Source organism: Empidonax traillii, unplaced genomic scaffold (genome assembly GCF_003031625.1).
Source record: "Empidonax traillii isolate 1590-97213 ecotype Southwest subspecies unplaced genomic scaffold, ASM303162v1 scaffold18:size2335232, whole genome shotgun sequence".
NCBI lineage: Eukaryota > Metazoa > Chordata > Aves > Passeriformes > Tyrannidae > Empidonax > Empidonax traillii.
Genome location: NW_020955211.1, coordinates 244961 through 317049, shown reverse-complemented (window position 1 = coordinate 317049; position 72089 = coordinate 244961). Strand labels below are relative to the sequence as shown.

Below are 72089 nucleotides of genomic sequence, written 5' to 3'. Positions count from 1 at the left end.
AATGCTTCTTGAACTCAGACAGGCTTGGTGCTGTGACAATTTCCCTTGAGAACCCTGTTCCAGTGCTCAACCACCCTCTGGGTGAAGAACTTTTTCCTACTAATCAAGCTTAACCTCCCCTGACAGAGTTTCATGCCATCCCTTCAGGTCCTGTCACTGGTGACCACAGAGAAGAGATCAGTGCCTGCCACTCCACTTCCCCTCTTGAGGAAGCTGCAGACTGGGATGAGGTCTCCCCTCCATCTCTGGGCTGAACAGACCAAGTGACCTCAGCTGTTCCTCAAATGGCTTCCCCTCAAGGCCCTTCAGCATCTTCATATCCCTCCTTTGGATGCTTTGTAATAGCTTTAGATTCTTCTTATCCTGTGGTGCCCAAAATTGCCACAATATAAGTGAGGCCTCCCCAGTGCAGAGCAGAGCAGGACAATCCCCTCCCCCAGCTGCCTGGCAGTGCTGTGCCTGATGCCCCCCAGGACATGGATGACCCCCCTGGCTGCCAGGGCACTGCTGACTCATATTCAACTTGCCATCGACCAGGACCCCTAGGTCCCTTTCCACAGCACTGCTCTCCAGTCGCTCATTCCCAAGTCTCTCTGTACATCTGGGGTTGCCCCATCCCAAGTGCAGAATCTGGCACTTCCCCTTCTTGAACTTCATATGGTTGGTGATTGCCCAGTCCTCCAATCTGTCAAGGTCTCTCTGATGGGCCTCCCTGCCTTTAAGAGAGTCAACAGCTCCTTCAAATTTAGTATTGTTGCAGTGGGTCTGCAATATGTAAGAGAAAATAAAAGTTTTTACTGTTGTTTAAGTGAGCATGCTTTCAAAATGGCTTTTGTAATCTTTTTGCAAACTCACCTTCTTCTTCCCAGGATTCTCAGCCATATCTCTACTTTGGAATGTCTGGGAGATAACTCGAAGTTTTCTCATTGGCCTTGTTAACTCCTTGTCTATTGGTTGTTAACCCTTGCCTGCTATTGGGGGTTTTGTAAGACCTCCTGAACTCCTAATTGGTTATTCTGTAAATCCCCTTAAAACCTATATATCCCTACCAAAACCAATAAACTCCCTCTAGCACTCTCCTCTGCTGGTCTCCTGTGGTCTCTATGGACTCCATAGGGACCTCGTGGTGGGAGAAGGGAGGAAGCATTTTCCCCTCCAGGTGCTGGGCTAAAAATCCAGCTCTTGGTACCTCTCCCTTTCCCAATTCAATGCCGCATAGCATCATCAACAAATTATCTTAGTATCATTTCAGGTCCTGCATGAAGGATGTTGAAGAGCACAGGGCCTAAGATGGAGCCCTGTGGAACCCCACTGGTGACAGGTTGCCAGCCGGACATGACCCCATTCATTATAATCCTTTTTGTCGATCCATTAGCCACTTGGTCACCCATCATATGATGTATTTATCCAGCTGTGTGCTGGACATTTTGTCCATAAGGATACTGTAAGAGATGGTTTCCAAAGCTTTACTGAAACCTAAAACAATTGCATGAACTGGCTTCCCTTGATCAGCTAGGGATAACTATGACTAGTTACCTTGTCATAAAATGAAACCACATTTGACAAGCAGAATTTCCTCTCATGAAGCCATGCTGTCTGTGACCAATGTGGTATGTTGTTGTTGTCCTTCAGGTGTTTTTCAATACCTCCCAGAACAGTCTTCTCCATAATCTAGCAGGCCCTGAAGAGAGATTAACAGGCCTGTAGTTTCCAGGGTCATCCTTCTTGCACTTCTTGAAAACCTGACAATGTTCAACAACTTTCAGTCCACTGGGACTTCTCCAGATTACCAAGACCATTCAAAAATCATCAAGAGGCCTTGCAGTGACATCAATCAGCTCTTTGAGCACTCTCAGATGAAGCCATCAGGCCTTGTGGATTTATAGCGATCCAGATGGAGCAGCAGATCCTTCACAGCCTCAGGGTCAACTGCAAGCTGATAATTTTCAGAGTCATGGTCCTCCAGCCTAGTGAACCCCTAAGGCCATCATCAATTTTGCCTCTTTGCCAAGAGGCAAAGAAAGCACTAAACGTCTCCACCTTGTCTATATACCCTGTTTCTTTAACGAGCAAATGTTATTTCTGCCACTGTCTTGCTTTGTAAAACCCTAAGAAGCCCGACTGAGTCAAAAACTTCTTAAAATGGGCTCATCTGCATGCATAGTGCCATCTTATGAAAAGACAGATGCTTTAAGTTAAGGAGAATGGGCCAATTTTTTAAAAATATTTTACAAAACCGAATCTCCACTTTCCTTTTTCCCGGGTGGTCCCTGGTGGATAACATTTCATCAGATAGTTTATTGCTGTCTTTATGTGAAGCCAATTTCTTGATATTTAGTCTGCTGAGAAAAAGAAGATAATCGCAGGATGTCTCCTTTGTACACCTACAATGAATCCTAACAAAGAAATGCTTCTGCATCACTATCAACCTCAAATTCTTTGCTTTTTTTGTCAGTAGTATTTTTAAAATAGCACATGTTGCTAATTCCTCTGTTACAGATTGTGTGATCTATTCCCTCTTGTCCTGCAGCAGTCGACATTTTGCTTTGAGAACTGGCCATTTATTGCAGAGATGCCTTGTTTCAATCAGTGATTTACCCTTCCATGATTTTGATTACGATATCTATGTTTAATTACACAGAGTATTTTTCTTTCTCTACTTGCATTTGTGAAGCATGGTTTTCACTAGCCTTGGAGATATCTGTCAAAATTTTGCAAAGCAAGCCTCTTTCTTCACACTAACTTTGTATGTGGCCTTTCATGTCATACTACATGTGATCAGTGACTAACTTCTGACTGGGTATTCAAATATGTGTGACTCAGCTATATTGCAGCTTTGTAAAGACAGGTCTGCAGTTTCACAGAGCGTCTTGCATTTCCCTCCAAAATAATATTTGATGCATGGGTTAAAGAATTATTTAAATTTTTAATAACTTGTTCTAGCATTTTTTCCCATTCCTGGCAAACACTTAAGTGGTTCTTGAATCTTTAAATGTGTAGGATTTCACACGTACAATTTCTTTACATTGTGATTTGCTGTAAGAAGAAGAAAAAAAGCTTTACAGAGGCTCAGACGTACAGAGGTGGGAGGGACTGTGGAGGTTTTATTTCACTTTTGCTAAGTGTTGGTTTTGTTTCTCAAGCCATATAATAGAAATGTGGTACAGTGATAGCAAGAGGGAAAATTCTAATTTTCTGGGCTTGGCATAGAGTGTTACCTTTGTTGCTGAAAATTGCTGAATTAAACATCTACTTCTACAGATTTCTTTAGTTACATGGTCCAGAGACTTGGTGAGAAAAGCATTCAAATTGTTGCATTGTTTTAGCACTGAAGGAAATCCCTAGGAATTGAAGAACATTTAAAAGATCAAGAGAGCTGAATTTTCTTTTCCACACAATGGGTAATTGACTAGGTTTAGGGAGTCAGGACAAAGGACAAAAACCATTCTGTATACAAACACCAAGAACTGCTAGCCTGCCAGAAAAGATGTATCTATTGCGGACAAAAAAAAAGGGAGCATTTGTATAGTGTAGGATTGGTCAGTGGAGAAAGAGGTCTGTGAATACACAGCAATGTTTCATCTGGAGAAAGTCCATTTCATCAAATTGCTTTTTGGGTTGCCCTGTAGAAAGAATTTCACTGAGGAAGAGCACAGAATAGCACAGCTGGGATGAAAGTTAACCTGGCAAAGAACAAGATTTTTTTTGCAGCCGGTCTGAGCTCATTCATCACTAACTTGTTTACTTCCCCAGACTGCAAAAATACTAAATTCCCTGCAAATAATCAAGTTTTTCTTGAAAGTCATCAACCTGAATTCTAAAACCATTACCAATGCTGCTTTGCAAGATGCACAGCTCAAATCTTGATAATCTGAGATGCTGACAGAAATGCTAAGAGGACTCTGGTGTGAGACATGTCTAGCTTTAACTTGTCCAGCCAAGATTCAGAGAAAGGTGATGCTAAATTCCATTTGCAATGGTGGGGTTAAAATAGGCTAACCCACCGGTGCTTCTGAAAGTTGAGTGTTAATGCATTTTTACCAAGAGATACTCCCATAATATACTATAAAATCTGAAAACTATTGATTTTTTGGGGGAAAAAATGGAACTCACCATAAACATTATATAAGGCTTCCTAAGTTCTTGCTTATTCTGAGAGCACAGGGCGTTTTTGTGTTCTGTACCAGAGCTTGGGCTGGTCAGACTTACCTCACTACAAAGCAATTTCCAGTCACTGCCAGGGAAGGATTGACATCCCACGCTACATCTCTCTTCTGTCTCCTCTTCCCTCTACTTGGCATTTTTTTTATTTTGAGGCAAGGACATGGACATGAAGTAAAGACCTAGATGTGGCACATCTGTGTTTTGCATTGTGGAAATTCTCCACTGACAGCATACAACCAGACTGCAGCATTTTGCAGCAGCTGAGAATAATAATTTCAACTTATCAGTTTCTGGGCACAAATCTCGTTTAATCATATACCTGACTCTAGTCTAACACCAGCACAAATTTTCACACTCTCTAGTCACACAAAATTGATATGTGAAAATAAGTTCTAAAAATTCTGCCCAAGTAAGTGGCAATTTCCTGTTCAAGCATTTCAGACTCAGATTTGTCTCTTCCTCTGTAATTCTGTAATTAGAGAATATTCACATCTTGTGACTTACAGCACTTCACAAGTGTGTGTCTATACATATACAATTTTTTTTTCCCTTCACACATGGCTTTATTCAGTCAGGGCTGAACCAATGACTTCAAAAACAAATATTCATTTTGCTTTAATATTGAAGTTCACAGTCTGTCATAAGCTTGGTAAATCAAATTTACTATCCATAGCATTTCTCTAACAATAAAAACAGTTATGCTATTTGTTTCTATGAAAAAATAGCTATCCGTGATTTTGTGACATACTTTCCTTTTAAGAGCACTAAAAACCAAAGTTGTCTAAGCAAAAAGTTCTCTGCTTTTCATTTAATACAAATCATATTTTAAACACTCAAAAGAATAAGTCTCTGAAATTGATACAGTGCTTATATTTTGCCAAATGAAAAAGTCCTAACACTGAAAAGTCGCTAAAAGACTTCTATAACTGTGACTGGTTAAAATTTTGTATGCTTTTCCTGAGTCATCAAAGTATGGTAAAAATTATTTCCCTCAATACTGTCTTTGAGAAATCACAAATAATAAGATTATATTTTTACTGCAATTTCTATGGGATACATTTTCACTATTTGTAATTTTTTAAAATTTTCAGTCTAAGAGTTTTAATGAAATATATTAAATAAAATTTAGAAATATCTTTCTTGATATGTCTATTATACTGAGGTCATGCTGCTGAGAACTCAGCTGCGTTGGGCAGGGCACGTCTCCAGGATGCAGGACCATCGCCTCCCTAAGATCGTGCTTTATGGGGAACTTGCCACTGGCTGCTGCAAGAGAGGAGGCCCGAAGAGGAGATACAAGGACTGCCTGAAACAATCCCTCAGCCTTGGCCATATTGATCACCACCACTGGTCTACCCTGGCCTCCAATTGGGAGGCCTGGAGACACACCATCTATAACGCTGCTGCTGCTTTTGAGAACACACACAGGATCACTCTCGAGGAGAAAAGACAACGCAGAAAGAATCGCGTCTTGTCCATATCACCTGGGGAGTCTTTCTGCTGTGCCTTCTGCAACTGGACTTGTCTATCTCACATTGGCCTTTTTAGCCATCAGTGTGCTTGTAGCAAGCGTGGGTAGAGCCCCTCCCAAATCTTCATTCGCAAAGCCTAGCCATGAAAGAAATATTTAATGTCTACCTATCTTGAGTATAGGACTGGACATTAGGTGAGCTAAAGTGATAACCCAACCCTGCTAAGTCAATCAAAATTTAACATCACCTTCAGCAGAATCAGAAACTCAAACTTAGATCTGCTTCACATGTCTACCCACTGATCTGGGAGACATTTGGGAAACGTAATTACCTTGTGGGTTTTTCTTCCCCTGCTTGGTGTCTTCTGTGTGGATTGCAGTTTTTGAGGCAGAGAATTTAAATACCTAGGACCCTGATCCACTGTGACTGGAATACTAAATCATAGTTTTCAGAGAAATAGAAGAAAAAATATATGGACATTATTGCATTTTAGAGATGACTTGTCCTGAAGAGGCTACTACTTATAGTTCTTCTTGGAATGCGGTAGATGGAGAGAGTGTTCTAAGTTCTAGACCATATCAAAAACCATTTTGTCTTACTTATACTGTAAAACTGCCATTGAAAGCAGTCATTAAAAATGAACTTGGTCATACTAATGCAGGCTGAGAATATGGCTTCACAAACAATTTACCACAAAAGAGTGAACTCACAGCATCTGTTAGTTGTCAGGCAGTAACAGTTTGCATGCACGCTGTTGTCTGCAGCAAATATAAGATAACGTTAAGGTATCTTTGCTGTCCACAAACAGGGCTCGCTTGTTCATCTGCCCATACGAGGTCTATATATTGCTATGAAGACAGCCATAAATCCTTTCTTCAACAGGGATTTGAGTCCAAATCCTTTGTATGGCAGGTGAGTGCCGAACAGGCTAAATTACTAGTAGCTCTGACTTTTCCCAATTACTAGAAATTCAGTTTTGGGCATAGAGAAGATTTTTGTCGAAACTTATAAAGATACCATAAAAGTGTTGTTGAATTATACTATTCCATTTAGGGGAGAAAAAAAAAAAAAAAAAAAAAAAAAAAAAAAAAAAAAAAAAAAAAAAAAAAAAAAAAAAAAAAAAAAAAAAAAAAAAAAAAAAAAAAAAAAAAAAAAAAAAAAAAAAAAAAAAAAAAAAAAAAGAGGAAAAAAAATTGTGAACAAAATGTGACTGAACTCAGCAAATGCCTCAAAGTGTAACTGTCAAAAAGATATGCAAGACAATGCAGTTGAAGGCATATGGGAACCCCCTTTTAGGACTTTATCAAAAATGAAGCAATAAATACAGGAAATTTTGTAGTGTCTAACTATACAGTTCAACTACTATTAAATAAAGCAAAATTAAAAACAGCAATAATAAAAATGGGAATTAGTTCCCAAACACTGAGTGGTTCCTGTTGTGGTTTGAATTCAGACAAAAAGCTTCTTTCCCCATCTTCAAATCTATATAGCCTAGGTGGGTATCCTGCTGGAAACTTTTAGTAAAATGATGATTCTCACTGGGAGGCCATTCACTGTTATTAAAATATAATAAAACCTCACAATGCACCATTTAGCTCCTTAGAAAATCTCTTTCCAGTTCTCAGACATGGAAAATTCATGAAGTAATCTCTAATAATTTCACTACAACGTGTTTAGGAAATACATTTTCTCTGCATGCAGTAATGAGTTACGAAGTCTTATAAATAGATGAAACTAAAGCACTGCCACCAAATAAAGAAAATAGTCATTTAATGTTGTACCTCCCTTGTTTTTACAACCACAGTTACTCACTTGGAAAAGAAAACCAACATGCAAGCTCTACATTAATAGATAAAAAGCAAGTATTATAATGACTTCAAGATACTTCCTTAAACTTAATTTCTGCAGTAAAAACTGAAGAGCAGACTGGTAGCAGGTGTGCTGACAACATGTCTTAGGTACAATTAATCACACTGTTTCCTGTTCTGTGTTTGCCTACTGCCTCTTAACAGAAAGCAGCACTTAAAATTTCAGGCAAACCCAACCAACATTGCCTCTGAGTAGGTACTGTAGTGCTGTATTTTGTGCACAGATCTGGGCTGTGTGGAAACCCAAGTCCCAGGCCTTTAAGCTCTAGAAGCTTGCCTAAAGTACAGAAGAAAAAAAATAAACCTGAACTTTTTGTGCTGTTAAATGAGTTTGCAAGAATAGAATCATGTGCTTAAGTCTGGTCTCACTTCCTCGCTCGGGAGGGGTATTGAAAGCACCATGGCACCAACAGAGGGCGTCATGGTTTAAACCCAGGCAACCACCAAGGCCCACACAGCTCCTCGCGCACTTCCCTTTCAGTGGGACAGGGAAGAGAATTGGAAGGGTAAAAGCTGGAAAACTCATGGGTTGAGATAAAGGCAGTTTAACAGGTAAAGGAAAAGCCATGCTTACAAGCAAAGTGAAAGAAGGCATTAATTCACAGCTTCCCACAGGCAGGCAGGTGTTCAGACATCTCAAAGAAAGGAGGGCCTCTTTACATGTAACAATTACTTGGGATGACAAACACAATCACTCCAAACATCCCCCCTCCTCCTCCTTCTTCTCACTTCATATACTTAGCATGATATCATATGGTCTGTAATATTCCTGTGGTCAGTTTGGGTCACCTGTCCTGGTTGTGTCTCCTCACATCTTCTCACACACTTCTAACTTCCTTGTCAGTGTGACAGTATGCAAAGCAGAAAACACCTTCACTCTGTGTAAGCACTGCTCAACAATAACAAAAACATCTCATATTATCATCACTGTGTTCATCACAAATCCTAAATACAGCCCCATACCAGCCACTGTGAAGAAAATTAACTCTACCCCAATCAAAACCATTACCCAGGGCAAACAATTTGGGGTCTTTCTGAAGTCCCATGGAGTAAGGAACTCTACTGGATCACTGATCTGAGGCCACCTGAAAACAGAACAGATTTGATGCAGCTGAGTTAAGCCTCATCTGAAACACAACCCCTAATCCCAACCCTAATTCACAACTCCCAGGCCCCAACACCTAACCCTACCACCATAACTCTAAACTGTAATGGTCATGACCCTAATCCTAACGACTCTAATTTTAACCCTAAACCCAACCCTAATCTCTCACTCCAAGCCTAACCCCCAACTTTAAAACCTAAGAGAAGCCATTTTGGACCAAGATTTCACTGCAGGCATGAGCAAGCACAAAAAAAATCAGAACTAACCCCAGTAGCATGATCTTTCTTCTTTCCTTCTGCAATATAGACTGTTCAAGTAACAGTACAAGAAGGTGTTCACAGTCATTTAAAACTCTCAGTCATACCCTATGACTCAGAAGGAATGCCTTGGTGGGGCTGGACAATAGTGCAGGTTTTCTTTATTCATTTCCCTACAGTGTTACCTGGAAACACTTAAGCCAGGAGAGCTAATTTCAAAGCCTGAACGAAAAAGCACGTTGTTACCTAATGAAGAGAGGAGTTGGAGGTTTGGTGTAACCAGAAAGAGGATTGCTTTTTGGAGTTGCAATAATTTATCCTGGTTTAGATGTGTTTGCAACTTTCAAATCATTAACCTTCCAGGGTGGAAATACAGCAAGAAATTTATTGGACTTTCTTTCATTTGACCTAAAAGAAACATCTAAGTAAAAAGTAGTCTCCCAGCTGAGTCGTGTTTTACGTTCTAGAAAGATAAATTCTTCTTTCAGACTGTAAACCAGAATAATATTTGAACAATGAAGTGAATTTAGGACTTGAACATAGGTTCAGGTACATTTAAGTAAGGGAGATGAGGACTTCACTCTTGTAGGACAGACAAATCAAACCAAAAAGTAGACACAGCTGTATGTATTTCTTACTTCAGCTTGTTCAGGCATGCTTCTCCATTTAAGTAGTTTCTTATACCTTTTCTGGACTCTCAAATTTTTCTCCCTTTTTTTTTTTATTGGACTAGGTATAGTTGTTTCCTTCTCTCCCAGCTGCCAATTCCTTAATCATTTCGCCCTCATCCTTCTTCTATATCTACTTCTTCTTTCTCTCTCTTCTGTTAGTTTTCCAGTGTTCTCTAACCCTTATTTCTGTTCCTTATTTTTTCTGTTCATCCCAATTACAAAATATATAGGTTGACTTTTTTTCCTAAGGGCAGATTGTCTTTGGACTCAATGAAAAGGCTATGGGAACTAGTGCAGCTCATCATTACCAAATGTCACACATATAGTCCCTAGGATGGCAACAGCAATTTTGATTTAAAGTAGTGAGGTTCTAGCCCTCCTGAAAGGCATAGCTGCTGAAAGCCATCCTGAATTAGCATAATATTAGCATTTTTATAACCAGTGTTTGTGGGACTTTTGAAATATCCCATGTCACAAAAGGAATGAAAAGATCATGACAACTGACAATGTCTTCTTTTAGATTGGCCCCTACCTGCATGATTACTCTGCTTGAAATGTAGACATAGTTTATATTTTACTACAACATAAAAGTGAGCATGGATCAGAGAAATCTGCAATGCAGTAAACACAATGGTGTATGCCCCTAAATTAACATCCTTCTTTGCTGCTACATTGCAGCTGTATCGGGGCACCTCTGCACTGGATACATACACTACTGCACAAAAGAATATAAAACAGAGAATTTGGTTTCATTGGGATTTAGCTCTAACACTTTCTAAGGAATTGCCATAGAATTTCTTCTGGAGAAAAATATGCTCTCTTCCTATCACACGCACACAAGACATGGCTGAGAAATTCGGGTAAGCTTATCTTAACTGTCTCCACACTATTGATCCTGTGGTTGTTCTGCCAGGCAATTGCAAACACCAAGTCATCACTGGATGTCAATCACAAAAATGAAAGGGCAGGTGAATCTGAATATGGATTCTGACACGCATTTTGTGTCTCTGAACAGCAACAGAAATTTAATCACCACCAACCCAAACCTTGAAGCCTACACAACACTGCATCTCAGTGCACAATCTTTAATTTTGTTGCCTATAAAGCTGAAGTATTTGAAATATTGCTATTTGGAATGCCAGTATTGCTAAAAATGCAATGTTTGACTTAGGTAATATTTCAAAGAGGAATAAATTTTAATGAAAATATGTATAGATTATGATAAACAGAAGCAGAGAATCTATTCAAATTTGGGCTATAAGAGTGCAAAGTTTTAGTGTTCTGTGCACATTAACACTCAGTAGTAACAATGGGGATGTCCGGTGCCTTTTCTTGAGCTGTCAGTGAAAATACTGGAGGATACTAACCTCTGCATGACAACAGTCTGAGCAGCAGTAGCACTTAAAAATTTGGCAAAGCATTATTAGTTTTAACTAGGGTTTTTTAACAGCAAAATTTGAATAGTAATGCTAATAAATACACTCTGTATGACTGAATCAGAATTAAAATTATTAAGCAAATGCAAGAAGGGGGTATCAACCAAACCTATTCCTGAAACAAAAGCATGTACAAACATATGACCATTCGACTACACTGATTCAACACTTTGTTAAAAGATAGGAATCAGCTATGGTTTGAGCAGATTTGCATTAAAATTACACATTAAAAAATAGTGAGAAGGGAGATGAAAAATTTACTTCATCCATCCTTCCTCTTTGAGATAAAAATCCAGAGATTTGTGCAACTTATTCCTAAAGACTACTAATGATGGAAATGTTACAGCCTCCCCAGCAAATCTCCTCTAGAATTTCTCTATCCTCAGTGATAAAAAAAGAATTATGTAATTCAGAAGATATTTCTGGGCACCCATAAACAACATGATATACTCTTAATGCAAAAAGGACTTTATATAGAAATATGCACTAACAAATGTAAATGCTTCAAGTTCTAGGTACTTTCTTCAGCATGAAATGCAGCATTTGAAGAACTCTTTGCAGTAGGAACTAATTAGCACTCTGAAATCTGAAATGCTTAAATACATGATTATTTGTATTATTCACATTTTTGCTCCTCCAGTAGTCTTCATGAAAGAAATTTTACTGTCATCACCATCTGCCATGAAATAGGATTTCCTAAATATGTTTCTGGGTTCACAGAGCTAAACCATTCCTCCAATTCATGTTAAATAAACCATACTATTTGATATAAATGCTATTCATTATTTAAATATCATTAGACCATATGAGAAAGACAAAATAATTTCAAGGCATAATTTGGATAGCCTGTTAGAGTTATGAAGTGCTGTTGATGATGCATTAAAGAAAGATAATTAAAGGAATTGGTGAAATACCAGATGAATGTTTGAACGAGAATTCAAACAGTAAACTCATTTTGTGTAATAATAAATTTAATCATTACAAATGAAATGTACCAAAGGAAATGTATACACCTGTACACTATATGTGTCTACCTGTTACTTGAGTACATCACAGAGATTATATGTAAGACCATACCAGGAGGAATGCCCTTAGGGAGGGCAGAACAGCTAAGCGAGGGGTCTTCCTCACTGCAGGCACAGCTGTAAGGCTATTCTTGAATTAAAACTTGGGACTGATTTTGAAGAGCAATGAAGAAGTTAGGAACTTGCCCTGCATCCACTTTTAAGCAACTCCTGTGACTCTGGGACCCTGCTATGCAGATAACCTCAGAACTTAGATTAGCATGAACAGAAGGTGAAGACGCTGAATCACTGCAGTGGATGATCTGGGCTACCTCAGGATCCCAATTCTGCTTCTGACACACGTGTGTCCTCATGATAGTAGAACGACAGGCATGGGAACAGCATGAATGTTCCTGAAAATGCCACAGACTACTGAGCACGTTGTGCTTTTGGAATAGTGATTTTCTCCATATTTTAACTGTGTAAACTGATAGTTTTGCTTTCTAGTAACTGAATAAAAGTTTGAGAGTCTTGATGGTTTGGATCTTGAAGTCAACTTTTTTGGCCGCTCTGGGTGATGGAGGTCAGGTTCAGTCAGACTGGTCACAACCAGAGTGAGCACAGAGAGAAAAGTGCACTGCTGGGCAAGGCATCCTCTGTATCCCAAATGATCCTCATTTTCAACACCTGTTGATGATGAGTCCATCTAACTATGAAAATAATCTAATATACAAAAATTATGTAATGTATTAAAAAAGAGTATTGCAGATGCTCAACAGGGTTAACAACACTGATGGAATCTTAACTGTTCAGCTAAACATGTGATTCATTTTTACAATAGTATTAAACACAGCTTTGCATTGATTTTTTTTTCTAGAAAAGAATGTATGTCAGAAATTATAGTATAATTATATTATAATTTGAATTTCACTCTCACAGTTAGAATGTTTTTCTTTTCCTTTTGCTGCTAATGCCTTTTAGATGTCACTTTCTGACACCAGGTTATCAGAGCTATAGCAGAGAAAAGCATAGAAAGAGCAGCTTGATCTGGTTTGTGTGGAAGGAAATTGCAGTTTCCATTCCATTCCTCTGAAGCTGAATTAAACCTTTCCTACTCCACAAAACTGATTTTCAGAACATAACAACTCTTAGCAGCAACTTCTCTAATCTTTCTCCACTTCTAATGCCCATGAGGGAGTACTCTTTTGGGATGGAAAAATCCACACTTATCACCAAATTTGCTTGCATCTTTCTGTGAAATGTCTGTTACTGAACAATTCTGGAGACAAGATATCAGACCGAATAGAACCAGAGAAGGTTCTTTCATCCCATGAGCTCCTGCTCTTAACATAAGCCAAGACAGGGAAGTCACACTAGATTTGTCACAAATTCCTCCTGGATCCCTAAGGGAGAAAAGTGATGTTGGTCTTGCCTTCTACACAAATGCAAACGAGAACTGTGGGCAGCTCCCTGTCACATAGAACAAGCATAGTCCCAGGGCAGCGCAGTCACTTTGAAGAGGGCGAAACAAGACTGAGAAAAACAGATACAGCTGACAATTTATTTTTTCAGGTTGCATTATGCATCTTAAAGATTTGTTTCTTTTTTTTTCCTTTGTGCATTTCAGAGAAACCGTCCCAGCAGAAGATGGGAAAATAACGGACATTTGAGACCGCGTGGGTGAAACAGGATGCCGGGCAACGGGGCGCGGGTGGCGGATTTGGCTCCGAGACTCCCGGCGGGCGTGTGCGGGGGCCACGTCGCTTCCCTCCCGCACCTCCGCCTTCTCCTGTAGTGGCTAGGGCAGATTCCAAGGTGGGGAAAAACCCTCCAGCGCCCTTTTCAATCTCCAACCGTCCATTGGGGCAGAGAGGGGGAAAAAAATTAAATATTAACAACCCCCCTCTTCAAATAAATCGCGTTCCTTTCCGTCGGCACCGCGTTGGCGCTCCTCCCGTCTAACTTTCTGACGCCCGACGGGCCATCAGGGTACTCACGCCATGCGCCAGGCTGGGAGGGCGAGCCCCCCCAAAACACAGCCACACTTGCGCACCCCCCTCACTCCCCGGACCCGCCGGGTGCCGTCTGTGTCCTGCTCTCCAAGAACCGCCCCCGCCGGGCGCGCATTGGTCGCGCTCCGCCCGCCCCGCCCCGCCGAGCCGGGGGCGGCACCGGCCGCGCCCCCGGGCCGAGCGGCACCGCAGCGGAGCCGGACGCGGACCGGAGCGGGGTTTCCTTCTCGGCTCGGCGAGCGGGCGAGCAGGGACGACGGAGCGGGCTCGTCACCCCGGCTCAAGGCGAGCTAGCCGCCGCCTGTACGCCCGACTGCTGGGCAGGGCGAAAGACAGACAGACAGACTAAACGCCGCACAGCCCCTCAGTCTCTGCGCCCACCTGGTTTGATTTAATTTTTTTTTTCTGCCGTAATTATTTCGGGGGGTGGAGAAAAACCCCGAGCATCACCGTGTTTTTGGCAATTCTTACCGCGTGAGGAGTTGTTTCCCCGCACACCCCTGACAAACAAAGGAAAAGGGGGAGGGGGCCCGCGTTTCGCAGAAGACATGCGTTCCGTCAGGAAGAGGTGGACTGTGTGCACCATAAGTCTCCTCCTCATCTTCTATAAGACGAAGGAAATAGCGCGGACCGAGGAGCGCCAGGAGGCACCTCTCGCTGGGTAATTGCGGGGCACCGCGCCGGGAGGGCTTCCCGGGCGGGCAGCGGGGCCGTGTCGCTGCCCGCAGTCCCCTCCGCGTCCCCGCCGGGCTCGGCAGGTGCCCCGGCGCCCCTGCCTCGTTTCCTGCCTTCGTAACCTGTCGGGGAGGTGCGAGCGTGCCGGGGTGCGGGTGACTCCTGCCTCTGTCCTTGAAGTTTCGCCTGGGAGCTCTGCATAACTTCAGTGCTCCTTAGGGATGCTTGCGCTGGGAGGGTGTGGGTCATCCCGCTTGGCTCCGAAGGTTCCTCCGCTGGAAACTCTGGTCCCTTGCTGAAACCGTCTGTTACATGCTTTCCCCCTCCTGCCTGTCTTCGACTGGAAACAAAAGGCGAAGAGTCCCTTGCTATTTTTCTCTTTGCACCTCAGCTTTCTCTTTGTCGGTCGTTGTGTTTGTGTACATGAATACCAGTATTTCTCATTTTTCTCCCAACTTGTAGCTATTCTATGGAGACGTTGGGTTTTCAGCCAAGCTGGTGTCTCCTTGGAGGAGTATAAGATTTTGTTTTCGCTGGAGGGATACATAAAAGCCTTGGTCGCTTAATGAAATCAGCAAAAGCTGAGTAGGGGCTCACTCTTTCTGTTTGCTTTTGAAAGTCGCCTGGGGGGAAGAATGCTGTTCACAGCAGATTTTCGTCTCGTATAAACCCTTGCCTTAATTTGAGGAGGAGGCATAAGGGCGTTGTAAGTACCCGTACAGGCCTGGAGGAAGCTGCAGAAATTACAGCCTATTTAGTCCCCTCTTGGCCCTGGAGTTACAGACAGAAAGTGAATCCCTCCTCCCTGTTCAGGCAGGCTGATGCGACAGCGGAGCACAGGCAGCTGGGCACAGCTGGACAGCAGTGGCCCCGGAATTCCCGGGAGCAGGGGCTTGCCTCACTTGTGTGTCTGCATTGTTTGTTTCCCATGTTATTCAAGATTTTCACAACTTGCTGGTGTCTTTCCCGCTTATCCAGCCTGAGTGTAACCCCGGTTTCTTCCACAAAACTGTCTGTAGACTTAGGAGATGTACAGAAGTTTAAAATTTTGGGGTTATAGGTGTGTGAAAACACACATGAAAATCAGTGTGTGAGGCAGAATTGTCATTAAAGATACCCATGTTTCTTAGTGTGTACTGCTTCCTGTTGGACTAGAGGTAGTTGTTAAAATTATTCAGAAATTACCATATCTAAGTTTGCAAAGAAGAGCCCCCTCCAGCTTACTGCAAGAGATTTGACACAGTTGAAAAGGTACTAAAATGAACTGATGTTTTAATATTAAAGGAAAGAAAATAAGTGTAATTTGTCATGCTGTGTTCTTAACAAACACTTTAAAATATAGTATAATGTACTTCTGCCAGGTGATTTAGTGATATATTTATTTCTTTGTTATCAGTGAGACTTCTTGTTCAGCATGATGCTAGTCACTTTCGCTGTTGAAATATCGTTTCTCTTCACAACCTGTCATCCCATTCATTACTGTATGAAACAGAAAAAAACCGCCTAAGTGTATTACTACTATTTGCTGCCAGTATTGGTGTTACACTTGCCTTTCTCCAGAATTAGGGGTTCATGACATTTGGTTATTTTTGACTGGCCATGTGGGCGACCAAAGTCACTTTTCTGTTTTACTTTCAGAAGTACCAGTAATGCAGAACTATGAATGTGCAGGATGGCACATCTTATGGTTATTATTGACACCCACCTTGGGTAAATTACACATGTTCCAAAATGGACTATATGCAATTCCAAATTATATGATAAACCTTATACCACCTGTATGCTCTCATAGCAAAGTTTGCTAGGACAATAATTGCAAAGCACTCCCTGTTTCAAATAGACAGTAATGTCCCTTTAAAGGTTAAGCAAGTAATGAAACACGGATTTTATGTTCAATGCAGTGTTTCTTAAACAGTGTCATCTTCCACTGATATGGAATATGCTTGAAGGAAGTTACTTTATATAATGAACTATCTTCAGGAGAAGGGATTGTCTCATGATATTGGTCTGAATGGTTGCCAAGGCTAGGTGCTTCAGAGTGAAAGCTGACACTGTCAGCTATAAGTTGCTGTCACATTATGGCAGCTGTTTCATTTACAGCAGAGAGGATTTGCAGTGGTTCTAGAAGATTCAGAGTAACCCAAATTTATTTCAAAGTTATTTACACAATGAAGAGTTACCGGAAGAATTTTTTTTTTATGTGTTAGTTTATTTAATATTACTTTAAGTGAAAATTTAATAGAACAATGCCATTAAAAGGGAGAGGAGGATGTAGGTGAGCACATTTGCGTTCATAGTAGTACTTTAACACAAAGTGCCTGGGACTTTCTTTTAGCTCATAAGAACATACTTTAACACAGTTTTAAAGTACAATCTCTGTAGCTCACTACATATGTAAACTGTAAAGATGGAAGAAAATGACATTTCAACTGCTGTGGTGCTTTAAGTGTTGGCAGTATATTTTGTTGCTAAGTTTTGTCAATTATCTCACGTTCAAACGTCTGCTAAATAATATTTAACCAAGAATGAACTAGAGACATCTCTGAAGTACGTCTAGACTGAGAATGTACTTGGATGTATTTTGGTAATCTTCCTTTAGATGCATGCACTCAGTGCATCTAGAAAATGCATGCAGGAGTATATATGTAGTAAATACTATTACAACCCTTATGGAAAAAGTTTATGGAATTAAAAAAATTAATATAGGAAAAAGTATAAGTTGCATTCTGATTATTGAATTTAGGGCCTTGTGCAGCATCCTCCCATGCCCTCAAGTTAGCGGTATTTGGATAATTTGCCTCAGGTCTTGTACCTAAAGTCGCAGGTTTTCGATAGGTGGCAGCCTTACATCTGCATCGGTGAGATGTCAGTGTTGGCGGAGGGGACGGTGAGGGAGAAAATGCCACGAGTAAAATCAGAGCTGGTTTTGGTGAAGTGTATAACACTGGTTTGTTACTTTTTTTTTTTTGCAAATTTTTTAGAAATTACTACATGATACCAGTTTTCTTAATTTAGTTTGATTAATGTTCCATGGCAGGTTAGCTTGAGTTTAGCCTGCTATATAGTTTACCAATTGTTACTGCTTAATATATCCTGCAGTAATGTTGCTGTAGTTCTTATTAAGGGCTGGGATCCAATTGTTTTAAGAATTTACAGCCACAGGAAAACAAGAGTCAACAATTCCCTGAAAACCTTACAGTCTTGTATCTTTTCCATTTCATTTGTTGAAGGGCTGTGGTCAGAAGTTCTGTTTGCAAGTTATGTTACGGTTATTGGCAGCATTTCAGAGCATGCTTATTTAACAGAGAAGGAGATTTCTGTATTTTATTGTTCTGTGTACTTGTGAGTTACAAGATATTTTACATGGTAGAATGTTATATTCAACAACTTTGATATATTTACAATTAATAGCTGTGTTTGAACACAGCTGAACATTGCTCTGGCACCTAAAAGGGAACGGTATGGAAGATAATGGAAACATATGGAGATAAAAATGGATTTTACTGCTCACACCTTAAGTTATGCTTTCAGTGTTTTGGATTCTCTATCCCATTTATGTGACCCTACTGGCTAATATTGCAACTGATAACGTTATGATAGCTCATCTGATGTTCAGTGGTTCACCCACAACTTACTGTATTTTTTTATTTTTTAAGGTTACCTTGCCAAAAGTTATGAATATTACTGATGGACTGATGGACAGGATAAGACAATTGGGGTGGTTTGGATGTGTGCATTCAAGTTTCAGCAAGTGACAGGGAAATTTTGTGGTTTGTGTGCCATTAATTCTGGAATTTTGTCCATTAAAGTCTTTAAGTATCAATAGGATGCAAAAGAAGTCTGTTAGGCCAGTATTGCAAATTTTGAGCAATTGCTGGGCACAGGCTTGAAAGTTAACACTTAATTGTTAGTTTACTACTAGAAATTTGGAACCTAAAAGTGCAGAATCTACCTCACAGACATAATAACGTTTCATCCAGGTTCACAATTTGTAGCTTATTGTAGTCTTTCTTATGTCTATTTTGTTACAAGTATAAACATATTTAAGCTCTTAAATTGCATATTCAACTATTAGATATATCTGTCTCATAGATTTTTTCACAGTTACAGTTTATTTGCTTTAGAAAGCAGAGAGATAATTACTTATTTTTCTGGTGAATAAAAGGATATATTGCTGGTGCTTGGGATGTAAATTATTTAAAACTGGAGTTAGCCTTGGTGTAATTGTGTCTTTTCTATATTGTATTGCAGAGATGGTGAGCTGAGTTTGAGTAGATCAATGATCAATAGCTCTGATAAGATAATTCGAAAGGGTGGCTCCTCAATCTTCCAGCATGCTGTAGAAGGTTGGAAAATCAATTCTTCTTTGGTAATGGAAATCAGGTGAGTGTCTTAAATGAAAAGCAGTTCATTTCATATTGCCTGTAATTCTTTTCATTCATGTTTCTTATAATTTCTGTGGTCTGGAAACAGTAGTTCAGGTGGATGGTTTGTAACTATATATTTAGGTTTCAGTGTTAAGTGCAAATGCATTGCATTAGACTTCAAAGTGGAGTCATCCTTTGTATGAACTAATAAAATGTTTTCGTCTGGCTGTGGCAGTCAGACCTGTGCAATCAGCGTCTACATTATGCATGTCCACATTTAAGCCGCTTGTTTAGAACTCTTCCACAGTCAGTGGTGAGAATCCGGCACTTTTAGGACATGATTTCCTCTCATCCTAAAGGTTTGAAATAGAACAGCTGAAAGTATTGTGAACAAAGCGGTTTTCTTCCCTTAACTACAGAGGGAGCTTAGACAGACCGCTTAGATGCAGGAGTCAAGAGCCAGGGCATCAAATGCTGTGAATCCAACTCTGGCCATAGTTGGTCCACATGGCAGGTCAGGCACTGACAGTATCCATGTCTTAGGCAGTTTTCTTTCTTTAAGTCAGAGAAACCGAAACGAGCCTTAGGCTGCTGCTGATGGGGCAACTCAGTAGCAGAGTGAGTGGATAGTTCTTATGTGTGTTAGTGTTCACAGAGGGTCTATGCACCTTGAGGGAAGAGTAAGCAGATGCCTCTTAATGTTGTTGTGTCATACCTTCCCCATCTTCGTCAGGAAGGTGGCCAGTGAAAGAAGCATATGGAGCATGACTGCACAGTGTGGAGGAATAGGAATGTCACATTATGTGAAAAATGAGAAAATGTAACTATTTTTGGCAACAATCACGTAGCACACTAGACTTGATTTTCTGAATATTAAAATTTTGAGTAGAAATCTGGTCTAATTAAAATGTGTTTTCCATGTGATTTGTCTTTCTACTTATTTTTAAGTTTTGTAATTTTATTTTTTTGTAAATTAAAGGACTTTTTCCAAACTCCTTAAACAGGCATTGTTTCTCATGTACAAAAGCATGGCTTCTCTGAAGGAGGAACTTATGCTATTTTATGTCCCTAATCCTAAAACATGCAGAAGATAAAGGTAGCTCAGAAATGTATGGAGCTGTAGTAAAGGACTGATGTTCTGGAAGCCTTGTGATATGATGGACCTAGTCCAGCCCCACTGCAAAAAGCCAAGGAGCAGCATAAAGGATGGAAAGCGTAGCAGGATTTGGGTAGGCAGAAAATTAATACTATGGAGGATGTAGCTGTCACTCAGCTACTTGACAAGTTCTCTGTGGAGTCCTCACTTGTTGACTGCCTAGGTTCAAGGACTTCAGTCACTTAGCTGTGTTTCCTACTGATGAAGACTGTGTGGGCACTCTAAAATGCAGCTGAGGTGCGTTTTAGGAATGGGGTTTGTTCCAGAACCATCATTCAGTTTGTTTGACCAGTTTATGGTTGTTACATGAAGGCTGCTCCAGGACAGTCTAGGAAGGATAAGCAGATTGTCAACATCAGTGACGGTATTTAAAATTTCTATGCATATAACTGACAATTTAAGTTGGAGAAATGTTAAGTAACTCTAGAGGAGTACTGTTGAAACTTTGACAATTGGAAGAAAACAGCTGTTTTTTTGTTTGTAAATTAAACTGATTTGGAAGTTGTTGAGTGACTATAAGTAGAGATGGATAACTATTTTCAGTAATTTTGTTGAAAAATTGAGTATCATATTTCAGAACTATGTAAAACCAATATGCAACAAACAAGTAAAAATATTACAATCACTTCTTTGAGGAAAATAAGGGAAAAAAATAGATCTTGGGTTATGCTAACTTTCCACTTGTTTCGAATGCAAAATACATCAAAATACAGAACGGTTTAGATGTTTTTCCCAGCCTGTTAGTACATGTGTATCATCTCAATGTACTAAAATCACAATTTTTGAAATAATTTTTTTCTTTACTGTGGGCTGGAGGGGGAACATTTATTTAATAAATTACTGTTGCACACTTAAGAAGCATCATGATATGATAACATGGTTTTTAAAAAAAGTAGTGCAGGGAAGGATTTAATTTTTTGGAGGGGTCTCATAAATTCAGTGGAGAAAAAAGTATATCTTGTACCTTAATTTAAGCAGTAGAGGTTCTACTGTATTGTAAGGTTTTCTGTATAGTAGAGCGTGTCAAGCTGAGGTTATGTCTACACTGCCAGTCTTGTTTCGAGATGAAATAGCTACTATCGTGAACACTGAGGCAGAGAGCAAGTGTTTTAACTGAACCAGTAAAAGAATTAAAATTATTATGATTTAGGGCCAAAAGCTGACATGAACTATATGAAAGGAATTAGTGCTACTAACCAGTCATAGTCTTTCCAGAAATCGTCTTTGCTGACACAGCATAGCAAATTCAATTATGGTACTCAGCAATGAGGGAGGGACATTTGGTAAGCTTTTCACTGAGGAAACCACATGCAGACCCTTGTGAGATGTGTTTCAATCTGATGCTGACTAAATGATCTGCTTTTTCTCACTTTTACAGGTGGTTTGCTATACACTTTTCTTCCCTGTTACAGCAGTAAGAAGCATTTTGGCTTTATTTTTACACTTACACACCTACCAGGACTAACTTCAAGTGTGTCTAGTGAAGTCCTAGAGTGTTCTTGTGGTTTAACTAACTGTTCAACCCTCCAAAGTACATATAGACCTTGAAGATGATTCATGCTTTATTATTGCAACTATTAACATGAACAGTGTTTGGTGGTCTTATGGTGGGAGGTTGACCGTAGGAAGTAACGGTAAGAGAGAAACAAAAAACAAGCTAGTGCCTGTTGAATTATACATAAAACATTTTCAGTTCTTAGGAGTGGGGAAATAATCTGAAAAACCATTAGTGTACAGCATAAAGATATTTCATAAAACTTAAAATCACCAATAAATGACAGCTACTTTTATGTCTTATATCAGCTTTATACCTGCATAAAAAAATTTAAAATTAAGAAAATATTTGAAAGTGAGCCTTACTTTGTGCAAGGACTCTTGTTCAATAGTATGTTGAACCTAGTTGGCTGGCATCTAGAATATTGTACTTTGCTTTGTTGACTGTGGGCATCATCTCTGGCCACTTATTTTTGCTTAGGATAGTGACCAGTCTATCAGTCTCAAAGGTGAATTTTTGGCAAGGCCAGGATCAGATAGGAGTCAATGAATGAAAAAGCTCCTTTATCAGGACCACATGGAAGGATGGAAAGCTTTCACTTGGTTTCTGGTGGTCTGGGACTTTGCAGCCAGAAAAGGCACTCTGAGGAGTGTAGCAGCTTTCCTGGGAGAGCAGCAGTCCTTTGGAGATGTTAAGCAGACATAAGAAAGAAGAGCTAGACTTTCTGTGATTGAGGAGGAAAATATTGGTATTATTAATTACTTGAGACTGTGGGAAATTTGACACCTTGCCAATCATGATTGGTCTGGTGGGAGAGTGATTTTTCCAACTGATGTTACCTTCTGATTGCTGACAACTTCTTTGAAGAATAATGGGTAATTCTTGTGTCTAGGGAGGGAAGACTGCTTTTTTGGTTCCCTTTCTGTCTGAATGATTTGTCATGAGGAAGAGAATGTGCTACAGTTTTATGCCTTAAGTCCTTTCTATTCTCTGTAGCAATGTGAAGGTTTTCCTTATGGTTATGAAAATAAGGAAACTTGTTGTATTGGAAGCCATAGTTTCAGAAAGGAGGAATGTGTCTGAGATGATGCAAACCTATCTGGGGAAGAATTCTACACAGGGCTGATACCAGCTCATCTGTGAGCTGTATGAAATTAACTACAGTCTGATGTCTCAGTGTGTGATTTTCTTCCACTTATTTTTGATTAAATATGGGCACTTCTGGTGGAAGAAGCAGAAGGTTTTGAATTGCAGGAAGGCAAAATTTAAAAAAAGTACATTGAGGATGTATTTATCTCTGCAATGTAACGGAAAATTTCCTGTCAGAATAGTGTGAGAACTTGTAAGATGTTAACAGCATCTAAAGAAAAAAATAAGGGCAGTTTCCTCCTTAGAAAGGTTCAGATTATTATCGTTGTTTGTCTTTCAAGTTTACATGAAACAGCTATGATAAGTCCCTGAAGTGCAAGCAGTATGTACTGAACTGGCAATGGAGCATTACGACTGGTCTGAAGCTTTTGGAGCAACATTTTGGGGCCATTTACACTGTTTCCTTCAGATCTTCTGTGTGTCAAAGATCCCACGCAAGCTGGGGCTCTCTGGTCTGGTTTAGTCGTAATAAACCTCAGGGGATTTTTGCTTGCCCCTCTACCTTGCTTATCCTCATGAGAAGCTGGCATATGGCCAGGCTTCCTGTGGTAAACCTAAGCTGAGTCACGGTCTGTTCTTTTCCTTTTGCATGCCCACTCTCCTGTTTTATGGCATTCCTGTTTGTGTGGCCTCAGTTGTCTGGGGGTTGCCAGGAATTATCTCAAGGTTATTTGCAGTTAGGCATGTTTTTAACAAATCCAAATTAGTGGTTGGACTAGATAACCTTTAAAGACCTATTCCAACCCAGATTATTCTATGATTCTAAATCTGCTTTCCTTGAAGAGGTTTCTTTAAAATTCCTTTCATTCAAACTGAAGTGAAACTCAAGAGGTGCAAACACCCACAGTCACTGCTGCGTCGTCAGGAAGCCAAAAGGACCTGGTACTGCAGCCATCTACAAGAGCAAGATGTGACCTTTTGTGACCACAGAGCTTGTTCTTTTCTGCTTTTTTAAAAACTAATTTAGCTGAAAAAAAGCATGCTTTATCTAGGCTGTAGTCCTTGGTAATTTCAGATGCTGAGGCCCACCTTCTGCCTTCCAGCTGGCGAGCATGAAGTAGGACTTGCTGGGGTTAGAAAATCGAATTGTTTGTTAGACCTGTGTGAATTAGTCAGAGAAAGTCTGCAGGAAAGCAAGAGGGATCAGAAATCTACATCATGACCTGCAGAACTTAAAAAATTAAAGTTTTAAAAAAAAAGTAAGTTGCTTCTTATCCTCAAGTAAATGAAAGATTTTGCGAAGAGTGTAGTCTGCCATCCCCAGGCAAATTGCTATGGGAAATGTGCTAGCGTGAGGAGTATTGTGCCTCTGGTAAGGCTAAGGAAGCACTGATATAGGCTGCATAGGGAGTTTGCCAAGTCCTCACCACAAGAGGTTATTAGGAACACATTAGATAAACATAGGCTGGAAGGCTTGTAGATCTTCAGTGCATACAGAGAGGATTGGGTGAACTCTTAGTTCCATAATGTGTTTGCTGGTGTTCTAGCCCATCTTCCTGGGCACTGAGGATGCCCTTTAGGGGCTTCCTGTCATGATTACTGTCCAGATGAGCCCAGATGCCCCAGCAGTAAGGGTTTCTGGCACTGCCTTCCTCTAAAGAAATGATTTTCCTAGGAGAAGCATTGGAGGTCATATTTCAGTTTTGTTGAGAATTTCTAAAAATATAGTATTATTTGTAATCTTAAAAGCCAAATGATTTAGTCGTTTAATTTTCTTTCCTTAATCCACACAATTCTGTGACTGATGAAGAATAGTTTGACATTACAACAATTTTGTAGTACAAAGGCTACAGTACCAAATAAAACTAAAAAAAAAAAAAAGGAACAAAAGGAGAAAAATATCACCATATTGCCCCAGAGCAATACATAGTTACAACATTTGGAAAGCTTATTCAGAGACATTACTATCTGTTACATGAACTTTGTCAGATAACTGGGAGTTTAAGTAGATACTTAAGTATTGTGAAAATCTGTTTCTGGTTATCAAAATAAAACCTTAGGTCAACCACAGATTGTGACACTGTATTTCTGTGAGTCAAGTAAACATGATGCAAACAGCTGCTTGGCTTCAAATAAGGGTGAGCCACATCTGTCTCACCTGCCCACAAAAGGGCTCCGGCTACACTCATGATAGACTTTTATTTGTCATAACAAAACTTGGAGACCTCAAATAGAACTGTTTGTGTATACATCTTAGCTTAAAGTTGCAGAACACCTTTGCTTCAAAGTTTGCTAAAAATCATGGTGGTTTTTGCCTTGGTGGAATTGAGCTTACTTTGAATTTTATAAGCAGTTTGAAGTGGATTAGCATTAACTTGACATTATTTTGTCATGTCGGTTTAATAAGAATAACATTGTAGTGCTGTTTTTTATTCTGTGGGACAGAACAGAGATTGAAACAAGTTGTTATTAATCAGCATCTAGACTGACTGAAACACTCATGAATGTATGTTCAGGTTTTGTCACATGCCTTAGACATTTTTTTTCCTCTTAGCGTTTGTGTGAAAATGGGAAGTACTGCTATCCCCATGGAACAGATGAGTCAGCAACACAGAGGAACTTAAAACAATAGCATGAACTCTGCATTCTTTGTCATATTTCTTCCAGCATTAAAAGATATCTGGATAGAGTCAGACAAATCAATAAAAATATATTAATAATAGCAAATCTCTTATAAAATGATTCTATTGTGTACTGTAATACCTGTGTGCACATTTAATTGTATATGCTAATGACAGCTTCAGGTAAGAAAACATTTTTAAAAATATGAGAAGACACTAAGATTCAGTGACTTCTACCCATCTCAAAATTTTATTGTAAAATAAATTCCTTAGACCTTTTAGAAATTTCAGCTGTGTTAAGTACGTGATTGATTTTCTGATTTTAATTCAGATCCACATCAGTCTTTGGAGAACTTCTATAGCATATTGATAAATAAATTTTGAATGTAAATAACCAAATTAATAATGGAAGCTGAGGTGCTTTTATTTTTTTGTCGTTCTTTGCATAACTTCATTGCCTTCCTCTTTTTACGTAGGATACTGTATTCATGCACAAATGCTGCTACTTTTTTGCTATCAAGAAACAGTTTTAGGCCCATTCATTCTACCTATCATGGATGAGTGCTTTAAATTACTAAAGCAAATCTTTTCGTGATCACATGTGACTTTTTCTAGTCAGAACTCTAGGCTACTGTACACTTCACATAATTTTTTTGCTTTTTGAGACTTGTTCTCACCCCTTCTCAAGTCAGAGTGCATGTGAAATGAGTCTCACATAATGGATAGCTTAGGTGATGCTATTCATAGTTTTTGATGCATTTGTCATATCCTTTACAGACCCAGCTATAGTAGCTCTGTTCCTAGATACTGAATACTTCTAGTAGATTTTAATCCTTCTAGATTGGGAAGTTCCTTCTTTCTTGCTCTTTTTCATTGTGTAGCAATTCATGTATCTGTTGCAGAGTGCCCACAAAGTAAAGCCATCAAACTCATGGAGATTTTAAATCCATTCAACTTAAAGGCTGAACCTGAGTCCTCATCTTCCTTTTTCAGAAATACCTTGCCTGGTCTTACCAGAAGCAACACTCAGGACTTGCCTGTTCTGCTTTGTTATTCCGAGCCTCAGAACAAGCTGTCTTTACTTTGATACTGCTTCACTCATACATGACAGCTGTAACTGATAGCCTAAGACACACCAGATATTCTTTCCTTTTTTTTTTTTTTTCTGTCCTACTTTAAAAAAAGTGAAGAGTCACTTTAAAAAATGTTTTTATCATGTTTCACTTCCCCTGTGGCTTTTAAGATCAGTTCCATGGTAAATATTTTGTGTCATTGCTTGTAAGATTCAGACATATTCTTCCTTTTTGAGGCAGTGACACAAGACCTGGTTCGTGAACATGGATGTTTCTATAGTTTATCCCTTTTAACTTGTGGGGGATTATTTCCCTTTATGGCTGTAACTGAGTGTTGCAACTGCTAGAGTGGCATCTCTAGTTATGTTTTCCTGTTTTGATGTTCGCTAAGGAAGTTCTGCTCCAAAAACTCAATATTTAAAAATAACATTCTCTTAACAAAATATCTATTCTCTTTCAAATTTCACTTTGCTTTCTGAAAACAGTGGAAAATATAAAGTTTTTGTGTTTCTTGTTTTGTTAAACTTGCAGAGGCAGAAGTGTCTGTAAGAATTATCACATACTGAACACCCTGCCCCAGCTCAGCACTGCTCAGTTCCTTGAGAGTATTGTACTTGTGTTCAAATGTGGTCTTATGTCTCTTCACACACATACATGCTTCACAGAGCAAGGGTGGACACAGGCGTGTAAGGCTTTGCTTATTTGTAATCCTGAGCCACGAGTGGCTCTTGCAGCTCTGGCCTGGAGTCCTTCCAAGCTTTTTATGTTGAGTGTATACTTAAAACTGCTCAGTGCTGTCAGTGCAGGTCTTATTCATCTCATACATTAACCATTACCTTGCAGTTATTAAATGCCTATTTTGAACTTATGTATGAAAAGTGTGCCAGTTTTTGGACCTCAGTCCCCAGCTATCATGGGCAGAATGGAAACTCTAAATGGCTGGATCCAGTCTTAGCCCCAGACTTGGTCACCAGTTTATGTTTAAAGGATTATATAGGTGCAGTTGAACCTATGCATAACTGTTCCGCAGGATTAAAGGTGGGAAACCAAATATACTTGCATTAATAAAATAAATTTTTAGTTGATTATCATAATGATAATTATTAGATTAAAAGATTTAGATCAGAATTATTTATGACACAGTATGTAGAGAGTTATACCTACTAATGTGGTGCACTATTTATTGAAGCCAGGTTGGAGCAATGATACTAAAGCTGGCAAAACAATTGAACTGAAATTGATGGTACTCGTGCATACCAGTGACTGTGGGCAAGTCTCTTTTGCTTGGCCTCGAGAAGTAACCTTGAGAGGGGTCCCCACTGAAGGAGGAATCTCCATACACTCTCCAAGAAGGGCTGTGTTAGAATTCCCTACCATTAAAAAGAGATGCTGGGCTTTTGTAGTATAAAGGGATTAACTATCAGTCATACATCTTCAGGCCAGGTGTGTCAACTCAGCAGCTTTAAGTAAGTTATCAGTATTATCACTTGTTGGTTCCTTTACCAGGAGCTTTGTCTGCTGCATCCTCACCAGTGCCAGTTTCTGTCAGGAAAGATTATTCTTCACATCCCCAAAATGTTTAACTTTAGGATTGATAAATCAGACCAGTCTCAGCATTCTTCAGAACCAAAAGTAGGGTCATCCACCCTTCTCCATCCCCCACTGATAACTTTTGCAATTAGAGTGAAGTTTGAGCTGTTTTACCCCACTTGGGCAAAGCATCCTGATGCACTAACCCCATAAGCAGGTACAGTTACCATGACTTGACTTCTTCAGCTGACATAAAAGCAACCATTCTTCACCTGTTACTTGCTGTAGACTGGGAATATATAACTGTTTAATTGCCACAGTTCACTTGATCCATGGTAGGTTATTAAACCAAAGCTGGTGAGGCCACACTTTTGAGTATTGTGTCCAGTTCTGAGCCCCTCAGTTCAGGAAAGACATTGAGGTGCTGGAGTAGATCCAGAGAAGAGCAACGAGGCTGGTGAAGGGACTCGAGCACAAGTCCTGTGAGGAGAGGCCGATGGAGCTGGGGTTGTTTAGTCTGGAGAAGAGGAGGCTCAAGAGAGACTTCATCACTCTCTACAACGCCCTGAAAGGAGGTTGTAGCCAGGTGGGGGTTGGTCTCTTCTCCCAGGCAATCAGCAACAGGACAAGAGGGCACAGGCTTAAGCTCTGTCAGGGGAGGTTTAGGTTGGATATTAGAAAGAAGTTCTTTATAGAGAGAGTGATCAGGCATTGGAATGGCCTGCCCAGAGAGATGGTGGATTCACCATCCCTGGGGGTTTTTAAGATGAGGCTGGATGTGGCACTGAGTGCCATGATCTAGTAATCACAGTGGGGTTGGATCAAGGGTTGGACTTGATGATCTCGGAGGTCTCTTCCAACCCAGTTAATTCTGTGATTCTGTTTTGGTCACGTGTGTCTGAACCTGTCTAACAGTTTAAACAATTAATTGCAGAGAAGCATAATAAATGGTTCAAAGTGATGAAGAGTTCATAAGTGGTTTTGAGTTCAGCTAACAGCTTGACTAGACCCTGAGCTGCCATTTAATTTGCAGTTTAAATTTTAGTTTAATTTTTGTTGAAATTGTACAAAAGACTGTGGGTGTTCTCATTTCAAGTTAATTAGGATGACTGTAGCTGAACTTCAGTTAATTAGGAGGAAGTTTATGCTAAACTGAGTGTGTTACTCTTATGGTGAAATAAGAATCTATAAGAGACAGGACAATTCCTGAACCAACCTGATTTCTAAGAGATAACATTTTTTAAACCATACTTTATATATTCAGCTGTGTTTCTATGAAAACAAACCTCCACAGTCCTTTTTAAAAATGTGTTTTTTCCAGAATTTTGTAAAGATAGTAAAAATCTGTATGCTTTCTAATTTCCATAGTTATCTTCCCATGGTCTCCGGGTGCCTTTGTCTATGGAAGTCATTAAGCTCTATTTCTGTAGTATTTTTGTAACCACGATCTGATCAGCTGATCCATCCTAACAGCTTTGCTTTAACTCCATCCTAGAGCATGGGAAATGACCTTAGTATGACTGACACTGCCTACCCTCTGCTTTATGTTGTATACTTTGTGCAGTCTGTATTGCTGTTTAGATAATCTCTGTTCGAGCGGGGAGTGTTGGGTTTTATCTTTGCATTTTTCTGTCAATGCAGAAAGAACATTCTTCAATTCTTGGATGCTGAAAGAGATGTCTCAGTGGTCAAAAGCAGCTTCAAACCGGGAGATGTAATTCATTATGTACTGGACAGGCGTCGCACCCTAAACATCTCTCAGGATTTGCACAGCCTTCTCCCTGAAGTTTCCCCAATGAAGAATCGCCGATTTAAAACATGTGCAGTTGTTGGAAATTCTGGTATCCTTCTGAAGAGTGGCTGTGGAAAAGAGATTGATAGCCATGACTTTGTAATAAGGTAAGTTTTCATCTGCTGTTGAAGATACATTTCTTGGCTAATATTTTTCTTGGAGAAAAGCTAGGAGAAATGTTTTAATCAGAGGTATATGCTATAAGCATTATCTGAAATTAATCTGAAACAATATTCATTGCTGTGTGATTCCTCATATTTAAATACATGCTTGTTTTATTTGCAAGGTTATTTTTACAGTGAATATAAAACAAGGACCAAGGAGAGAAACTTGTGCTGCTTATTTTTGCTTTTTGCTGTTCTTATTCCAGACAAAATAAATATTCTTACAGAGGCCTTGGTAGAATAAATGCAAAATATTTTCTCTCTCAGAAATTACTCTTTCTTAGCTCTTAGTCAATACAGATGGCCTTCTGTAAATTACTTTAGTACTTATGTTCAGCATGGAGTAAAATTTTGATGTGATGTATTGATGCTGAACCAGGCTGCCGTTAAGATAGTTGGAAGTCACCCATCTATATTCCTTCACATTGCTCTAATAACACATTTCTGCATTTTGGGCAAAAATGTTGATATGTATTGCTTTTTATTCATACTTCAAACATACTCAAACATAGTAGAATACCTTTGGATTTCATATATCAAAGGGGAAAACTGACCTCACTTAACAGCTTGGCATTATATAGAGAATGTTGAGGAGGAGACAGGTCCTTCTGCTTTTGAAGCAGAAGTTTCAATTGGTTTGGTTTGAGGAGGGTGAAAAGGCAGAAAACAGGAGGGTAGTAACAGAAAACAATGTAGAAATAGTAGTCATTGTGAGTTATTTGCTCTTTCTTTTCTCACTTTCAAGAAAGATGGTGGCAAAAAATATCAAAAGGACAGAGAAAAAGAAAAATTACAGGTTTTTAGTACATAGATCAAGCAGGATATACATGAGACTTGTATTTCATTTGAAAGATGAAGCAATAACACATTGTTCTTTCTTTTCCTTATTTGTTTTACTTGTACCACTAGGTATTCAAATTAGCATCCTTACTGCAGAAGGAATCCAAAAATAATTACCACGTTTTTAAACCACACTTAGGTTATGGCATGTTTTTGTACTCTCTCTGAGATTAAATTTGATTAATTTAACAGGACTACAGAAACATTTAGATACTAGATTTTCTGGATGAAAATTTTCTTTCAGAAGGCAAGATACATACTTTTATTTAAAGCATGTGCTGAATTTCTTTGAAGTTGTCCCCACGGTCTCCCCAATGTTTTGACTAGCCATGAAACTAGGTAATGATATCTGGTAGGTTTTAACTTATTCAGGCTTTGTGGAAAAAAGATAATATTCTTAAACATTTGGTGTAGCTTACTAGGAACAGTAGAAGGTTACTGTTGCTAATCAGCTGGACTGGAGAAATTTACGGGTATTCTGTAAGGACTGTAAGAAACCAGCATAGGTTGCCCAAAGAAATTGTGGATGCCCCATCCCTGGAAATCTTAAAGGTCAGGGTGAATGGGGCTTTGAGCAACCTGTCCATGAAATATCTCTTATATGGTATATGACTAGTAAAGTGATCAGTATAACAATTAGTTAGTCTGACAGTATCATGGTTAATAATCTCTGAGGTTCTGGGAATAGCATGCTTGGCCCTACTCCCTATAGGGAATTTTAACGCAGGGTTTTTTGTTGTTGTTGTTGTTATTTGTTTGGGTTTTTTTCATTTGCAAATTCAAACGTTTTTGAAATAATCTGTCTGATATTTATTTATGTAAGTCTCCATGCATGCATATGTGCATAACATCTGTTTAAAGTAAATAGCAATAATTTATTTGTAGTTCAAGTTAAAGAAAAAACAGCATTCTTCAGAGTTACAGTTTCCCACATTCCTCATCTTCCATTTAGGGAAAGTTATATGCAAAACAATATGTAATCACGTGGTGTAATTACAAAGTTCTGGTGTACTTCATAAGCATTCACCTCTATTTCTATTAGGATTCTGGTATTAAAATGTACCATGACACTCTGTTAATACTTTTGCTTTCAGCTTCTCTCTTTAGAAGTGAAATGCGCTCATTCTATTTGTCCCCTGGTGGTGTTCTGAAAAGAAGTTACTGTATAGATGCAGGTGTGTAGGCTGGTGAACAACATTTTTGTAGAATCTTCTGATGCCAAATGCATTATGCTTATGTGCTGTGACAGTATGTCACACTGTTTTGGTTAAATGTATTATCCAGTCATTTTCATAGTATTCTATGTTGGTTTGTTTTTTTTTTTAAATCTGAAGGAAAATTGTCTTTGAGTGGTTTCTTAGAGCAGCAGTTCTGATGTTATAGCTAACATGAACAATACCATAAATGTAATGGTAAAACTGAAAATGAAGGTCTGTGAAAGTGACGAGGACACAACAGATATCCAACAGTATTTGCAGTACAGTAAGCTCAATATCCTATAGAGGTAACATGAAGGTGTTAATAATAACAAATAAATGCACAGAAGTTACACAAGTTTAGTGAAGTCATCCCTATTTTGACAGTAGAAAATGCATTCCATCGAATTAAAATGCAAATCAAGGAGACCTTTTGCTATTAAAAAAAATCCCAAACTGTGGCAACTATAAACTACTTCCTGTTTTCCATATTCTTTTCCTTTTTACCTCTCATGCTTTAATATCCTGTTAAGTAACTATTGGTCTACTACTCTTGCAGGGATGAGCTAAAGCATCCTGCATTTTGAGACCCAGAGAGGGTCTCAAGCATCCCTAAATCTCTAGTAAGAGGAATAAGTACATCTTGTTCCCCCACTGTCCCAGAATTCTCATGCCAGAGTTGAATTACCTGTTGCATCTTACAGAGCAGATGAACTTGTTATAGTAAGTGAGATGTTTTGAAACGCAGTAGGTGCATTGAACTTGCTGAAAAATGTAACTATATTTTAAGGTAAGTGTAAAGTAACAGTGCTAAACATTGCCAAGTAATAACTTGGAACTACTTATGGCACCTACTCAGTATCAAAAGAAATTTAGTTGAGCTGTGGGTTCAGAATTCAAACAGTATCAAAGATGAGAATAATTTTTTTTTTTTTTAAAGTAATGTAATTCAACATTCCTGATGAGAACTATTCAAGAGCAGAGGCCAAGTTTAGTTTTGGAGTTATTTGGTTAAAACCAACCAGACAAACAAACCAAGACCTGGTAAATAATGTTGTGCTTTTTCCTGTGGTGACACCATGTCTGGAAAAGTCCCTTTCATTTTAATTGGACTGTGTGGAGGACAGGCCTGTTGAGTGAAGCTGTTTGAATGGTTTAGGGCTGCTCCAACAAGGAGCAGCCATGAGAGGAAATTAATTGCTTCATTCTTTGAATTGAAGTGCCTAGTTTATATGTTACAACTCCTCTTTTTACACTGGAATTATCCCCTGCTAACTTGTAGCAGCATTTGGGAATCAAATGGAATATTTTTGCCATCAGTGGTGATAAAATTTTGCTGTGCAAATGCAACTCTTTATTTTTCCAGAGTACTTTGACTTTCATTTTTTAACTTGACAATTCTTGTGGTTAGTGAAGTTGACATGGAAAAAACTTTCAGTCTCTTTTTTTTTTCTTTAAAAAATGTCTCGTTTTGCAAGGAGGAAGATAATCTGTTTTGACTCTTTCCATGGTGTATTGATTTTTGTGGATAATTGTGATACGCAGAAGTAAGCATGATATGTGGTATGAGCAGAAGACAGCGTATATGGTGACGAAGAAGGACAAACCTACTATACCATGGAGTTGTGGTTGCTTATTTCAGGAGAGCACTTTAAATTACTGAGAAGAGATTGGTAGCAGCTTCTTTAATCTGCGTTTTTCATTCAGCTGATAGGAAAAATGTAATCATACATTTGGCAAAATAAAGATATTTAGAATATTAATTTACTTATATTCAGGAACTTTTTTTTTTTTTTAATTTGGATCAGCTTTTATGTCAAAATGTTTTTTAGAACCCCTTTTTTGGACCATAGCCGTTGTGCTGAGTAGAGCTGAATACTTGGAGACAGCAGATTTGTTGAAAGCAAAGTGTCCAATTTAAAAACATATTTTAAAACATGAGTCTTCCCTTAAAAATAACATCTGAATACATCATGACTAGCTCATTAGACCTTTTTCAGATTTCAGATGTGACAGCCCTATTTTTTGCCCTTTGTCTCTTCCCAAAAATTGTTACACTACTTTGAAATTAAAGAATAATAAAGCCATCATCTTCCAGTGCTCTTGCTCAGTGATTTCAGTATATGAGAAAGGGAAGCACCAGTGTAGGTCTTCAGTGTCAATTACTCAATAGGTGTGGGTGGTCTCCATCTCAGGGGAGCCTCAGAGAAGGCCTTAATTTTTGTGGCCACTCCTTTTTTTTTTTATTTTTAAAAGGAAGTTAATTCTTACGGAGTATATTGAAGGACAGAAGTCTAGAAGACTCAGGAAATACAGTAAAAGTGACTTTTGTACATCCATATACAAGTGATCAAGAATTCCAAAGAGTCTGCTTAAATAGTGTCCTATGAGCATCCAAATGGAGGGCTCACAGGGTTAGCCTGAATCTTTTTATAATATGGTAATTTATACATAAAAGGATAAAATGATTTTCAAGTTGCTTACTCCTGCTGTAGATAATACAGAGCTTTTAATTTAGTGGTTTTCTGAACAGTTGCAAACTCAGAAAAACTTCCTTTTTTGAACATTGATTGTTTTGAGAGGAGTCAATATTCAGAACAGTTTTAGTCTAGATGTTGCCTTTTTTACTCTTCTCCATTTTGGAATGTTCAAACTCCCGCTTCTTTCTACATTCCATAATAATAACAACTCCAAAGTGCTTCTCCAAAACAATGAAAATTATAATTTTGTCTGAATGTATTGCAAGAGTAATAAAAGTTTTTCAACCCTTTTTGTCCTCACAATATTGCAGATTTTTTCTAAAATTTTCTTTATCAGAATTATAACATTTTTACAGCATCTTGATAATTACCTTATAGAATACGCTCTTTGTAAATAGTAATGTGTAAAGTATTTTCACATAAAAAGGCAAAGATGCAGGTATTCTGGATACTACAAAGTTCCATTTCTTAGTTTTTCTTGCATTAAAATATCATTCTCAATATTTCACTGCTGTGAAATACTTCAGTGCTGTAGGGTTTGTGGTTTCTTTTTTTTTTTATTTATATATATACAACAAACTTTCAGTGATAAAAATTCCTTGCTTTTTTAATGGCAAAGGTATGCTGTTGGGAAGAACAGTAAAACTCTAATTCATGTGTAATGTTGCAACAAGGACACACAGTAAAAAATGTGTTTTACCACTGTCTCTAAAATACCACTTAGGCTTTCTCTGGCAGTTCACTGTGCTGTGTCAGTTGATGATAACTTGCATTTCAGTCACTGGTGTTAAAGAAGATGCTAGGAAGAAAGAATGTAATGTTACCAATATAGGTTCTAGTCTGGACAACAAGAATTAATAAAGTTTAGTACCAGGTGATGTTACAAAAATCATCTTCATACTGAAGTGAAATCGATCATAAATTCAGTATTCTTGTGGACTTGTGTTGTAAAAGGGGATATCAGGTCAATAATGGTATATTTTACATGGCACATCTTAAAAAGCAGCCATGATTACTGTGCGTGAATAGAATATGTAATGCTGTACCTGAGCCTCTAGCCTTGCAGCTCTCACAAGTCATTCTCTGTTGTGCCAAGGTTAAGGACTGGGATGAAGTGGGATATGTCAGGGGATTCCCTGCTAATCAAGATCCCTGTGGTTAATTTGAAGCAACTTCAGCCTTTTCAGTAGCCGAACAAGTATGCAGAACATGTGAGAATCCATACATATTACTAATTATTAGATTTTTCATCTAATATATAGGGGATATAGGAAGTTTGTGAATGACTCTTTTTGTAAATCTCCCTTTTTCGGGTATATGTGAAAGTGATCACAGCACTGCTGCACACCTTTATTTGAAGAGCCAGGCTGAAAGATGAGCTGCATACACACAGGAATTAGGGCATTGTGCTTCTTGCACGTAGACTGAGTAGAGACTGTATTAGTGACACTAGTCACGGTAATGCCTTATGTTTCAGGGAGGTTTAATATGTCTGCCAGCAACAATCTGATTATCATATTTTGGCTTCTCAGACTATATGTGGTTAATATTTTGTGACTGATTTTTTGGCTTTGTTCTACAAAGAGAAGATATTAAGGAAACAATGAATGGTTTTAAAGCCCTTTTTTGCAGCCTTTCAAAATGGTTTCTAAATGTTTATTTCAACTTTTAATCCTCAAGTGTACCAATTGTTAGAGGATTAAGAAGTGTACAGATCATGGTCAATTCTTGCGATGTTACTGTGTGTAGAATATCATTTTAGTTTTCAATATCAGATAAAATGGAAATGGTAGTCACTTTTACTCAAGGAAATTTTCATGGCTTTTTTTTTTTTAAATTAATTTGAATAGAACAACCTATGCTCTATGAATACTACGTGTTGGACATTGGCATTTATATACATGATCTGTATGTTTATTAGTGACAAAGCAAGTTGAACTGAATCTCTCTGGAATAACTGACTTTTTATTTGAGTATATTTTGTGACTATGTTTTCATTATATTCTTCTTAAGCTCTACTCTCTAAAAGATGGTGTGTGTTATGAATGTGCTTGGGCCATAAAGATGTCACAGCAAACCTAGGGTTAATTAGTTTGGTGTAAGTGTGGTGTAGGAGCGCTTTCTCCATTCTTCAGTCTTTTCTCATGGCATACAACTCCAACCATTGGCAGTTTGTTTTTTTTTTTTTCCCTTCACTTTTTCTGAAAATGTCCCAGTGTAACTAATATATGCAGCAGATGGTTGTGGAAGAATTCGGTTTTCAATCACTGAGACTTTTTGACCTGTGTATCTTAGCATCCCAGCTGTTCTACATGTGTCCAAAATACCACATGATATTTCAGACATTATATAGTTTCTCCCTTGTATCGCAGAGCTCTTTTTAGTAATAACATTGCAGTGGATGTTCTTCCTGGTATTGCACTGAAAGCTCCTGTGTAGGAGCCCCTGCACTTTTAATATAAATGTTTTATATATTAGCTTTTCACTGTGATGATTGTACACAAATACTATATAAGTTACGTGCCCCTGTAAACTTACCAATTATCTAAATCATATAATTGATGCCTAATAGTAAGTTTAGACTAACTGACCTGTTTAAATGTCTGTGCTGAGGTTTAGCTATGGTCTGATCTGATGTCATGGGGAGAACAGGGACTGCAGCATTAATTTGAGGCACCTTGCATATTATTGCCTAAGATACTAGCAATCACCAATTATGAATGTTTTCCACTTAGGTTTTTTTCTAACCCCCTCTCCCAAATGTATCCATCTTTGTCTCATGACACCAGTTTCTGAACACTTCTCCTGTAGGTAAGTAGTTAGAAGTAAGGGAGCAAATAATAACTAATTATTTGCTAGTTTCATGCAAGGGAAGGACAAAGTAGTAGAGCTTCTGATTAAGCACAGTTATATAGGAAAAAAAGTAGCCATAAGATTTTTGTTTCAAATAATATACTTAAAGTGATTTTTTTTAGGGGAAAAAACCCAACCAAGGGAACAGATGAAAACCATTATTTATTAAATTTTTTATTCTGCGGCAAAACGCATTTTATCCTTTTCTGTGGAAACAGTCAATAGCTTGGTCTCAGGGGAAAAAGGTTTACAAACCTTTTTCTAATATGGTATACTGTCAGTGCTCATATTTATAGTTATTTGCTTAATTGTTAAGTCAATCTTCAGTGCTATGTGTGACTGTTAATTACAATCTGTTCTCATATTCTCAGTGTCAGTAACCTCACAGCAAGTTTGTCTTGCTCAGCTTCCACCTGCAGGCTGCTTACCTGCAGCCTGATTACTTGCATGTTAACGTGAGGACAACATTGGAGCTGTTTTTAGAAGGAATGGCATTTGATGGTATGTTGCAGGAAGTTTGTGGTTTGGAATCAAATTTTAAGCAGGCATACAGTTTCAAGGTATCAATAATGTAGAATGTGAGGAAGGGGAAATTCAGTAAATTACAGTCCTCTATTTATTCTTCCTGAAATAACCCCCCCAAAAACATGGTTTAATTTATGGTGTATAAATCGCCAGGCACATAATGGTAAAGCTTTTAGTGTAGAATCCTGTTGCAGTTTGTGTGGTTTCTTGAGGGTCTCTCCCAACTGCTCTGTGAAGGTTTCCAGGGCTGAGATCACCCCCAACCCCCACTGCCCGTCCCTCGTGGCAGGGACAGGCGGCGGAGGCACCTATGCCAGGAGACAGACACCACGCAGCACGCAGGGAGTCCAGCAGTGACGAGAGTTTATTCAAACCTCCCCCCAGCTTATAAGGGCTGGTGGGGAAAAGAGGAGATTGACCATTTAGATAGCCAGTACAAGGAGACAATATAATAACTATGGCAACACAGGAACCAATGATAGACAAGTGAGTTATCAACTTCAAACCCCTGCAGAATCCCTCTCACCTCCTCATCACTGCTGTGAAAATATTTGGCATTCTGTGCCTTACGGCAAATTAGCTAGAATTTAAGGTTCCAACAAGCTAAGGGTATTAAAATGACTATTTAATAGTGGTTCAGTTAATAGGCTTCTTAATTTCACTATAAAGAAAATTAGCGTATGTTTATGTGTATCTGAATGCAAAGTTTTCCTGAGTCATGAGAATTGATCAGAGATCATTGACATTTGCTAGCAAAATAAAAAATCTAACAACAGTATGAAAACGTGGCATAGCATAAAGATGCATTAGAAGTTAAGTAAAAGCTTCAAAACAGGTAAAAGCTATTTATGTATGCTCAGGTCTATATACTCAATAAAAAATAACTAGTTTTTATTAGCCTTGAAGCATATAAGAATCATGGAGATAAACTTTTTAGCAAGATCTGTTGCAATAAGACCAGATGCAGTGCTTTTAAACTGAATGAGGGTAAATTCAGACTAGTTATAAGGAAGATGTTTTACAGTGGGGGTGGTAAAACACTGTAACCCCATAGTAACTGAGTGCATTTGGATTGGTCATTATTTTCTAAAGTTACACTTGGAAAATCTGAATGCACAGTATATTATAAAGTGAACTGCTTACTCTCTATACCTCTCTAAAATACAGTATTTAACTATACTACTGTAGCAGTAATGACATGCAAAGTAGGAGACTTTGTATTTAGTATGCCTGTGATGATTTTTTCCCACTATTTAAGTGAAATTACATTTATAAGCTGGTTTAAAACTATGCTCTTAAGGTTTAAGCACTGATGCTGTTGGCAGCTGAGAAAGGAGCTGTCAAAAGGCATAAAATCAAATTAGAACCCTAAGACCTGTGTTATGTGTGCACACTGTGCATATGGTGTATAGCTTTTTAAATGCTATGGTATTGGCACATACATGGTCTGCTTCTCAAAGGGAGCAGGATTTGCAGTGTCAATATCTGTCTTACATTTTTTAGTAATAGATGTCATTACACGTGTATATATGACTACCAAAAAAACCCTGCTTTGCAAGAATTCTTCATTATGTTGTGCAGTGAGCCCTTAAAAGAGGTATTTTCAAAAGCAACAGTAATTCAGTGAATTTGTTTGGTTGATTTTAAGTACTTGGTTTGAATTTTTTATCATTATTTTTAGATTTTAACAGATTTTTAATAATTACAGGTTATAGGTTCGTGCATTAAGCTTTTCAGAAAGAATTTTCAAAGCCAGTATTGAATTCAGTGGGAATTTTTCTTGTACCCTACCTACTATTGTCTGAAAGATATTTCTCTTAGCAGCCTGAAATACATGCAGATTGTTTATGGAGTAGATGTATAAAGATAATGAAGAGTGTAAATCCATTTCCTAAGAAAGCCTACATCTGCCCACATGTTATCACAAACTTGTACTTCTTTATCTCCTAGGAATATACAGGGTTTACAGAACATTTCTTTTTGAAGAAGATAGGACCACTTCTTTAGCTGATAATTCCAGAATGAAAATGATATTCTGAGTAATTCGTAGTGTCAGTCAAGACTAATCATCAATCGGTGTTAAGCAATGCTGACTTATTTTTATATGTCATTGGGCGTCTGGCTGTTAGAAGAAGCTAGTGGATGAGCTTAAGTAAAAAGTTTACTGCACAAAAAAAAATAGAAATTGGAGAACTAATGGAGTACTATTTATATTAGGAGTATAATAATAATGCAAATGTTTTGAGGGAGCTACTTCTGACACTGCTTCTCAGCATCCTTTATCTTAACAGAGCAGTCTGTTAAATTATGAAAATACTGTTGTTTCAAGATACATATTTGGGGCAAACCAGCTACAGGCTAATTCATTCAGAATGTTGTGGAGGCAATTTGTTTCAGTCAGATAATGCTGGGCACTGAAATCACAAATGGTTTCTGAATCACATTTTGTCAGCGATGTTCAACACGTTCAATACATATATAGGTATTTATATAACTGAGGTAAAAATCTGCTTAACAAAGGCCCTAAAAAAAAAAATCACAAAGCTACTGAAAAATTAAACAAGGTTTAAAAATTAGATATGAAGGAAAAATTGAAAATTTGATACATTTTCCCAAAAATTCTAGTTCTAAGTCAAATAAAAATACTAAATTTCAAAACATGCAATCAACTGTAATAATAATACCAAAAAAAAAACTATCAAAAACTCATTTAAACATGCGGTGATGTTTGTAAATAATGTTTAAATACTATATTGTAAAAAAAAAAACAACAAACCAAAAAACAACTAATAATGCATTGACTAACCTGCGTAAGTTATATCTTATTTGGCTACCATGGCTTTCTTTGTGTAAGCTCTTGGTAACATCATGACAAATGAACATTAATGAGGGGTAATAGGTTTAAAAAAGCTTATCCTTATTCACAAGTACTGCTTCAGCTGTCAATGCATTCTAGAGCATGATGACATGGTTTCCAAATGTACAAAGAGGGTTTTTTTTACTCACAGCATTAGGTACACTTAATGTCCTAAAAAATTTGTCTGAAGAGTGTTCAAGTTGAGTAAAATGCTATGTGTTATCACACCTATTATTTCTGGGGTTTTTTTCTCACATTAAATTGACTTGGACTTGCATGTTCATTTTCAGCTTTCCCTTCATGCACGCGTTTTTCTGAGTTAATGTTTCATATTTATTTTCATTTTTCCATTAATTTCTTCCTCTTCAGGTGCAATCTAGCTCCTGTGGTGGAGTTTGCTGCCGATGTGGGAACTAAATCTGATTTTATTACCATGAACCCATCAGTTGTACAAAGAGCATTTGGAGGCTTTCGGAATGAGAGTGACAGAGAAAAATTTGTCCATAGACTATCCATGCTGAATGACAGTGTCCTTTGGATCCCAGCTTTCATGGTCAAAGGCGGAGAGAAGCATGTGGAGTGGGTTAATGCATTAATCCTTAAGAATAAATTGAAAGTGCGAACTGCCTATCCATCACTGAGACTTATTCATGCTGTCAGAGGGTAAGTGTATGGAAAAGACTGGTTTGTCCTTAGCACAATGAAACTCATAACTAGAATTCCTAGCAGGCAGAAAAAAAGATCAATGTTAAAAGGAGTATGATATTTCCCTTATTGATGTAGTGGATTGCACTTATGATAAGTTTGTTCGGTAATAAATGTCAGCCACTCATTTAGCCTGCTCTAATGCAAACAACTGAAATACATTAGCATAATAACTCATCGATTGCACTTGATGTGTAAAAATGTATCGTTACAGTGATAAGCTAATTTAAAAAATAGTGTGAATTTAAAGGATATCAGGGAGTTATCAAATAAGCGTACAGTGAAAGTGTAGCATGTCTTCTTTGGGTCAGGACTATGAAAACAAAAACCACAATCCAAGAAGCATGGGAGGGTAAGGTAGCAACCGTGTAAATAATGAACTCTGGCAGATCTGAAAATACTGGGCTCCTTCATACAACATCTAGGATTTGTAGCAGTCTTTCTCCTTTTGAATTTGGCCAGGTGCTTGGGCAATTCAAAAGCATTGATCAGAATCACTGAAAACATTAATGTAACCACTTGTTAAAAAAAAATAAAAATCAATTCTTTGTGCAGAGATTTATTTTTTTTTTATCCCCAGAATCAAAAAAGACTGTCAGTTGAAGGCTTCAGTGTCTTTGTCACTATAAGTACGAGTATATGCCTGTGCCTGAATAAGATTCAGAAGATGATAATGCAATACATTTGTGCAGCAAATTATGACAATATGATAATATTCAGCTTGAGTTCCTTGAACTATACTGTCTGAGATAAGTTTAGAAGGGATGTTTGGAATGTTACCTCAATCTAGTATGAGAGTAAACCTTAAAAAGAAATTAGGATATTAGGACTTTGAATATGCTTTTCTTCTTTTGTCATGTCTCAAATAGATTACCTGCTGCATTCCCCATGTGCTGCACTTCTGGCACTGGAAAAATTTGAAAATCATTTGGAAATCCTTTAATTTTTTACCATGTTCCTCAGTTTTGTTACAGAGTTATACTTTAGGTATTTTATGGACCTTGATTGTGTTGAGTTTTCAAGTATTCAAAATGCCCATAGCACTTGGGTAGGTGTAATGGGGTGTGTGTGTGTGTGTGTGTGTGTATAAATCTGAATAAATAAAATTGCTTCCAGTTTACAAACAGCTGTTCTAATTTCCATCTGCTAAATCTGGGAAAAATTCTCAAATGTGAATGGTAGTTCAGAATGTGTAGTCTTTAAATTGGCCAACTTGTAGGTCCTTTAGGGGGCTTTGTCGCAAAAAAAAGAATTAGCAGCTACATTGTCTTTCTGAGAGACGCAACAAAAGCTTTGCCATCAGAATTGTTGAATTAGACTATGCTGTGTTTTATATTATACCTAGCAGTGTCATCTGATATGACTGCAGAAATTTGTCCAGTTGTTGAATCTGTGCTCTAAATTTTAGATTTTCTACTTCAAACCTTGTTGTTTAATCAACTTGCATTCCCCTTTTTGTTCTTTCAGAAAGTAACCTCATATCTTTGCTACTGATCTTTTTTGGTAATTTGAATAAAAACAAAACAAGAAGTCCAGTTTTGCTTTGGTCTAACTTTTGACTTTATAAAGTGAGGCAGATGAGGTGGGTATGTCTTCGTGAGTCAGTTTTGGAAATGATACAGTTAGCAGTAATACATTTGAAACAAATGTTCCTTAGATGTCTTAGATGACAGTCTTAAAGACACCAGTCCATAATAATGAGCTTTGTATTACAGTAAAGTAAAAAACATCTTGGGGAAGAATACTGTCTCTTTAGAGGCTGAATTACATCTCCCTAGAATCTGTTAGGTTTGTACATCAAATGGAATACTATGGTAGTATAAGAATGCAGTAAGCAAAAATTGTTCTTAAAGAAAAGTGTGCCTGAGATAAAAATTAATATTTTTTACAAATAAGAAAAATATCTTAGAAAATAAAGTAAAATATAAAGCTGCATAACCTGGTTATGAAATCAGTCCGTTTTGAGTTGTAAGACTGTGAGAGTTTAAGCAAGTTACAGCTGCTAACTTCAGTTTGAAAATAATGGAAGCTAAATCTTCTGACATTTAGAACTGTATGCAACTTACATACTTAGTTTTAATGAAAATCTTCATTATACTGTATTCTATCTGTTGTGCTTATGTTTATTTCAAATTCAATTTGATGATATATGAGTCTCTGGGGAAATAAGAAATTCTTACAAAATGCTTCTTGTTTTATGAATCTGAGCTACTGTTGTGAATTTATTTTGATGTATTTTTTTGTATGTTTGATGCCTTTGCAAGCTCTCCACTTGCAAGTTGAAGTCTTTGTGACAGTTAACAGTGATGACCCAGCTGAGGCCTGTGGTGCTGCAAAATGGAAAGGGTAAAATAAACAGAATGTGAAGATTGCTGTTAGTTGAATGAGGAGCAAAACCAGGAAATCTACCCACAAAACCTGCATGTTAAAACACACAGTAAGACTTGTGCAGAGCATCTAGTTTCCTTCACAGGATGCCTAAGATATGTGCTAGACTGAGATCTCAAGGCTTATGCTATGTCTTTCAGCTTCTTAAGTCTCTAAGAGAGATAGGGTTTGGTTTATTGACAAAAGCATAATAAGGAAAGGTAAATTACAGGAAGTGGGTTTTGCAGGCTGTATTAGTTTACAAAGGAGGATTACTTGCATCTGCAATCTTTGTTTTGTAGATTGTGAGTGTTGTCAGGTAGTTATATCTTTGTACTTGAATGTAGCTAATGATTTTCATTAAATGCCACAAAGGTTTAGAGCAGACACATGGACATGTAGCATTTGCAGTCACAGTCCTGTATTAATATTTGTAATATCCCCAAACTCCTCTTAACCTCCATGCATGTAAGTATTCACTTCATATTGTTTACAGTTTCTTGCCTTGATAATTCCAAAGCATTATGGTTTTATTCTTTGAATATGCATATTTTTATTACATAATAATTTATGTGCAGATAGCTAAAACTGTTTTAAATTAGATTTTAGTGATAAGAGAATCAGAAATCAAGAAAGACATTGTGAGTCTTATGGTGCTTTTTATATCTTGAAACGCTCCCAGATTAGTAACTACCTAAACACAATGAGATATTTGTTAGACCATGCCAAAGACAGGAGGATCTACTGAAAAACTGTCCGCAACACTAAAGCATATTCTTATGGAGATGAATACAAGGCGCAATTTTGTGTTTAATAGGCTAAATTATGCCTTTAACCTTTCTCATAAGACTTATGCACCACGTTGTTTTTCTTTTACCACAGATATACCTGCTAGATGTGGTACACCACAGGGCTGTATCATAATTCAGCTGTTTGAAATGAGGCTTTTGTTTGAAACTTTAATGTATTATGTCTTTTTAATTTAAAAGTATAAAACACTTGGCTAATGAAAACTGCCTAAAAGAGAAGATGCACATCCTAAAAAAGCTACAATTATAAAGTCATCCTTTTGTTTGGTTTGTTTTTGGAAATACAAATTCCCAGAGTAAATTTAAATTGATATCAAGAGTTCTTTAATTCACCTAAAATTGTATTAAAATATGGAAAGGTAGTATATTGTGGGGCAAATCATTTAGTATTTAATCATCAGTAAAGTTATAGTTCCAACCTGACGTATTAAATACAAATAAAGAACGCTTAATGCTGAAGGGTACAAGGCTGACATCCTCAAGGTTTGGAAAGTATTGTCTCTATTCCTTTCTGCCAAAATTTTCCTTCATTAGTCTTTAAAGCATACAGTTTAGGCAGTTTCTAATGGCAGAACTTGAAGTTTCTTAGACTTCTGATCTAGCTGAGGCCAAATTCTGTATTTCTAATACAGATAATGTAGAGTTTGTCTTATCTAATAATGGGCAGTTTTGCTGCAATTACATCCAGTACTTAAATATTCACTTATATTTTTCCTTCTTTTTTAATGAAAGAAACCTTATGGGCAGTACATAGTATTTCAGAGTTGCCGTTGATCAGCGAGTAGAATAATGACTCATTGTGAGATAATTTTTTAAAACTTTCTTATTAGTACACTTTCTGGGTAAAAAAAAAAAATAATGTGGCATTGGAAAAAGAAACTACTTTTTGGCAGATTCCATGCCTTAAACTTCTGAGTCATGGCCACTCCAAAATCTCAGAGGGATTTTAGGTTTTAAAACCAGAGTCTAACATGATAACTACTTTTTTAATCAGTAGCATATCATAAATGGCCCTTGGATTCAGATTTTTTTCTTCTTTACATTTAGGTCGAGAGGCTTCATGTGCTAATTTTTTTCTCTTTTTTGCTTTTTCACTTTTTAATCGACAGGGTTTGAAAATCAGATTTGAAAAGTGCTTTGGGATCTGTTGCATGATTTTTTCACAAAGCTTCTCTAATTGACGGAACTTTTAATGTAATTGTGCACATATTGACAAAATAGTTGAGATAATCAATACGTAACAGAGTTCAAGGTGGAACTAGAATCTATAAATTAAAATATTAACCAATTAAAAGGATTTACTTGCTCTCTAATGTCATTGCGAAGAAGATTATTGTAAAATGATTATAATGAGCAAACAACACAACTTGAGCCTGAGATTTAATGCTGAACTGTTTCATTAGGATTATTTGTAATAATATTTTCCAAATGAAGTGATACTCTCGAGGTGTGGACAGTATCTGTATAGAGTCATGTCTCAGTAGCAGAACTGTAATGGAATATGGATTAAACAGTAGACAAACAGGAACTGAGCCTGCTGGGATTAGAGTCCAGATCATGTTGTTTACTTCCAGTGGTGGCAGACAACCAAACTTAAAAGTAGGATCTGCAAACACGTTCTGCTATGGATCCCCCCTTGTGGTTCTGTGGAGTGATTAGAGAGGGTTTCTGAGATTAACCATGTTGCTGGTGCATTAGGTGGAGGTCAGAGTTAACTCCCAGAGCCTTGCACAGCTTGGTTTTCTTGTGCTTCTGCTGATGAATATCCGAAGACATCCTCTGAAGGGGCTGAACACCATCAGCCTGTCACCCTGCCAAGCAATACAGTCTTACAATGCACTAATTTTTTTTCTCCCATTTCCTTTCCTAACTCCACAAAACAAAGTTCTCACGCTCATCTGTATGTGTAAGAATGTTTTCTTGGCTTTTTTTCCTACTGGAACCATCCCATGAAGTATTAGTCACTCACCAGCAATATCACTGAAATTGCTTAACATAAGATTCCTTCCCATCTTTTGGGTAAGAAACAATTGCATTAACCTCCTGTGGGATTTGCTTGTGCTTTGCTTATTTCCTCCTGGATACTGCCTGTAAAAGATTAGTATTATCCTGCATTAAACATGGCAGAACTCCCACTGAAATCTCCGTCTTTTGCCTATGTAAGGAGTACGCTGTTCCTATTTATGGTCACTTTTCAGTGCAGGGTCTTTTTTTTCTTTATTAGTTAGAGCAAACAGCTGTTCATGTAGTGACCTTTTGCACAAATTTACCACGGCTCCAGAGTCCTTTACTCAGGGAATTACAGAGAAAATACTTTCAGAAACTCAGACATGCAGAAATCAAGTAGTTCTCCAGCAGCTCTGTTCTAAGAAACAACTACCGTGAGCAACCTATATTGTAAACACTTCTGTTTCTTTCCTTACTGCTAAGAGATTTTACTTAACAGACTCTACTTTTTTCTTTACTGCTAAAATGTATTTCTGAAGAAAAGGCATTTTGGAATACATGGATGAATAAGTAATCTCCTCAAAAAATAAAAGATTATAAAAAATGGCCATTAAGCTAAAAATAGAATTCTAAATATAAAATGACTATGCCTTTTGCATCACATATTAAAATACTCAAAATATTGGGGAAAAATTTGCACTAGTTTCTCATCTTTTCAGTGAAGTACAATCCCGTTTTTTATATATATGAATGTGCAAAACAGGAGTTCTACATTACAGTACCCTAACGTATCCTTAGAGCTGGCTTTGTTTATTAGGTTATACAAACAAATTAGATGCCACTTAGTTTGGATTTTAAGAATTTAATCTATTGTGTGAGGTTGTTCTTGCAATGCCAGGATTCTGTCCTGAGAGGAGAGCAGGAAGTGATGCTCCCATTCCTGAAGTGGAGACACTCCAGGTTAATCTTTCAGTCCTGCGCCTAATTACCAGGGCTGCAGCAACCCTGCACCTCCTGAGGGTGCCCCTTCATCTCGTTCAAAGTTTCTCAGGATGAACTTTTATTACCTTCGCACAAACTCTCCTATTTTATGTGTTTCTGAAAGATCATAGAATCACAGAATTAACTGGGTTGGAAGAGACCTCCAAGATCATCAAGTCCAACCCTTGATCCAACCCCACTTGATTACTAGATCATGGCACTCAGTGCCACATCCCCAGCCTCATCTTAAAAACCTCCAGGGATGGTGAATCCACCATCTCTCTGGGCAGGCCATTCCAATGCCTGATCACTCTCTCTATAAAGAACTTCTTTCTAATATTCAACCTAAACCTCCCCTGACGGAGCTTAAGCCTGTACCCTCTTGTCCTGTTGCTAAATTGTCTGGGAGAAGAGACCAACCCCCACCTGGCTACAACCTCCTTTCAGGGAGTTGAAGAGAGTGATGAGGTCACCCCTGAGCCTTCTCTTCTCCAGACTAAACCACCCCAGCTCCCTCAGCCTCTCCTCATAGGACTTGTGCTCAAGTCCCTTCACCAGCCTTGTTGCTCTTCTCTGGACCCGCTCCAGCCCCTCAATATCCTTCCTGAACTGAGGGGCCCAGAGCTGAACACAATACTCAAGGTGTGGCCTCACCAGTGCTGAGTACAGGGGAAGGATCACTTCCCTGCTCCTGCTGGCCACACTGTTCCTGATCCAGGCCAGGATGCCATTGGCCTTCTTGGCCACCTGGGCACACTGCTGGCTCATGTTCAGCCTCTTGTAAATCAGCACCCCCAGGTCCCTTTCTGCCTGGCTGCTCTCCAGCCACTCTGTGCCCAGCCTGTAGCGCTGCAGGGGGTTGTTGTGGCCAAAGTGCAGGACCCGGCACTTGGCCTTGTTGAACTTCATTCCACTGGATTCAGACCATCTCTCCAGCTTGTCCATGTCCCTCTGCAGAGCCCTCCTGCCTTCCAGCAGGTCAACACTCCCTCCCAACTTGGTGTCATCTGGAAATTTGCTAATGATGGACTCAATCCCCTCATCTAAATCATTGATAAAGATGTTAAACAGTACTGGGCCCAGCACTGATCCTTGGGGGACACCACTGGTGACCGGCCACCAACTGGATGCAGCCCCGTTCACCAGCACTCTCTGGGCCCAGCCCTCTGGTGAGTTCCTAACCCAGCACAGAGTGCCCCTGTCCAAGCCATGGGCTGCCAGCTTTTCCAGGAGTATATTATGGGAGACAGTGTCCAAGGCTTTGCTGAAGTCCAGATAGACACATCCACAGCCTTTCCCTCATCCACCAGGCGGGTCACCTGATCATAAAAGGAGATCAGGTTGGTCCGACAGGACCTGCCCCTCCTAAACCCATGTTGGCTGGGTCTGATCCCTTGTCCATCCTGTAGCTGCTGTGTGATTGCACACAGGATGATCTGCTCCATAACCTTGCCAGGCACTGACGTCAGGCTGACAGGCCTGGAGTTTCCTGGGTCCTCCTTGCAGCCCTTTTTGTAGATCGGTGTGACATTCGCCAACTTCCAGTTGTCTGGGACCTCTACAGGGAGCCAGGACTGTTGGAAGATGATGGAGATGATGGAGAGCTTGGCAAGCTCTTCTGCCAGCTCCCTCATTACCCTAGGATGGATCCCATCTGGTCCCATGGACTTGTGTGGATCCAGGTGGCTCAGTAAGTCACTGATTATTTCCTCCTGGAATACAGGGGGCCTATTTGGCTTCTTGTCTCTGTCTACCAGCTCCAGAGGCCAGTTGTCCCAAGGGCCACCTGTCCTACTGGTGAATACTGAGGCAAAGTAGGTGTTAAGTACCTCTGCCTTCTCCTCATCCCTGTTAACTATGTTCCCCCCCCAAGTCCAACAAGGAATAGAAGTTTTCCTTGCCCCTCCTTTTGTTATTAATGTATTTGTAGAAGTGCTTTTTGTTATCCTTAGCAGAAGTAACCAAATTAACTTCAAGTTGCACTTTTGTCTCATTTTCTTTCTGCATGACCTAGTTATACTCGTAAACTCATCCCGAGTAGCCAGCCCTATTTTCCATAGTCTGTAAACTCTCTTTTTATCCCTGATTTCCTTCAGAATCATTTTGTTCAACCAAGCTGGTCGGCTACCTCGCTGGCTTGCCTTTTGGCACACTGGTACAGCCTGTTCCTGTGCACTCAAGACTTCCTTCTTGGAGCACATCCATCCCTCCTGTACCCCCTTGTTTTCAAGGTTTTTTTCCCAGGGTATGCTCTAGACCGTTCTTCTAAACAGGCCAAAATCTGCCATCCGGAAGTCCAGTGCAGAGGTTTTATTGGTGGCCTTCCTTGTATCCCTGAGTATTGCAAACTCTATTAATTCATGGTCACTGTGGCCCAGATAGCCTCCGACCACCACATCTCCCACCAGCCCCTCTCTGTAAACAACAGGTCTGGTGGGGCCCCACCTCTGGTAGTTTCATTTGCCAGCTGATTTAGTGATGTCTGTCCAGATATATCTTACTATTTGAGGGTGAATTTTCAATGGAGACAAATACAATTTTAGTAGAGGAGGACCTGAGGGGGAAACTGAATGTGCCCTGAACTGACTGCTTTTTGTGTTTATTATTGCTGGCTCCATTCTGTCAGGTAGGCCATGAAAAGCCTGATCATGATAGTAGAAAGAGGACCATTATGCTTATTTTTATTTACTTTTATTATTCTTATTTTTATTTACCTTTTGACAAAATTCAGTGAGTTTTTGTTTGAGGAGAAGTTTTTCAACTCTTTTGCTGTGGCAACTGTTTTGTTCTTTATTATCAGCAACATGTATACTTAAGACTACTAAGTAAAGTCTTCTAAGGTTGAATTTCAGGTTTGAACTAGCAGACAGCAACAGGATTAGTCTAAGAAAGAGTAGAAATGAAATTTCCCATTTTCAAGTTTTGCTGTTTAGTTTAACTACCGCGAGCAACAGCACTGTACTTAATGCTAATGACTGCTAACAGCTATGCAGGGAATAAGTAACATAGTTTATTTTACAGTGTATTTGCAGATTTGTATATATTATAAAAAACTACTTTAGGTTTTTGGGGCTTTTTTTCTTTAAATTTATCATCTCTTACATAAAATCTCTGTTCCCGTAAACTACAAAAGTGTGTCTGTTAACTCTCATTTGAACATATTAGTAGCTATGCAACTGAGAAGTAAACTAGAAACAGTTCTTGTAATCTATCTTTGAGGAACAGATAACAGAGAGGACTGGAGTCCATAGGGAATCATGTTGGCCAGATAGCATTAATAGAATTGGGAGTAGCTTCTCGGAGGATTTTTTTGACATGTGAGATGAATTATTTGTTGATTCTGGATGCCACATGTGCATGAGAAAATTCTGTTAGGTTTCCTTCCTTGTTTTTAAAGTGATATTTCTAAAGTAAGATAATGATACAAATTCTACAGTTTTTTGTTTTGATAGTAATGCCTACCAAGAGTTTTCAAAGATATGTGCATTTAGTTATGATGTTACTGAGCTTTTGTGATGAGGAGTGGTTGTATTAAGCATCCAGCTGGTAGTGGATTTCATCAAATGCTTAATTAATGAGGAAACATAGAAATAACTAAACAAAGTTGTAGCTTTATGCACTGCATGGTTTCATGTTTGCCTTTGGTCAGTTAAGTCACTGGGTTGTTAAAATGAATAGTGCTTTGGTGAAATAATACACTGGCACAGTCCTTAACGGTGGTGTTAGTATAGGGAGGAGCAGTTTGGCTTAGTATCTTCTGTAGCCTTGCTTTTTAACGCGCATGAGTCTCTTCAAGAATGCTTTAATGGATTTGTTTGAAGTCTCCGAGTTCTTGTTGGTATACAGAGAGAGATTTGGGTGTTTCAGCAGCACTGAGCAGCGTTTGAACATTTTTTTGTCTGGAGTTACCAAATGCCAAGGCTAATAGCTATCTTCCTCCCAAACATTTGTGTCAAAATGTAAGGTGGTGTGTTTTGTGTTTGTGAGTAATACAGTGTTAGTAACACACCAATGTTTTGGCTGGGCCTGAAGGGCACTTGCACAGCCTCAAAACTTCCCCCATCTCACTCTCCCTGAAACCAGAGAGTAGGCTGGTAGTGGGCAAAATCTGGGAAGGGACACAGCCAGCACAGCTGATCTGAACTGACCAAAGGGCAATGCTATGCTGTGCCATGCCATGCCATGCCATGCCATCTAGGTAGTCTTAAGTCTTTATCTTGATCCTCGAGTTTACTTGGATTTGCCCTTCCTGTTCTCTCCCCATCCCACTGAGGTGGGGAATGAGAGAGCATCTGGGCAAATCTGTCAAATCACCATGTAGGGAAGGAATGTGTTTATTTGCTGAATCAGCCATGTTTAAGCTTTTCAGAGACTAAGGGAAGCCTATTAGCCTGTTTCAGTTTACATCAGAGAATTAGAAAGTGAGAAAAAGAGTGAGCATTGCTGTATTTCAGACCCATGGGAGGGTAAGGTCAAGGCTGGGATACTTGGTAATGTTTTAAATACAGAACATGTTTTGAAAGAGAAAAACCTGATTAATCAGGTGACAGATCTGGATTCTACTTCTTCTGTGTTGGAAGGCACACTCTGGTTGAGTTAGATGCTAGTGTCTGTGTTTTGGGTGGAATGAGATTTAAGTCTCTCACTGGTACTAATTTCTGTCCCATTTGCAACTGAAGTCTCTGTCCCTCTGTGTTCTGTTGCATACCTTGCTTCCAGCAGAGATTGTTCCAATGAATCCTGGTTTAAGTGTCCTGCCGTCCTTACGCTCATCTGTAGATGTACACACCTGTACGTGTATGGGAGGTTAGTGTATTTTGGGGATTCACATTATGAGTTCAATGCTGTAACGTTGCTGTGTTGAAATGCTTTTTTGAGGTTTGTCCTTCAGTCTTCAACAAGTGAATTAATAGGCCACAGGAAAAATTAAGAGAATAACAGCTACTTCTAATATATATATAAACCACTTGTTTCTACTTTTTTTATTTTCAAACAATATTCTGTATTGAAATAATAGTTGTTATACCTAATAAGCACTGTGGAAACAGCTTATTGATGTTTTCTGTCTGTATTTAGTGTGAGAAAGTGTCATAATTTGCATTTTTTTAAGAATATATTTAGTAAAGTAGACAAAGAAAATTGAGTTAGAGAAAGTTATTTCTAGAATTTGCTTTTTCATTTTACACTTAGTTGTACTTTATTGTCTAGCATTGGGATACAGGGTACTTTCCAAAAAAAATGAGTAATCAAGAAGACCTATAAAAGGATATGAGAGAGGACCCTACTGAGAACAAGTGCAGCTCCTGGTTTCAGAATGTTTTGGAGGAGCTCAAGGGGGATTTTATTTGGAGGGGTTTTTTCCATTTCAGTACAAGTGTGGACACAGTTACAAGAAGAGTTGACAGAGAGGAAGTAGCAGTGGGTGTTTCATAGTCATACTGAAACCAACAGGTGGTACAGCTTCTGGTTGTATCAAATTCTTTAGCCTTAGATGAAATGGAACATACGTTAAAAGACTGAGAGGGCAGTTGTCTTTGAAGTCAGAGTAATGTGTAGTATGAACTTTACAGGTGAGGCCTTGCCTTTTCTCACCTTTTAGTCAATAAGGGTCAGAACACAGAAAATGCAATAGGAGGAAGGTAGTCTACAGAATATAGCTCTCAATAGCAAGAAGCTTTCAGAAAATAATGTCAATAAATCAGTAAAGAGAAACCCCAGGGTCTGATAGAGAAAAGGTCAAGGGGGAAAGTCCTCCCTCCATGCGGTAGTGTGTTCCCTCTAAAGAAGGGGACATGCACTCCTGATAGGACCTGTGTGGCTGTGTGAGAACTCATAAGTACAGCTGTGAGCCCTTCTGGGGAGACTGTGTGCCCAGGAGATGGGGCAGCATGGCCTACTCTAGGAGGAGACTTGTAAGCTGGCACTGGAAGCAAAATGCAGGGCTTGACCCATAGATCACTGACAGCAATTAGGATTTCTGCTGCCTGCAAGTGGTTTGTCATGGGTGTCCATAGAGGAGTTGATTTACTGTAGTTAGTGGGTTTCCCCCAGGGATGTTTCATAGTGGGAGCAGATCTAGAGAGATGATGCTCTCTCTCTCTGGAGTTCACTAGAAGGTGAACTGGATGAATTCAGGAGAGAAAGAAGAACAAGTTTGAGAGGATATGGGGTAGAGGAGGATTTGACTCATGCCTTTGTGAATATCTACTCTCTGATGTTGTTCATAGCAAACCGACTTTTCTAACTGCATCTGTTTAGAGAACATTCTCATCAAAGAGTATAATGCATAAGAACTGTCAAAGAGCACAAAATTTGCCTCGGATCTCCTTATTTTAACTCATGAGGTTGCTAGACATTATTGCTATTTTGGTGTATGATCATCCTCTAAAGCAGAGGTGAAAGAGAAGAGGAAATCTGTCTTTCTGGGTTCATTTTCAAATGCTATAAACTTGTTTGTGTTATGCAAAGCAAGTTCCGGGCACAAAATATCTGGGAAATGTGCCAGTGTGTAAACACAGTTTATCTCTATAGCAGTGATGACTTGAAGTTGAGTAGGTTGAATTCAGACTGAAGATGTCACTTCAAATTACTGTTAATTACATGGTTGATGGTAACTTAGTAAAGCCACTGGCAAAATACTGTGGTAGCATAATAGTAAATAACAGTAAGACAGTTCAGATTTTGTTTAAAGGCTTTACTCAAGAAAGTGACAACTATTTCCTTTCCTTTTAAAATAATTTTTAAATGCGTTTTCAAGGCATATTTTTTCCTTTTTCTTTTCTATTTCAAAATTTTATTTTATTGTAATCTTACAGCCTAGTGAGCTAGGTAGTTGACTGTGTTAGGGATTGTCATAATTCTGTATTTGATTTATAATAGCAGTAATAAAATAGATAAATAGTATACACCTACCTGCTGCATGCCTATATTGACAAATATTAAAGTGCATGAAACCTGCAGAAAGAAAATAAAGCAAATTGTACAATGGAGAGGACACATTTCTAAATTTTTTGGCAAATACTAGCCCATAATGACAAAGTCTTTTGTCATATTTCTCTATACTCCTCTCTGACATACACAGTAAAAAGAGAAATTGATGCAAAGGCTGTCATCAGCAAATCTTGGAGGAAAGCAGGCTAAAGACAGAAAATCGTTTTGGAGTAAAAACATCCATTAATCTTCCTACTTAAAAAACACAGGAATTTCTCTTAAGAAGTTCTTGCTTGTAAAATCAGTAGTGAGATCTGCAGCCTTTCACACAGGTATCATATATTTGTTTCTGACTGAGTGTAGCCATGACTAAAAACAGTTTTTTTCTTGGTGTATAGCATATCCTTGTGAAACCAGTTGGTGGGCTTGGCAGAACTCCAGTCACATCTTACTGCTGCTTAATTGGCATTTTGGCTGGCATCATTTGCAGTGGAGTTAGAGCTTAATAGGATGTGAAAAGTGAGCAGCGTTCATTCTTTGAAGCTGCTGGTCCTTTGGCATGGCAGCGTGTGGACTCCTGTGTGTTGTTTAAGTGTGCTTTTCATATTTAATGGATTTTCTGAGTCAATTTCTCTCTTTTGAGCTCCGCATTAAGTTGTGATGAAGCAAATTGTTTCTGTTCAAACACAGTCTTCAACACATGCTTGAGTGAATGCTTTTTGACGGATTAAAGGTTTTGTGTAATCTTGATCCTAAGGAGTAACTTCTGCCTCCTTAATTTACTGAAGTAGTTTACTTTTATTTGCTTGAAGACTGTCTCTTCTGGTTGGTTAATTCAATGACAACGATGGGATTTATTAAGGTATAATCAATAGATTTTATATCTGATTAATCTGTTCTGGTTCATTGCACTGATCAAATTTAAGGACCTTTAATGCATATTTTCTGTAATAATCTCTAAAAAGAAGACTTCAGATAGTATTGATTAAATCAAGAGAGGTCACATTTTTTTCTATATAATTGAATTTAGTCTAACAAGTAACATAGCACTGAATGTGTTGTTTCACTCTAGCTGTCCAGAGCTGATTTTAAGGCATTGTTGACTTCAGATGTCAGGGGAAGTAAGGCACAAGCTGAAAGTAGTTTTAACTTGCATATAGTTCAATGAGCAAAGAGCATCCTGAACATATGCTCAAATTCACAGGTTGCAGTTTTCAACATCAGCTTCAATATCAATGCCATTAATGAAATGCTTTCATAGTAGAGGGCATAGTAGAGTCCTCATCCTGGGATAATCTTTATAAATTTCCCCCCCTTACAAATACACAGAATATAATATTTCACAGCAGAATGTCCCATTGGTTTCTCTTTTTTTCTCCCCCCCACTTTTTTTGAAGTGATCAAAGCAGAATTTACAGTTTGAGTAGATCCTTCCATTATTGTGTTCCTAATTCCCTAATATGTATGGTAGACACGCTGCATTTTATTCTTATCCCCCATATATTTGATTTTTCTTGTTTTCTGAACATGACTTTACTTGCATTGTTTTGAAGAGAGAAAATTAGATAGGGGTTTTTTTTGTTACAGAAATACACTTACTGGGCATTAGCATAAGAACAGATATGTAGGAAAGACTAGATCTTCAATGGCAAAAGCTAGAATTAGGACAAGTTAATAATTTTAATTACACCCCTCTAGTAATATTCTGATGAAATTTTCATGGGAAAAATGCTAATCAATTGTAAATTATAGTAATGCTTCCATAAAATATTGAGAATTCTCTAGATTTGGAAAGGTGCATTTTATAAATTTATTCCAAAGTTTCCTGTGTGTTTCAAAGCACTTAGTAATGTCCCCAGTTTGATGTATCTTATTATTACAACTTTGCAATAAGACTACGTAGCTTTTTTTTTAGCTTATCCTTCAACTGAATTGTTTGTTCAAACAGGAGATTTTTCTTTGTTCCTGATTTGACATGGCTTTCCCAGAGAAGCTTTGGCCAATGTAGTTGAAAAGTGTTATCCGATCAGACCCACTCTTTCTACAAACCAAATTCTTTTTTTCATTTCATTTGCCCATTATTGACATGGAGATAGCTTTGCATGTGGTAATCTTTAAAGAACATTTTTTCATGCCCTCACCAATTCCCAGAAAAAAGTCATAACCCCAGGGCACAGTTTACAAAGCACAGAACTTCAAGATTAACATGAACATTGGGTACATATAACCAAATTACTGTGCAGAACATGGGTCAAATTAATTTCTTAGCTGCGGTACCTTTGCTGACCCAAGCCATTTTCAAAGTTTCCTATGAAACGGCTGCTTCAGTAGTCTTTCTGAGGCTTAAGTGGCTACCCTGAGAAATATAAATGTCTATATATAAATATAAAAAGTCTCTTTCCATAAAAAAGGAAGGGAATATGGCTGGTGGAAAACAGGCAGCCTTTTTATCACTCTGCCTGATCTCTGCCTATAGTCTTATTTTACTGAGTAGAAAATTTAATCTTTAAAGCCAATAAAATAGTCTTGTGCCATCTTCAGTGTGCTCATGATTCATCCCTTTCCTTCATTGCTTCTGTTTAATCCAAACTAATGCCTATACCCTTTTTTTAGAGAAGAAAACAAGCAATATTTACATCGTACACAAGGGGAGAAAAAGCAATTGAGTTCCTGTAAAACATGCTTGAATTTTTCTAAAAATTGGAATTCTGGTCATATAGTTCAACTCTTACTCATAATGAAATGCCCAGCTCTTCTGAAAGCCCTTGGTCATGATGGCAGTGAGCAGGATGCTAGGTACCTCATTGCTAGCAAAGCTTTGTGGAGGTGGAGACGGCCTTGAGAGAAGAGCTTGGTCTTGTAGGTTTGCTCTGTAGAAGTCCCTGTGCCCATTACCAGTTAGTTTTCTCACAGCTGCACTACTGTTTTCTTCCAGAAATTACTTCAGCAGATGGGAGATGATGACGCTTGTTCTGCTTTTGCACTGCAGCTCAGGGTACACAGCACCTGCACAGTATTAAACTTGTCCTCCACCCCACCTGAGCAGATCAAGCCCCATATTTCCTGCTGTCATACTATGCCTCTTACCTGCTGGGGGCTTTTCTGGGGAAAGGGATGCTTTCTTTCTGTCCTGCTGGGATGCTTCTACTTTAAAATAAAAAAAATAAAAATACGTTTACAGTTTTGAAAGTCTGTGTTTATGAAGGAAGGATCGAGGGACAGCATCATGGTTATCTTATGCTTTGAAATTAATGATATAATGAAATTAACATAAAAAGCATTGGTTTATCAAGGATTGAAGCATAGGCCATTTCCTTTTGGTTAATGCTTTTATCAAATACTAAAAGAGACTTATTCCTCCTGTTACCTCCTTCTAAACCTAGATTTCTGTTTGTTTAGATGAAAACATAAGGAGCTAGTGTGGGTTCAAATAAAAGTACTTTATAGTTTGGAAATATTGCAGAAGTGGGACAGAAATTGAGAACTGTTCCCAGACTTGAACATATCCTGTTACTTAGCTCTGAAGGCTTTCTCCTTCATATATAGTCCTCACTCTGCCATTCCTTCAAAATGTTACATTATTTTATTCTTCTTAGAATCTGTGTTGCTTTACTCTGTGTTGTCCTGTTCTAAAGTATCTTTTGAGAAAGTGTAATTAAGAGAGTATATATCCTCTAACTTCTCACACTTCCACAAATGCTTTCGAATAACAATGAAAAGGTTTGTCTTCTTTCTCAAAATCTTTTTTTCCCCTACCTTCTTATTAATGCTAATATTTTAACTTCTCAAATATCACGTAATATTTATCAGAAAACTATTTTAAAAATATCTGCTTTGTGTAATGGCTGTAAAAGGAACAAAATTTGAGTGACAGGTAAGTGTGTTAAGAGGGTTTACTTGGAGATCAACTTTCCAGTCAAGGAACAGAGCTTGGTATATAATCTTTTATATATAATATATAAATTATAAATAAATATATATTTATTTATATAAATATATATTTATATATAAATATATAAAAATTTATATAGAAATATATAAATTTATATAATCTTGAAGCCATTCAGGGTTATAACATATATGTTTCCTCAGATTCTCTCCTTGTCCAGAAAAAGGAGTTAAAAATCCATAGAAATATACACAACCAGATTCTGATGGATAGACATATAACAGAATTTGTAGGTATGGCATAGAAAGATGTTGAGTGTGCTAAATTATCTGATATTTGAATGTAGCCCATCATATCTGGTTTTCCTTGTCTGAGATGACACTTTGAGTACAGCAATGGGAGAGCACATCTCATATTTTAACCTAGCCAGAAGTCATCTATTCCAGTAGCCAGTTAACAATTTGAATTCCCCAGTATCCAACTGAGTATGATGGTTGCCATAAATTGTCATATGTATTTGTCATTAGAGTCTTCTCAGAAGATCATTTTAATGTTAACCATCTTTAAAGCAGATGTCTGGGTTTTATTTTTTTATTTGAATTTAATTTTTGTCAATAACTACAGGAATTCATTATCGGGTAGCAACATGCTATTTAAGTAACATTTCTTCTGCAATCATGCTCATAGTAGAACGTTCCATTTTCATAAATATAAGTTTATCTAGCTAGACACAGGTGAAATTAGGGTGCATTTGACTGAGTATTAAACCACAGGTGATATTTTATTGTGGCAGAAGCAGGTTCAGTGTTTTTATAGGGCAGAATATTGAAATTCTGTAAACACTAAGACAAAGTGGTAGTGACAAAGCAATCTTTTAACAGTGCTTATGGCTGTAAAAAATGTATGTATCTCATATTTATCAGAGCATACTTTTACATCTTTAATTGCTTATTTTCAGGTGTGGAAGGAGTTTTCCTCTAATGCTTCATCCCTTCGTGGTTCCTCTTATTTTTCCAGATCATTACAAAACACACCACTTTACTGCTGACACAAGGTTGAGAGCAGTGTAGAGTACACCTGGTCTGTAAATCTGTAACTCTTTCAGAGTCCAGCAGCAAAGAGTTGGCAAAGAGTTTTTTTACAAGTATTCAGGTCTTGTACCAGTGGTTGGGGACGACCATTTTGCCAGAAGGTTACTGTTGACCAAAGAAGGAATGTTTTCTATTATATTCTGCTCACATTCTGTTTTTCATTTGGTTTCACTTTATTTAAATTTTTTTTCATGGAAGGTGGAGTTAAATAGTGTGTGGTCAGCTGAAGTTTAGAAAAGATTAATATTTGTGAGGATTGGAAGACACAGAAAAATGTTTTTAAAAAAATACTCAAATGTATATTTAGAAATCCAAAGCTCAAGTAGACTGAGAATTTGTAGACATCAACAGAAACAAATTCTTGCATTCTTACTTTCCAGGGTAATCCCATTGGTTCTGATGGAGGTAGAGCAAGTACGTAACTTGATGTTCATGACAGAAAGAATTTTTACAGTTTCTCCTTCTTTACTTGAAAGGGAAACCCTTCTTAAAACTCTGGGAGAATAGCAATTGGCATGCATATACCTGAAATTGCCAGAGCTAACCTCCACATGCATCTCTGAATAAGTATCACTTTAAGAGTTTTTACCAATTTTCACAGGCTATTAGCTTCATAATTTACATTTTCTGTTTGTTAAATTGTGTCCAATTTTTTGTGTACAGAACAGTATAGTGGATTGTCATATGTTTCAGTGGTATCAAGTTTTTCTGCATTGTTTCACGCAATATTCTTGCATCCAAGTTAGGATATTGCGGTCTGGGTGACTGGAAAATTAGATGTCAAAGTCTAGCTGGATGATGGGGCAGGACACAGAAGCTAACAGGAGAAAACTCAGCAAAAACAAATGTGGAATCCTACACCTGAGAGGGGGTAGTCCTTGCAGACTTAAAGGTGAGGGCTGTCTGAGTGGCTGGAATCAGCTCTGCTGGAAGAAACCTGTCTTGGCAATCAACAAGAACAGAAGCCATCAGTGATCCTTGTCAGCAAAGGGACAAAAACATCTGAAGCTGTATTGGCAGGACTGTAGCTGGTCAAGTAAGGAAAGTGATTACCCCCTTTCTACTCTGCACTTGTTAGACCACACCTGGTGAAATTTACCCTATTTTGGGCCCCCCTAAGCAGGAAAGATACTGCCCAACTGAAGCAAGTTGAGCTGGGAACTACAAAGGTAGTTGGGCTGCAGCATGGGCCCAGTCAACAGGGGCTGAGGGACACTACTCTGAGGAGGAAGTTGGGCTAGAGATCTGCTGACATTCCTTCTAATAGGAATGATCTCATGATTTTTGTAAAAGTCATTATTACCGAGATGATTTGTTTTGGTACCCATGTCTCAATTTAAAATCTATATCTATCTATCTATCTATCTATCTATCTATCTATCTATCTATCTATCTATCTATCTATCTATCTATCTATCTATCTATCTATATGTAATCAAATATATATATATATAATCAATAAATATATATTTTTTTATATCTTTTATAGATTTTCTTATTATATTGTTAGAGACAAAGAATAGTCTTTCACAAAAAATTGCATTTTTACATAAAGAAATTTAAAACATCTAAGTCTTTTTTTCATGGTGTGGAACTGGATGTAAGAGCTAGGCTTCATTAAGATAATAGCTTTAAAAGGGAAGGGAAAAAAAATTTATTTCTGAAGCACCAGAAAGTGTTAAAATAATGCTGGTGCAAATCCATTATTGACAGTACTTGTCTCCAGTCTTAATAGAAATACCAACATTGTCTTTGATTACTTCCCTTTTGTCCATGACATACAGACAGTGAAACATGCAAGAGATCACTGTTCAGATTTTAAAATCATGAGAAATCTATTTGAAGTGTGTATGCCCAGTAATGAAAAGATTGCAGAAGGGAGATCTATGTTGTGCTGAATGAAAGAGAAGGTCTCACGTGTGGACGTGGCCTAATATGTCTGAGGCAAGTAAAAGGTTTTGGAGATACAGGATGCTTGGATTTGGGATGAGGAGCTGAGGTGAAAATAGACTGAATGATATTTAAAAAAAAAAAAAAAAAAAGAAAAAAAGGAGTAGAAGCAGAAGGGCATTGTTAGAAGAACCAATACCTGTTTGAATATACCTTCTTTTCATGAGAGAGAGAAAGGTCAACAGGGTGACCTTCAATCTTACAGTGTGGGTTTCTTTAGTTACTTATTGCAAACATGATATTTATAAAGTCCAGTTTTATAAAAATCCAATACATGGACCTGTCTGAGTACTGATCTGACCTTCCTTTCATTGCAGATAGTTCAACATACTCTCTGTTCTTCCATGGGCTTTTTTATGTGTTTGGGGGTGCTGTGTTTTTCCCTTACTCCTGGAGGTTTGTTTTTAACTTTTTACTACTAAGCTGAAAGTCATGACACCTTGCCAGTGTTTCTACTACATTACCATCAGCCATGTACTTAAAATTAATTTGAAGCGAGATGTCTTGGATTTCAAGCTAGTCAACTTCAAGTCACCAATGTTATAGAATTGAAGTGTGTTTATACACTGGCACATTTTGATAAATTTGGAAATCTTCAGTAAATTCAGTCTTCAGGCCCACAAATGAGTTGTTTTAGCACAAAATATGGAGAGAACAAGAGAGCACTTGTAGTGGTGCACTGTGTGGCTGCAGCCTTCCAGTTATAGTCTTCACAGTGATGCCCATTTTCTAATGTGGTAAGATGCACCTACTCCTTTTTCAATTAATCTTGTTTCTTTATCCAGCTGGAAAATGAGGAATTGGTCAAAAGAGAGATCCTCAAGTGGTTGCATGGTAAATTACTTCCTTCATGGTGTAATCTTAGTTATAGAAAATGACCTCATCCCAGAAAATAAGTCAGAAGAGTATCTTTAGGCTTTAAACTAAAGTTATAATAAAACTCCAGAAACTGAAAACAGGTACAAAAGTGCTCATTAGTGAAAGCATCTACTGCCATTAGCTTTCACTGTTTATCTGTCTTGCTGTTTCTGTGATTTGAAGTGCTAAAAGTGTTCAGATTTCTTCAATAACTTTCCTATAAGTAAACATTTATCTTCTAGAGTTGGAGTCTCTTCTTTGCCTTGTTTTTCAGTATTGCAGTTTATCAGAGTAAGAAGCAAACTACCTAGCATCTTATGTCTGAAAACTTGTGTTTTTGAAGACAATGACAAATGTTACATTTATCATTTGTACACCTAACCATTTCCAATTGCATTTGTTCTTTAAATATGCTTTTTACCATCCTCTTGTTTATAGCCAAGCAAAATTCTGAGTCATTCCCTATCTTCGCTTTGGAGAAGCAATCACTCAGCCTAGAGCTGCTGTCTGCTTGCAGAGGCCTTTAGCTTTCAAAAATAAATTAGCTTTTACATACATAGGTATCTGTGGTTCAAGGCTGTGGTTTTGGCAAACAGTGGGACTAAAAAGGCCAGTTTCAATTGAATGGTTAATTTTACCACTAATTTAACTGTTGCACATTATCTGGTGCTTTTAGGACACTTAAGCTTTGATTAAAAACACAGTTTTGCTATCCTGTCTCATCTGGGGGGGGGGGGGGGGGGGGGGGAGCAAGGGCAGGGGTTGTTCCTCTTGGTGAACATACAAAATGTGCCACGAGGGTCTGCAGTGGGTCCCCCCGTAACCTGCTACAGGTGAACTACTAAATTATTTTACATCAATCTTAAAGTTTGTATACTTGAAGTTCCAACCTATTGTAACCCTGTTTAAGCCAAGGCTGACTCTGGTCTGATGAGGTTTATCTACCTTGACCCTCTTCCTAGAAGCCACTCACAGCCTACAAGCCATTCACAGCCTACAACTAGGAGTATAGTGACATATTGCAATAATTGTACGTTTGTGTGGTAGCACTGTTTAATGCTTATCTCCCTTACTTGGAACTGCACATTCCCACAGTTTGACCAGTACAACTGTGTGCACGGCTGCTGTTCATCTGAACCAACAGAATGACCATGTTTAAGAATCTAAATAACCTTTTTTATTTCTATAAAATACTAAACAAACTTTATGTTGAATCAGTCTTGGAAGAAGTGTTTTACCAATAATAGCCTGACACTATTTTAATGTAGTTCTATTTTTGAAGGTTAGGTGGCAGATTTTGAAGGTACCAATGTGAGCTACATGATGGAATCCAGATAATTTCCCATTTTCCTCTTTGAAAACGCTCTGCTGCTTCTCAACCCATAACCATACGTGTTGTTACTGGCTCAGAAGAACTGTCCTGAAGCTTCAGTCAGACCTGTTGAGTGCAAAACAAAGACTTTTAAAAACCATTAGTGTAAGATTTTGCTTTTTTGAAGACTCCTGGTAGCAACCAGGAAGCTTCATCTGCTTAATCACAAGCAAGTAATTAAAACTTCCCTTCTGTTCACTTGTGAAAGTTACATTCTCAAGTGTTATGTTTAGTATTTCCATTTGCTTTTTACTTAGACAAGCAATCTGTAAAGTAATCACTAGGCCAATCAAATATTCATTATGGGGCTGACTTGATCAGGTGAATTGGATACCTATTGCAAGGGACTGGAGTTTATAGCAAGAGACTATTCCCTGGTCTGGCTGAGGAGGTTAATTACAGCTTTCTAGTGTCTGCAGACATCATGACTTCTGTTTAGGGTTAAAACTGAAATTAAAACCTTTAGTTTGCCAGCTTTTCTTCAGCACTATGTTGTATAAGGCTTCGCTTATCCTCTTCAAAGAGGAATAAAGGTGCACCAGGACAGTGTCATCATTTACAATCCCGGTTTAGAGAAAAGAATGAAACTTTCACCTTTTCATAGTGTAAAATCAACACATAGTAGATAAAATAAGTTCACAGGACTTATTCATGTGAGGTTGTATGATAGTTTCTTGATGTACTTTTTCTTTCTTTGCAGCTATTGGCTGACAAACAAGGTCCACATTAAACGACCCAGCACTGGTCTCCTCATGTATACGCTTGCCACCAGATTTTGTGACGAAATTCATCTGTATGGATTTTGGCCATTCCCAAAGGATTTACGTGGAAAACCAGTCAAATATCATTATTATGATGACCTGAAATATCGGTACTTTTCTAATGCCAGTCCTCATAGGATGCCATTAGAGTTTAAAACATTGTACGTATTACATAATAGAGGAGCACTTAAATTAACAACAGGGAAATGCATACAGCAATAAAGCACATGTAAAGTACAATAAATACAGAATACATACTTCGTCATAAAGATGTTGTGGAATGGCAGTGGGACCACAGTGGGGATTTGTTTCAATACCCACAAAGCCATTGGAAAAAGGAATTTTATCAGAAGTACATAACCAGCTATTATACCTGTAAAGTGCTATATAACTAAGCTATCTTGACTGCAAGGGTTCAAGTAAGTGCCACTTTCACTATGAACAAAGCTTGAATGTATATTCAGTAGTGTTTACAGGATTCAAAGACACATTCATCATGAATTGAAGAAGAAAAGTAGAGCCTGCTAATTTGCAACTATGGTCAGACAGTCTACACAAGAAATACCCAGTGGATGGACTATTTTCTTGAGCAGATAAATCAGGCTTTGGCAGAAAAGATCATGGTGAATTTGAGTAGAGAAAGTGAAGTCTGGAAGATCAAACAAATCAGTAAATGCCTTCAGTCAGAGAACTGTTTCTGATCTTGTATTATAACCTCAGTTTTGTTGCTGTTTTTCTTATTGCTGTTGGTTGGGTTTTTTTGCTTTTAAGTATTGGAGCCCTTAAAGGATGTTAAAGATGTTATAAGTAACTAAAGTATATCTGTTGGGAATTGTCTAAAGAAAAAAAGATTCATAAGCATGAGAGGGTGGAGGGGAACATCAAATATTTTATCTAGTGTTATTGTGTTGTATCCTGCTGTCACACAACCCTTAACATCTCCAATGTTTTTCTAGCTACCGCCATCAGTACCCACTACACTGAACCCCTCAGAGATCCTTTTGATCCATTTTTAAAGAGGAATTTTTCTCCTGTGTACAAATTTGAAGACATACAAGAAGGTGCCCTTATTTTTGGTGCCAAAGATTACTCGTATACACATTTTTTCCTTACCTTGAAGAAATTATGTAGATTATAGAATCATAGAATTAGATTTAGTCTTACGTTTCTTTGCTGCTCAAAGGAACATAGTCTTATTTACATTTTTAAGCATCTCAAAGCAAAGCCTCTTTACTGACTTCTCATATAGAATTCTTCGGAAAAGTCTGCAGAAGTAAAGAAGTTATTTCATACATTCAAATAGATATGTGTAAATACACACAATTTTATTCCTAGTAGAAAGGAAAACACAGTCTAAAGAAACTCAGGTGACAGGGGAAAAAATCTAAAGGAAAAAAACACCTAGCCAATTAAATGGAAAATAAAAGAACTGCGGATAACACAGTTCTTTTAAAACCTAAATTTCTAATGCTGTTGGATGATCTCTTTATCTAATATACCTCTTTTGTATCAGCTTGATGTTCTGATATGTAATTGACTGAAATAACACAGAGCTGCATTATCTCACAGTCTTTTTTTTTGTAATTGTTGTTTATCCACAAAACCAAGAGTTCTTTCACTTCCTTCACTTCTACTTCCTTTTTTTCAAAAAAAAAAAAAAAAAGAGAACAAGAAATTAGAGGAGGGTAGGAAAGGGTGGAGTACCAACACAACATTCACTAAGAAAGAAAACCTGTCTGCCTATATGTCTTAGTGCTAAAGGAGCACATAAAATGGATAACACCATGGTTCCATGTCTTTCATGTTATGCTTGGCTAAAGAGGAGGCATGCAGATACAATGTATGGGTATTTTCATGTTATATTTTCATCTCTATGTTAGGTCCTCATCTCCAAATATGATATTATACTGAATTTTGAATTAGCTTGAGCAATTTCATATGTATCACCACACTCACAAATGCTTGTTGAAAATATCATTTATTACTCATTTTCTTCTCTTAAATTCACATGTATTTTATCATGCATGGCTGGAGATCTGGGATTATGCAAATTTGGTAGCTAAATCACTGCCTGGCAGACAGTTTTGCCAAAAATTGTGGGGAATAGAAAGTCAGTTCTGCCATGTCTAAGAGACAGTAGCATCTTTCCTTATTCACCAGGCTCTCCTACCCAGGGCAGTTTACTTTAGCCATATGCTAATGTGTTGGATGTTGTCCTAACATGAAACTCACTGAAACCAAGGCATTACGAGGAACTAAACAGCCATACAGAGAGGAATGTGTGTAGTTTGTTGTAGATAAGCCAGAGGGTGTTACTTGTTCTCTGTGTACCCTTACATTTTAAGACAAGATTATTTTTTTGATGAAAGGTGGGCATATTCATGTTCTTATTGTTAGGGTTTTGCTGCTTTTAATCTTCTAAAATATATTTCATATACATCGACGGAATTTCTATTAAATAAAGAATTCACAGTTGCCAATCTCTCAGAGGCTCAGAGAAACATCTGCTTAGATTTGTCTTCTCTTCTAGGAATGTCTTCTCTGTAGTGTCAGGCCATCAACAAAAAGCAGGTTCAAGTAGACTGTATATTAACTGACAGGTGGTTCTGTTCACCTCAGGGAAAGTTGAATATGCCAATTGATTATGTCTCTGACAGCAAAGTGGGTGGGGACACTCTTAATTCCTATGGCATTAAAAAAAACTTATTTGTGTAATTGAAGAAATGAAAAGAATGACACATAATTAGAAAGCTTGGTGAGAAAATTTGCCTTTAGAAGTTAGCAGACAAACAAAAATTTGGCCTGAGCTTGTTTGCAGGCTTCACATTTGATTCACTGTGGGTGAAGTTAACTTTAGTACACAAGCCATAGAGTCCAGATTTTTACCATTAAGTTTCTCTGACTTGGTGTTGCACAAGACATGACAGTAGCATATACTTCCAAGACAACAGTGTTTGCTTATACCTTCTCAAAACTTGGCCTTAACCTCATCTTCTGCAGGCTTTACACCTTCAGTACTGCAAACTTTTGGCACCGTGAGCTATGGTCTCACGGCTCCCTACTGTCATCCATACTCATTCTTAGGCCTGTCCCCTCAAATAGGCACCTAGGTGTGCTTTCCTGCCAAAACCATTGGACTCCTTACCAACACACCTCTTGTCTCACTTTATCCTGAGCTGAGGTGTGATGTAGTGAGTAGTGGGTTTTGGACCATTCTCTGAGGCAAGTAGCAGTTGGGGTCTCTGACTGCAGGTTTTCGCAAATACTAGGATTCATTTTACTCTACTGTTCTTGCATAAGAACTGCATGTGGAGCGCAAAGAATCTGGGGAGGCTCCCTGGTATGCAGTTTGTTGTGCTACAAATTGTCTGGTTTGAGGTGGTTTGGGATCACCAGCTACAGGTTAGTCTAGGGTGACCTGAGGTGAGAATGCCCAGGACTTTCCCTGTTAGGTTACATGGCCTTGGTTGGTAGCACTTGACCTGCTGGGAAGCTGTAGCAGTGGAGTCATTGCAGACACACTTTCTTACCTTTCTCTTGTACCTCCTGAGGCTCCTGGCGCGGAAGGCACCTGTTGAGGCACCTCAGGTCCTGAATGGTCACACACTTACACTGTGTGACTTTTTCCCTAAAGGTGACCCCAGAGCACAGCAGCAAAGGCTTAGCTGCTCTTTAGAGACTTCAAAGTGGAACAGATTTCACCTTGTGGTCCTTCAGCAGTCAACAGCTTAAGCCTCCATAGCTGCCTTGGGTGATTTCTGTTGTTTATGTGCATTCAACAACTAATACAGTAGATAAAATAAAAAGAAGTATCCCTAATATTGTAATAGCTGCCCTGATGAGGAACCAATCAGTTTTGTTCAGAGCGTTCCTCAGATTTATCCTCTCATCAACCATACCAATTGCTAGCTATAGTTCCTAAATGTATGTTAGAAATAAGAACTGGGAGCTACATCAAGACATCAGAACTTGTATATTTTTCCAAATCTTATGGCAGCTTTGCATTAAACAACTTGATTTCATTCAGATAAATTTATGTAAATTGTTTATTAAGCTACATGTTAATGTTTCCGTGACAGAGTCTTTCATATTTCATTAAAAAATTAGATAAATGTTTGATTGTTAACTTTTCAGCTTTGGGACAGTTCTCTCCCACAGCTCTGAGGGACTCTCCAGTTATAAGATCTACTGAAGCTTTCAAATCTTGTCTGGTTTACAGAGTCTGGTGTGTAATAAAGACTGTATCATTCTGTTGTTAAACGATATAAGCAACATGTGCTTAAGGTCCGTACCTTTTCTCTAATTGACTGCAATTTGAAGAAAATCAGGCATGGGTTCAGTATTTTTTTTTAGTGTTTGGTCTAGCAAAGTGTTTAGCACTTTTTGCAGTGATTTTCCTGGGAGAAACGTGTCCAGGATTTAGATGGGGATCTAGATTAGCATATTTCAGGATATAACTCTGAAATTGCACATTATTTATTTTTAAGAGCACTGTTACTTTGTGTAGGGAAAAGCACAATTGTTATAAATGTAGATAAAATAAAGGAAGAGCGTTTACAGAGAGCTTCATTCCTGTGCAGTGCTATTGCTACTGAGTGTATGTAATACAATTTATGTGGTTTAAAATATTGATGTGTATTCTGTCAGAATTGTCATGTTTGACACTGTTAATATTATTTCAAGTACGGCTATGGGGATTGTTTTTTTTATTTGTATAACTGTAAAATAAAGAAGTTTTTCATTTTTTCTGCTACATTCTGTTCCATATTCCTTTGTAACACAGTTTTGGGTAATTTTTTCAGTCATGTGCTATTTGTAAGATTATGTGGAAGAAGACTGCTCCTTTAAGGTGTCTGATAAAGGACTTTCTCAACACAAAACGGGATGTTAAGAAAAGGAGGAAGCCATAAACATGAACAGAAGGACACAAAGAGAACCAGAACTGATCAGTCACACAAACTGGGAAGGGTATGTGCAGTGTAGGATTTTTTATTCCAGTAAGATTTTCTGGTCAAGAACCTTGTCAAATGGGATACTAAGGAAAAGGGGGAAACAATGTATGTGGAGACCCAAACCTGACAGGCAAATCATAATGGAGATAAAGACAAGAAGCCAACCTCATCAGTCACACTGAACAGCTACCAAGAAACTGGGGGCAAACAGGACTTTGTGATTGATAAGGATGCAGATTGGGGGTCTGGAATGTTGGAGGGGAGGCAGTGGCACTTTGCAAAGTGATGGGGCAAAGTACAGGGTAGGAAGAGAAGAGGAACAGGCAGAAAAGGGGCAGGTCGTGTGTAAACCGTAGCAGGTCAATATGCTTGTCTGGCCAAGTCCTGAGGCTTGATTGCTGCAGTCTGTCCTAACTCCCCATTAAATCTCCTAACTCCTCCTCTGTGTGATCTCACTGTCCCATGCCTGTGCATGCTGCAAGGACTCAGTGCCAGATAGTGGGCTCCCACTGCTGCAAGAAGAGTGGGTGCCAGCTGCTGGAGTCAGATGAGGGATGTGGATGCCCCTGGCTTGTGGTGTTGGCTGCTGGACTCGAGTGGTGGAGCTCTCAGTCACTCTTTACAGCTACCTGAAAGGAAGTGTTTCCAAGGTGGGTTTGGTCTCTTTTCCCAATAACAAGGGACAGGATGAGAGGAAATAGCTTTAGGTAGTGCCAGGGGATATTCGGATATTGGGGCATTGGATATTAGGGAACATTTCTTCATTGAAAAGGTGGGTAGGCATTGGAACAGCCTGCCTAGGGAAGGGATGGAGTCACCATCCTTTGAGATATTTAAAAGACTTGTGGATATGCTGCTGACAGAAATGGTTCAGTGGTGGACTTGGCAGTACTGGTTTAACAGTTGTTCTCAGTGATCTAAGTGTCTTTTCCAACCTTATGATTCAGTGCCAGCAGGTGGAACAAGCAGCAGTCTTTAACACCCTGCCATGGAGGGGAATGCTGGGTGCTCCCAAAGGCAGCTGCTGGGCAACACCAGCGTAAGTGAGGGAGTCAGGAGCTCAGCACAGGTGGCTGCAGCAGGACCACAGGTCACAGCCCATGTGTGTGGTGCCGGTTGCTGGGGGGACAGTGTTTGTGTTCCCCCCACTCCAAACCCAGTATGCTTGGAATGTGTGTGTGTCATCACCAGCAAACTTCGAGTCAGGGAGCCTGCATTGGGGCAGGGTCTCAGGTGGGGAAAGGGTCTGTGCTGGTGTGCTCAGGGGGACCTGGAGAGTGTCCCATGAGTTGCACACTGGGGACTTCTGCCTGCCAGCCCAGGAGGAGGAGGGAGCTGGGCTGTCTGCCCCAGTGGTTGGGAGTCCTCCATGGGGTGATCTCAGAGGCAGAGCCTGCTTGGTGCCAGTGTGAGTCTCCAGCTGTGTTGGTCTCCTCTCTGTGGGTGTCTCTGTGTGTCACAGGGACACATGCTCAGCTTCACCTCTGGGTGCACCTGAAAGTTGCTTGAAAGAATGTAGAAATCATACATAATACTGCAAATACTGTACAGTATGTTTAAAGCCTATTTAAATACATTTATATCCAGCAGTATCGTGATTTTATCAATAATAGGTTTCTGAACCTTTACCAGCCATGATGCAAGAGCAAATACACAACTCCACTCTGGTTATAGAAACTAGAAAACATCCCCAATCTTTTCTAAAATGAATTTGATATTTATAATCTATATTTGTAGTTTCTGTCTTCACACACTATTGGAGCTTGTGTGTCTTTGAAAATTCTATAACAGTCAATATTTTGCTGAGCTGTGTTCTTTTTTATGGCACAGACATAAAAGATGCCAGATTTTGCTGAATTCTGCTTATAGCTCTGTAATATTAATTAGATTATTTTAAATTGCCATCCACTTTTATTGGAAAAGTGCAGTCTTTGATTGCTTACTACAGCAAAAATATAAAGATATAATTGATGAGCAGTAATTGTGTTCATGAAAAATTATTGCACTTTAATGAAGACCTGCTCACACTGGCAGTATTCAGCCATACTTTCTCCTGCTGCTTTTGACAGTGGCCTCTCCTTTCTGTATTCAGTTTATGCCTTTTTATCTTCTTCTGGTTCTTTATGTACCAAAATAAACTCATATATAAATCGATGAGATGTTCTCAGCATTTTCTTGCTGCAAAACTTCGAAGATATTTGATGGGATTCAAGCACTGCCTTAAGGAACCTGATTAACAAGCAAGAGTGCTTCTCAAAGGAGTAATGCCAAAAGGAGTACCTCACCAAAGGCAGTTTCCACTTCCAGTTTAGATCCCCCTTTATGCACTCAGGTGGTAACAGAGCTTGCCAACTGCACAGGTAAGTCAGCACAGTATCACAGAGCGGTTTGTTGGAAGGGAGTGCTGGAGATCCTCTAGTCAAGCTCTCTTGCTAAGGCAGGTTCATCCAGAGCAGGTTGCACAGCATTGTGTCCAGGCGACTTTAGAACACCTCCAGAGACAGAGACTCTGCAACCTCCTTGTTGCTGCCTGTTCCACTGCTATATCACCCTCAAAGTAAAGAAGTTTTTCTTCATATTCAGATGGAACTTTTGTGGTTCAGTTTGTGCTGTCGCCCCTCAGAGAGGTGGAGGTCTCAAAAACAGAAAAAAAATACTTCCTGGAAACTAAAATGTATTCCAAGGGGAGTGCAATGAGAAACAAAATGACAAAGATGGAATGAGAAGAGTCTTAATAGAGGAGATATAGTTGCTTGAGTCTCAGTACTCTTGTTT

The 72089-nt window shown here is 38.4% G+C and overlaps 1 protein-coding gene across 1 annotated transcript; it reads left to right on the top strand.

Annotated features, from left to right (window-relative positions):
- The first annotated feature begins 14236 nt into the window (after positions 1-14236).
- On the top strand, positions 14237-69106 carry ST8SIA4 (ST8 alpha-N-acetyl-neuraminide alpha-2,8-sialyltransferase 4). Its single transcript, XM_027896699.1, has 5 exons — positions 14237-14650; positions 18916-19047; positions 29637-29894; positions 41072-41365; positions 64302-69106. The coding sequence occupies exons 1-5, from the start codon at positions 14538-14540 to the stop codon at positions 64582-64584; spliced, it is 1080 nt and encodes a 359-aa protein (XP_027752500.1). The 5' UTR covers positions 14237-14537; the 3' UTR covers positions 64585-69106.
- Positions 69107-72089: the final 2983 nt, after the last annotated feature.

Bases quoted from the DNA above. Each gene is read 5' to 3' on its own strand.
- ST8SIA4 (XM_027896699.1), top strand. From the start codon at position 14,538: ATGCGTTCCGTCAGGAAGAGGTGGACTGTGTGCACCATAAGTCTCCTC. The intron at 14,651-18,915 runs GTAATTGCGGGG...ATTGTATTGCAG, and splicing joins CAGGAGGCACCTCTCGCTGG to AGATGGTGAGCTGAGTTTGA. The intron at 29,895-41,071 runs GTAAGTTTTCAT...CTTCCTCTTCAG, and splicing joins AGCCATGACTTTGTAATAAG to GTGCAATCTAGCTCCTGTGG.